Below are 72,089 nucleotides of genomic sequence, written 5' to 3'. Positions count from 1 at the left end.
CTGCAACATATGCATCTCCAGGCCGGTAAAGACTGTTCCCTCCCCCAGATCAGCAGCACTGTTGGGTGTGCGAGACCTGCGCCTGGTTGTGCTTTGTGGGAGTTGGTCAGCACGTGCACGGACTTGTTGCTGTGGCTGTGTTGGCTCTGGGTGCACATTGACGTCACTGTCCTCGGCCTCGCCCTCCAATGGGGGTAGTGGTCTGACTACATGTCTCCTGCGTTGGCTCGGAGGGATGACGGGGCTGATCTCCCCATCTGTGTTCTCCTCATGCCCTGCGTCTCCTAAGTTTGGACTTTCGGCCAGTGTCCCACTGCCTGTAGGCTGTGTTCCAGATGGTGCTGTGGATGTAAATGCACACATTCATTAACTGTTCTCACTTGCACTTGGCAATTAATAAATTTCACTGTTTGGGGTTACATGTGTCATGTACTTTTCTTTCTTGACGTGCGCATGCAATTGGGGACTGGCTGGGTGACAAGGCACCACTTCACAGTTCATGTTACTACATCTCCCATAATACATTGCTGTGTGTGCCTGTGTAACTGCTCTGGACTACAAATTTACTCCTGCCCTAGGTCGCTGCTGGGGGGTATTTGGGGGGTGTCAGGGGTGGGATGGCATGCTTCTTACCTGCACTTGGTACTTGTTGCTCGGAGCTGTCGAGATCAGCCATGCCCATGACACTTTCTGGTTGCAGGGTCCACTCCACCAGTTCCTCCAGAGGTGTAGAGTCAGAGACTGTTGAGAACCCTCCACCGATGTTCCTGGACTGCTCCAGCCTGGCAGCCAACTTTTCCTTCGAGCGCTGGCGAAGATCGTACCATCGCTTCCTCCGTTCATCGACACTCCTGTGTGTCACCCCCACTGCATTGACTTTCTGCTGGATGTCAGCCCAAATGTGCCTCTTGCTAGTCTCCGGCGCCCTCAATGATTTTTTTCCGCATAGTAGCTCATGGCTGAGCTCCATTTCCTGAATTAATACCTCCAACTGTGACTCTGAGAATTTCTGCTTTCTCTTCCTTGCACCGTCACTCTGCTGCTGCCGCCGAGTTTCCTGGCTAGTCATGTCTCCAGTTTCAGCCATTCTGTAGAAAACTGCCCAGTTCCCTCTCCACCACTCCTTCTCTCTGACTGTGACTCAGCAACTCAGGTGCAGCATGGGTTGTCACACTTCCTGGTTGTGGTGTCATCAAGCTGCACCTGAGTTTCCGATTGGCAGATTCAAAAAATTCGCAAAGTTGCATTTTTTTCCGTTAAGAAATCGCAAAATTGCGATTTCTTATGGTTAAGGAATCACTAATGGGAATCTCGCAATTAAATAGCGATTTATTACATACATACCAATTTGCGATTCTGAGTTTGCGATTTGTTAAAAATCGCTAATTCAGAATCGCAAATGGGTACCTTCATACATATGGCCCATACTCTTCAGGCCAGGAGCAACATACTGTGGGTAAAGCACACTCATTGTTAACAAACGCACTTGTGCCAACTTAGCACCAAGAGACCTGTTGGTGTACTTGCGCTTTAAAAATCTCCCCTAACATAACCTAACATCACTAGTACACTCCAATTCTGTCTATCAACTACAGTCTACATTTGAGGATGCTTTACCTCTCAGTAACCGCGTTACCCCATTGGCCGAGATGACGAACGATTAGGATGTTGCTAATAATTTGGTGTGTTCTTCCACGGCACCTGATGTTTCTGTTCTCATCTCCTCTGACCAGGCCTCTTACACTGCTTTTATCTTAGATTTGAATTCTGAGGTAGGGGCTTCTAAAATCCATGATTACATCACTGACAAATTCTTTGAAACAGCTTCTAGCTTTTAGCAACAAGCATGCAGCTATTGGACAAATTGATCTACCAGCAACCATTTCCAGGCCATCTGCGGCTGTACCCAGACCGTGACTCCTGCGAATAAGGGTGCCGATCCCATATCCGATGATGTTCCCACTGCTAATCACCATCAGCAAATTCCCAGTCGTGTGCCTTTATGTGCGCTTAACTACAAAGGGGTCACTTCCAATACCTCGAGTGCTCAAAGCTTAGGCGCTCATACTGGGCTCTTGACTCTGGATAGTTTTCCCTCGTCTTCTTCCTTTGGGGCCAATCTCGGTCATAAACCTAACAACTCCCTGTGCCCCACTAAACGTAGACCTGCCAGTGCTGATTCCATCATGATGATCGGTGTTCCTAAGCCAGGCTTCTCCAATGAGTAGCTCGTGAGCTACTGGTAGCTCTCCACCCACCTGTAAGTAGCTCTCCTGTGTGCAGCCCAACCTACTAAATTCGACACTTTTGGTTGGTTGAATTAGTTGTGTTGACCAAAATTTAAAGGTGTCTATTCAACACAAAACTACAAGTATTTTGAAACCTCATTATTCCGCAAATATATTTAAAGCTGAATTTGAGAGATAAATCTTAGCTCTAACGAAGTCAGTGGATATCCTGTCCCCCCTGGTATTCTGCACAATTCTCTCATGTACTCTCCTTATCACTCCGCACTTCTCCGACCTTCATACGCGCTATCACTGCATATCCCGTTCCTATAATCACCACCCCGCCTGCTAAAGATCCCGATAGAACTTCCCTCCCCCGGCCCCTCTCATATCCTCCCACGCATCACTACTCACCATAACCTCCCTTCGCTATTGTGAGAAGTTGGCCTGGTATATGATGTCCACTATTCTAGTGGGCACCCTGCACCAGTCCAAACAACCCTCATGGTGATTGGTTGTAAGTCAACCTTATAGACCAGCTATCCGAGAGGTAGCGTGGACTAAGCAGTCTTAGGCTAAAACTCAAGAGGGCATGTGAAGCCAGCTGTTTTACCAATAGAATCCCTTGAATACCAAATGAAAGGACACCACACAAGATATATATCAAATATAGATGTATTTATTCTAAACACATACCCTCTAAACTCTTTATGAGGTCAGAGGTCTAAGCACAATACAAGTTACTTAAATAACATGCGTTAAGTTGCACAAATACAGTTTTGGCCTAGGGGCCAAGCAAACCATATACTAAGAAAGTGGTATAAGTACCACAACAGAAATACAGACAAGGTCTAAGGCCTAGGGAATTGCTGGGGCTTCACTAAACAACCAGTAGTTAGGAAGTAGGAGGCCCACGGGAGGTGTGTGCAGTGTCTAAACACACACGCAGATTCTCATAGACTTTGAATGGGAACGTAAAAGTTACGAAGTAGTAGATTCCGGACACTTCTGGTTCAGCTAGAAGGAAACCCCGTTAAACTACGACACTAGGATAGTCAATACCCACGGGAGCACCGGAGTACTCGAGTTACCTCACCCAGGGAAGCCGGGTGCATAGGTGTCAAGTCGTGTCGGGTTTCCTCGCTGTTTCCTACGGAGAGCTGCAAAGAAGTGCTGCAGAAGACCAGGAGAGAAGTGTCCGAATGGATCCAAGGGTGGATCGTAACTGTGAAGATCCTGAAAGCAGAGGAGACACAGTCTGGGTCACTAGCCAGTGACCAGGATGGAACCAGGAAGGAACCAGGCGATGTTGGGTGCTTCAGGTGAAGAAAGTGAAGTTTGTCTCTGCAGCCACATAGTCCAGGAGGCATCGATGACAACCAGGAGCCAGACTCGAGCTGTCCCAGAAAGGAGCTGGATGTCTGCGGTGTCGGTATCCATATTGGACCCAACAAGCCTTGGCAACCGCAACCCACGCAGGAAGTGAAGATTCACTTCAGGACAGACCAGCAAGATCTGTGGCGCTTCTCCTTTTCAGGAAAGCTGGAGCAAGACTGGAGCGACCAAGTAAGCAAAGGAGTTTCAGAATTTCATCTTCAGAGGGCTCACTAGCCAGCAGGCTAGCAACCAGGAAGATGCGTTAAGCAGGAAAATGCAGAAGGGCCCCACGCAGAACTCGTGGAGTGTGGAGGGCCGATCTTCGGGGCAGATAATGCTCGGGTCTGGGGTTTCACAGTCCCCAATGCACAACTTCGAGGAGGCCTCAGGAGCTGCACTGTTAGCAAAGATCAGGATGGCCAGGGCGTCCGATCCCACGTCTCTCGTGTCCACCACGGGTCTCAACTTTGCTGCAGATGTGGGGTGAGGTTGGAGAAGTCTGGGAGTCTAGTTCCTGTTAAGCAGAGTCATCGTGATCCTTCAGGAGCGGCAGCAAAGCAAACCGGCAATTCGCTAGTTGGTGCCTGTTTGCACAGGGTGGTCACTCCTTGACCACAAGGGAGATTTCTTCAGTTTTATATTGTGTAGAACATCGAAGGTTCAAGAGTACAGCAACAGAGTTTCTTCAAGGGTAATCTAAAGACTCTAGACTCAGCTACTACCTATATACTGATTTAGAGGGCTGGATTACCTACTAGGTCCCTCCTGTGGGTGGGATCAGGGAAGGGGGTGGTTACACCCCTTTCCCTTTGTCCAGTTTCGCGCCAGAGCTGGGGCTGGAGTGCCCCAGCAACTGGTTTGAACCGGGCTATGCGTGGAGCACCTTGTGTGCCCCAGGCAGTGCCTCTTTCTTTTCAACCCACCCTGCCCCAATACACTAAAGCCTGTCTGGGATGGTGCTAGCACCTCCCACGGCAGGAAACCTATTGTCCAAGCCTCCCTCGCTGGAAGGACTCCCAGCAGCTGGAGGTCAGACTTGTGTCTGCGGTGGCAGCATCCATTTTGTGATGCTGGGGCTTTGATTTACTTTAACCTGGCAAAGCTAACAGTGCATGTCTTCTCCCTCTAGAAGGGCGGAATGCTACCCCGCCGCCAGGACTTGCAGGGGGGAAGTATTCCAAAGAGTATGACACCTTACATGGCATGTTTCGATAAAGACACAAGAAAAAAAGAGGGAGATACCCTATATGCCAATATGGGACAGGGTGAGATAATATTAGAACACAAGAAAGTCCCTAGTTGTCGGGGGGTACCCTCTGTCACGGCCCCTTAATCTCAAAGGACCTAGCTCGACCTAAACGACATTGTTATGTCTCACCTAGTCCTTCATTTCAACCAGACCACAATTAATATACACACCAAAAAAAGCCAATCAGTTAGATACTCGAGGTCCCCAAAACACACTTAAAATTAAATCCTGTGGCATTCAAGAAAGATTTTCTATATTAGTATGTGTTAAAAACAGTAATTTATTAAAAATTCATCGCATTACAGTACATCACATATTACATAATCATACAAAACAATATTATAAAAACCAAAGAGTCGACGCGGCGTTTCGGTGTCTTGACCAGTGAGTCACACCTTCTTCAGGACGGTTTTTTAAAATCACTAAAAAGAGAATGCCACAATTACACATTGTTTATAGACTTATTGATAACAAGACCTCGAGCAATAACACACTATTACAATTTACACATTTACTTTAAAAACAACACTCCTATACTTATTTATTGCAATTTTCCATTAGTGCAATTCCATACTATTACATTTATCGGATACATTTCCTATTCTCCTTATTCTCATATTTCAGGTTTTATACTGGTAGCCATTATATAGTCCATATGCTTTCTTATTTGTGAAACATAATGGTATTCGAGAGTCTGAAACCTTTGAATCTTATTCATTTTGTCCCATCCTTACTTGGATATTCATTGTCTTTTCTAGTCTTATTACCGGGAAAAATATCTATATGTCTAGTATACATTGACCCTGGGATTTCTTTTATTCACACTCCAGAAGTTTACATACCTTGGGCATCAAGTGAGACAGATATTGATATAAACTCTGTGTTTACCCTCTATTTCTTAATCCATTAGGGGTATACTTTCCATATCGTAAAGTGTTTTCACCTACAAAAATAAAGATGGGTTCATATACCATGCGTCTCCCATTCCCTTAGCCACAAATGGTCTACTTCTGCTAATAGGTTTACATGCTATCATACCTTAATCCAGATGAATGTGTGCTGGAAAGGTTTGCTGCACCAGGGATGACCACCGTTTGGATTATGTACACTTCAACTACGGATAGACAGAAATACACACAAATGCCCATTTGTAGGTAGGGTAGGTCTTCTATAAATGGTCAAAAAAAGAGACAATTGTTGTATATTCATTTTTTCATACCTTTTATTATGAGGCTTAGAGTCACCTCGTGGGGTCTAGAGGAGCTATGATTACTTCCTCCTACTTCCGACTTTGTTTGTCAGCTTTGTTTTCTCTCTTTTATATTCGAATTGTCTATTGAATGAAAAATCGTGGTTATGGTTAAATTTGCCGTTAAATCACTGCATCTAATAGTGTTTTGTTATTAAATCTTATTCGGTAGCTTGGGTTTTTTTTATTTATTTCTTAGTTCCCCTATACATTGGATTGTATTTCTGTTTAAAGCAAGAATGCGCGTTTCGTTCCCAATTTATTGTGCATTATTGCCGGTAAAAAAGACACACACCCAGGGTGTATGTTTCAACACCTAATCTCTTTTCTCTTCACTGTATTGTGAATTCTATGCGCTCTTTTAGTCAATACCCAGTATGGTTATTTTCAGGTCCGGGGTTTACAATACCCGAAAACCGCTGGTTAGCATTATTATAATACGTTGTCAAGGCTTATCCACAATTTTATTCCCTCAAAATGATTTTTACCCTTGATTACACCTTTCTAATACACTTGGAGCCGCGAGTTGACTGGCTGACTAGCTGACTGTTGACTACATGTGTCTTACAGCTAGCGGTTATTACACAAAAAGCTCAGGGCTGTAGAGCCCCATGAGCAGCCTAACGGCTTACCTGGATATAGATCCGCGGCCTCCCTGTCATCTTCTTCCTGGCGCAGCATATGCGGTGTCGGTAGAGGATGTCCGCGATCTGTTTTTATTCACCCTAACCGGGTCAGGGGTCAGAGGTGATCGAAGTTCCGATCACGTGGTACACATAGTATGTGTCGGCCATTTTCGATTGGGAAACCGACATGCCTTCGTTTTCATGTTTATAGTACTTGTTATTAAAACGTTTCCCTATATTCAGTTTCGTGTATGTTTTGACCAAGTTCTCTGAATTGTCATAGTATTCTAATAAAACATGTATCAGGGAGGTTTATTTATCTAACTATTTGAGTTCCGATCACGTGGTACACATAGTATGTGTCGGCCATTTCCGATTGGGAAACCGACATGCCTTCGTTTTCATGTTTATAATACTTGTTTTAAAGCGTTTTACCTTGTTCAGTTTTGTATATATTTTGACCAAGTTCTCTGAGTTGTCATAGTATTATAATAAAATATATATCAGGGAGGTTAATTTATATAACTTTTAATGCACATAGAAAAAACGGATACTTTGTGAGTTGTAAACAAACTGCACTAATTGTTTACATAGCCCGTTTTTACGCGCAAATGAGGATAAAATTCCGTTTTCATATGTGGAATGCACCGCACTTGGTTTGATAGCAGTCAGATAGGACACAATGCCCCACTTCAGTTAGACACTGTTTTTAATCGATATGGGCTAATTTAAGACCAGGTATCGAGGTGCAATGATATTCACTGATATTACATAGTAGACTTACATTTTTAGCATAATCGAACCTAATATTGTAGTCTACGAGCTTGGCAATATTAATGATAAATTTGATGAGGTTTCTTACTCTGTTGTAAATTCCTTCTTCCTCCCTTGTATCTTTGGAGGCAGTACTTTCTGTGATTACAGGGTTTCTATCTGAGTATTATTGCTTGTAAGGGTAAAGAGATGTTTTACATTAACCCATATTCTCCCTCCCGGGCTTCCGTGAGGTTTTACACATTCGTCTAATTTTCCTATGATTCTATTTCACTGGGGGTTGGTCCGAGTATTATGCTATTTATTTAACACTTTCCTTCCAAGGTCATTTAAGGGAACTGGTTAGTAATTGGCTAAGCTATTAGTTACTTTAGTTCCTATATCATCCAAAATTGCCTAAATTATTCTCTCCCAATCTTCCTTGCTGTTTAATCCATTACGTACTGAGTTGAACTTAGACATGTAAAATTGTTCTCTTCTTTTACGTTTTGTTTCAGTGTCTCCTCCTCTCATGTTCATTTTCACGGTTTCTAAAACACACCATTTAAGATCTTGTTGGTTGTGTTTTGCCGTGATCCAATGTTCCACTAATGGTGCTGTGGTCTTCTGCGTTCTGATCGCTGATCTGTGCTCGTTTAGTCTTGTCCTGATTTCTCTAGATGTTTCCCCTATGTATATAGAATTACAGGGGCATTTTATTAAGTAAATCAAGTTTTTAGATCTGCAGTTAAAGAATTCATGGACTTTGTGTGTCTTGTCTCCTATCTTGATCTCAGCACCTTTAAGAATATCTTTACAATTACTGCATCCACTACATGGAAAAGTGCCGTTAGGTAGTGGATTCCTGTCTATTGTAGGTTGGTTTTGGTGGTTAGTTTCTCTATATGTCTTCACAAGGCTATTTCTTATGGTTTTATTACGCCTATAAGAAAACATGGGTTTAGGTAGAATGGTATCTGTTTGTTTTTCCACCAGGTGCCAATTACGATGTATTATGTTTTTAATTTTATTGTTGAGGCAACTGTGGTTGGTGACAAAAATAAGAGGGGGTGTCTGATCATTTCTGTCCTTAGGTTTAAAGAATTCTTCTCGGTTGTAATATTTTGCCCTTTTGTAGGAGTGTCTGACTAGCTTTTTGGGATACCCCCTCTCTACAAATTTTTCCGTAAGAATTTTGGCATGTTTATCAAAGTCAGAATTTTTTGTACAGTTCCTCCTCAGCCTAAGGAACTGGCCATAGGGTATATTATTTTTCTGGCATGGAGGGTGGTAGCTGTCGAAGTGTAGCATTGTATTTCTGTCAGTGGGTTTGGTGAATAGTTCTACCATTAGTTTACCAGTCTCACACTTTATTACTATATCAAGGAATTCGCATCTGGTATCACTAATACAATGGGTGAACCTTAGATTGTTGTCTCCACCACCTAAACCCATGTTTTCTTATAGGCGTAATAAAACCATAAGAAATAGCCTTGTGAAGACATATAGAGAAACTAACCACCAAAACCAACCTACAATAGACAGGAATCCACTACCTACCGGCACTTTTCCATGTAGTGGATGCAGTAATTGTAAAGATATTCTTAAAGGTGCTGAGATCAAGATAGGAGACAAGACACACAAAGTCCATGAATTCTTTAACTGCAGATCTAAAAACTTGATTTACTTAATAAAATGCCCCTGTAATTCTATATACATAGGGGAAACATCTAGAGAAATCAGGACAAGACTAAACGAGCACAGATCAGCGATCAGAACGCAGAAGACCACAGCACCATTAGTGGAACATTGGATCACGGCAAAACACAACCAACAAGATCTTAAATGGTGTGTTTTAGAAACCGTGAAAATGAACATGAGAGGAGGAGACACTGAAACAAAACGTAAAAGAAGAGAACAATTTTACATGTCTAAGTTCAACTCAGTACGTAATGGATTAAACAGCAAGGAAGATTGGGAGAGAATAATTTAGGCAATTTTGGATGATATAGGAACTAAAGTAACTAATAGCTTAGCCAATTACTAACCAGTTCCCTTAAATGACCTTGGAAGGAAAGTGTTAAATAAATAGCATAATACTCGGACCAACCCCCAGTGAAATAGAATCATAGGAAAATTAGACGAATGTGTAAAACCTCACGGAAGCCCGGGAGGGAGAATATGGGTTAATGTAAAACATCTCTTTACCCTTACAAGCAATAATACTCAGATAGAAACCCTGTAATCACAGAAAGTACTGCCTCCAAAGATACAAGGGAGGAAGAAGGAATTTACAACAGAGTAAGAAACCTCATAAAATTTATCATTAATATTGCCAAGCTCGTAGACTACAATATTAGGTTCGATTATGCTAAAAATGTAAGTCTACTATGTAATATCAGTGAATATCATTGCACCTCGATACCTGGTCTTAAATTAGCCCATATCGATTAAAAACAGTGTCTAACTGAAGTGGGGCATTGTGTCCTATCTGACTGCTATCAAACCAAGTGCGGTGCATTCCACATATAAAAACGGAATTTTATCCTCATTTGCGCGTAAAAACGGGCTATGTAAACAATTAGTGCAGTTTGTTTACAACTCACAAAGTATCCGTTTTTTCTATGTGCATTAAAAGTTATATAAATTAACCTCCCTGATATATATTTTATTATAATACTATGACAACTCGGAGAACTTGGTCAAAATATATACAAAACTGAACAAGGTAAAACGCTTTAAAACAAGTATTATAAACATGAAAACGAAGGCATGTCGGTTTCCCAATCGGAAATGGCCGACACATACTATGTGTACCACGTGATCGGAACTCAAATAGTTAGATAAATAAACCTCCCTGATACATGTTTTATTAGAATACTATGACAATTCAGAGAACTTGGTCAAAACATACACGAAACTGAATATAGGGAAACGTTTTAATAACAAGTACGATAAACATGAAAACAAAGGCATGTCGGTTTCCCAATCGAAAATGGCCGACACATACTATGTGTACCACGTGATCGGAACTTCGATCACCTCTGACCCCTGACCCGGTTAGGGTGAATAAAAACAGATCGCGGACATCCTCTACCGACACCGCATATATGCTGCGCCAGGAAGAAGATGACAGGGAGGCCGCGGATCTATATCCAGGTAAGCCGTTAGGCTGCTCATGGGGCTCTACAGCCCTGAGCTTTTTGTGTAATAACCGCTAGCTGTAAGACACATGTAGTCAACAGTCAGCTAGTCAGCCAGTCAACTCGCGGCTCCAAGTGTATTAGAAAGGTGTAATCAAGGGTAAAAATCATTTTGAGGGAATAAAATTGTGGATAAGCCTTGACAACGTATTATAATAATGCTAACCAGCGGTTTTCGGGTATTGTAAACCCCGGACCTGAAAATAACCATACTGGGTATTGACTAAAAGAGCGCATAGAATTCACAATACAGTGAAGAGAAAAGAGATTAGGTGTTGAAACATACACCCTGGGTGTGTGTCTTTTTTACCGGCAATAATGCACAATAAATTGGGAACGAAACGCGCATTCTTGCTTTAAACAGAAATACAATCCAATGTATAGGGGAACTAAGAAATAAATAAAAAAAACCCAAGCTACCGAATAAGATTTAATAACAAAACACTATTAGATGCAGTGATTTAACGGCAAATTTAACCATAACCACGATTTTTCATTCAATAGACAATTCGAATATAAAAGAGAGAAAACAAAGCTGACAAACAAAGTCGGAAGTAGGAGGAAGTAATCATAGCTCCTCTAGACCCCACGAGGTGACTCTAAGCTTCATAATAAAAGGTATGAAAAAATGAATATACAACAATTGTCTCTTTTTTTGACCATTTATAGAAGACCTACCCTACCTACAAATGGGCATTTGTGTGTATTTCTGTCTATCCGTAGTTGAAGTGTACATAATCCAAACGGTGGTCATCCCTGGTGCAGCAAACCTTTCCAGCACACATTCATCTGGATTAAGGTATGATAGCATGTAAACCTATTAGCAGAAGTAGACCATTTGTGGCTAAGGGAATGGGAGACGCATGGTATATGAACCCATCTTTATTTTTGTAGGTGAAAACACTTTACGATATGGAAAGTATACCCCTAATGGATTAAGAAATAGAGGGTAAACACAGAGTTTATATCAATATCTGTCTCACTTGATGCCCAAGGTATGTAAACTTCTGGAGTGTGAATAAAAGAAATCCCAGGGTCAATGTATACTAGACATATAGATATTTTTCCCGGTAATAAGACTAGAAAAGACAATGAATATCCAAGTAAGGATGGGACAAAATGAATAAGATTCAAAGGTTTCAGACTCTCGAATACCATTATGTTTGACAAATAAGAAAGCATATGGACTATATAATGGCTACCAGTATAAAACCTGAAATATGAGAATAAGGAGAATAGGAAATGTATCCGATAAATGTAATAGTATGGAATTGCACTAATGGAAAATTGCAATAAATAAGTATAGGAGTGTTGTTTTTAAAGTAAATGTGTAAATTGTAATAGTGTGTTATTGCTCGAGGTCTTGTTATCAATAAGTCTATAAACAATGTGTAATTGTGGCATTCTCTTTTTAGTGATTTTAAAAAACCGTCCTGAAGAAGGTGTGACTCACTGGTCAAGACACCGAAACGCCGCGTCGACTCTTTGGTTTTTATAATATTGTTTTGTATGATTATGTAATATGTGATGTACTGTAATGCGATGAATTTTTAATAAATTACTGTTTTTAACACATACTAATATAGAAAATCTTTCTTGAATGCCACAGGATTTAATTTTAAGTGTGTTTTGGGGACCTCGAGTATCTAACTGATTGGGTTTTTTTGGTGTGTATATTAATTGTGGTCTGGTTGAAATGAAGGACTAGGTGAGACATAACAATGTCGTTTAGGTCGAGCTAGGTCCTTTGAGATTAAGGGGCCGTGACAGAGGGTACCCCCCGACAACTAGGGACTTTCTTGTGTTCTAATAATGTTTCGATAAAGCCAAACCAAAGTTAGCAATAACCGCGAGGATTATAATGCACTTAAGAGTATATGGTATGGCTATATCATAGAACAGCTAAAAGAACATGGTTCCGAAAGCTGCAGACAGGCTCAGCTCATGCTAGAGCACCACCTCACATAATACCAAGCACTCTGCCTTCAGGATTGTTAAGGCCTGCCATAGGAGTGACTTATAGGTATATATGTGTCTATATGTAATGGTAGGTATAGGGATACTATACCTAAGCAAGGGGTGATTACACAACCTTGCCCCAGCTGAATGATCAGCCAGTTGTTTCAATTTGGATGGCCAGCCAGGGGTGGCATAATACATGCTGCAGGCCTTGGATGCACCTATGCCCTGGGTACCTATGGTACACTTTACAGGGGCTCAGACGGTGACCCAATATCCAATTGGAGATGTACCTAAAGTACATAGAGTCCATTTTACGGTGAGAGCAGATAACCTGGTGCCCTGATTAGCAGTATCCCAGGCCACTAGGCAAAAAGTTGGGGGTAACCATAGGCAAGTATCCACCTTCCTACAGCTATTACTCCCACCTCCTTGCCTGCCCCTCCCTGTCCACTCTCCCCGTTTTTGTTTTCTTTTCCCCCAATATAGCCTCACCACCATGTCTGACCTCAACACCACCTACACACCTCCCCCCACTCAGGATCTAACTAACAATCCCCCCTCACTCATCAAACATGGTCCCAACTCCTGGACAATTCCATACCCCCCCATCCTCTCTAAAAATGCCAAAAAGAACTTCAAACATAAACTCCTCACCCGTCATCCTGAAACCCTCATTGAAGATAACTATCACAGCCTCACATCCCCCATTAAAACTAACTACATTTTCTACACCAAACGCCCATCTAAACGGAAGAGCACCTTCCTAAAACACCTTCCAGTTTCTAGCTCGATTAAAATCCCTCATGGTCATAAACTCGCCACTTCCCCCTCCTCTCTTTTTCCTGGTGAATTAACCATTTCCATCTACAAAACGGGAAATAGCCTGATCCAAGCCTCTGAGAAGCATCTCCTAATCTTCGAACTCCTCTTCAACACTCTGTCCGACCACCTGGCACTTTCTACTCCCCCTCCAACATCCCCTCAGTCCCAATCCCCGCTGGACCCCCCTCGGCCGCCGCTTCTCCCAACCCTCTCCAAAATGACAGTCCCCTGGCAAATGCTCCTACCCTGTCAGCTGCACTCGAACCACCACTAGTGCTATCCAATTCCACCACTCCTCACCTGCCCCCCTCCAGACCCCCGCCAACTCTCCTCTGCCCCCCAGAGTCTTACTCCACTCCTCCTTGAAACTCCAGCCCGTAACAACACTCCCCTCACCTTTCATCCTACCCTTCCCTCTCCTCCTGAACCATCCCCCAGCCACCCCCACAATTCACTCTGCCAAACCCCCACATCCCCTACTGACCGACTAATTCCGACACTCCCTATTACTCCTCCTCTCGGTCTTACTAGCCCCTCATCGAACAATGCCCCGCATATCTCCTCCCTTGCCTTCGTAAACTGCACGCCCATCCACCTCACCGCTCCCACTTCCCCCCTTGCCCCGCATACCCTGCCTCCCCCTACCCCCCTTCCCCCTCTCACCCTTCCAGTCCGGCACACATCACACCTAACCCCACCACCACTCCCAGGCTTTTTTTTTTGTAAGGTTTATTTTTTTAATTGTTTTTCAAAATGATGAACAAAAAAGAAAATACATACATCTTCTTCCACATAGTCGCTGGTACATATACATTAAACGCTAATAAAACATCTTCAATTATCATCATTTAAGTCTTGTATCATCACCATATGCCGCAATGATTTCACTGACGTATCTAACAAATAAGCACCATAATCCACAATTGAAGAACTGAAGAAGAAGTACAAAAGAAGCCCTAAAATGAAATAAAATTAAACACATATACAATCTCAAAGCAGCTTCAGCTATGAGTCAGAGGCACTGTGCAAGCCAATTGTCGATAATTCCTTTACTTATTGTATCATTCCTATTAAAGGATCCCCTCTGCCATACGTAACACATGCCCCGCCCCCCACCGGAATCTCCACGCCAGCACATATCTCACTCAGCTTTATCCAGCAGATACTGCCTCAGTGGTTCCCATATGTCCCTTGGCCTCGACCTGGTGGGACCACTCCCAGGCTTATACTCCCCTCCCATCCCCTGGCCTTCCCCAATCCTCCTCCCAACGTAGAACCTCTCACATTACCACCCCCTCTTAAAACTACGACTCCATGCCTGCAACCCTCACTACCTAACCACTCCGTCCATAACCCCTCCTTTAGCCCCGACTCCGCCCCCCTCCCCAACCTCCTCCAGCTATTTCGCAACCTAGATTTAAATCTTTCGACCCTAGCAGCAGAAATAACACTGCTCAGAAATGACTTCAATCCGATTAAATTCATCAAACCCTATGTGCGCCCCCCTGGCCCCATGCTATTAACACTATTCTCAGAAAGCACCCATACCTCAATCTTTGGTCCACTAGGCCCCTCCTCCCACGCTCTGACAGACCACTTCGCACCACAAATACCTACTCCGCCTTCGATCTATCTGCCCTATGCTACGACTACCTTAACACTCCCCCTCCTATAGAACCCTCCCCCCCTCATTCCAACATTTCTGTCATTCTGGGGACCTGCAGAAACCCGGAGTCTCTGAGTTCCCCCAGGCCCCACCTCAACTCACCAGCATTCAACTCCTCCCTGCCCTTAACTCCAAACCGAAACCCCTTTCATGCAGGCTCGCGAACTGCCGCTCAGCAGTCCGTCATGCGACCGAAATCTCAGAAATCATCCTCAATGAGGATGCGGACATTGCCTTCCTTTCGGAAACCTGGCTCAAAGACCACTCAACAACCATCCTTGACCTTCTGACCCCCCCTGGCTACTCTATTCTCAGAAACGATAGACCTGAAAAAATAGGGGGAGGTCCAGCAATAATTTCAAAGAAGAATTACAACTCGCCCAAAGTAACAACCCTGACTATTCTACCTTTGAATACTTAGGAGCCAAACTCAAAATAAAAAACGCCCCCCAATACGACTCCATAACACATACCATCCTCCTGACGATCACCTTCCATTTGCATAAGAACTTTCTGACCTTATCTCCTCTTCACTACTGCGTTCCAACTCCAACAAACTCTTCCTTGGATATCTCAACCTCCACTGGAATGAACCCAATGATCCTACTACCAACCTTCTCAATAACCTTCTCGAGATTATCGACCTCAAGCAGATTTGCCATGCCCCCACCCACGCAAAAGGGGCTACCCTTGACGCCATCATCTCCAAACCTGATCTAGCTTCCTTATCCAACATCATCCCCATTGACTGGTCTGACCATCATCTTATCCTGTTTACTATCTCCCCCCAGCGCCACCCGCCCCTAAACAAAACATTAAAACAACAACTATGTCCAGAAATCTTAGGCAAATGTCCCCTCTAAAAAATGATTCACCCTTGACCTTAATAATGAAAGACGCTCTCTGACACTGGCTGAAAGAACATGGAGACAACACCCTTCCCCATCCCATCTTGCTCCCCTCAGAAATGCCAGATCGTCCTACAAGAAACACATCTTTTCTGAGAAAGCCTCATTCTTTCGTCTCCAACTTTCTCAAGCCAAAAACAGACCTAGAGAACTGTTCAACATTATTATAAATCAAACCTCTCCTGCACTGCCTAACCTGGAGGCCTCCATTAACAAATGTGAAGAAAACCGCCAACTTTTTCAGTGAAATAATTGCTCAAATTGACAGCGCCTTCCTCCACCCTCAACCGCCACCCACCCCCCAACTCCCTCGCATTTCCACCCTCCTATTTCCCTCTCCCTGTGAACGCCCCTCTGACTCCTCCTCTTCTCCTCTCATTGCTCCACCCTTCTGATCCTCTCCCCATTATTCCACCGCTTAAAACAATGCCTCATGGCATAATTTCCTCCACGTATCTGAGCAGGAAGTCTTCAGCATCCTTACTAAACTCAAACCATACTCCCACACTAAAGACCCTCTCCCGTCCTCACTCGTCCTATATCTCAAACACGTTATTGTCCCCTACTGGACCAACATCATTAACACTTACCTCGCTACAGGAAATGTTCCCACCTCACTTCAACTTGGACACATCATCCCCATCCCCAAAAATCCCAAAGCCGACCCTAATGTCCCGAACAATCTTCGCCCTATCTCCAATCTTCCTCTCCTCTCTAAAGCCCTCGAAAAATTTGCTCTCCGCCAACTGGACAATCACATTGACACATTCAACCTTCTAGACCCCCTTCAATCTGGCTTCCGCAAAGGATGTAGCACCGAAACCGCACTGCTAAACATATTAGATGATATTCATTTAGCCCTGGATAAGGGCGAGAGTTACCTACTTATCCTCCTTGACCTTACCGCCGCATTTGACATGGTCTACCACCCTACCTTACTCAACACACTCAAAGATCGCTTCAGCATTAATGGCACTGTCCTTACCTGGTTCACTTCCTACATCCAACATCGAACTCAACAAAAATTCAAAACAGCCTCTCTAAACCTATTCCTGTCTCTCTAGGTGTCCCTCAAGGATCCATCCTTTCCCCCGCCCTCTTCACCCTCTTTATGGAATCCCTTACCATCATACTTAAACAAGCAAAAAACAACTACTGCCTTTACGCTGATGACACCCAACTGTACTATAAAATTATATCACATGCCATATCCTTTACCTTAACTCTACACTAACCAAGATCCAAGCCTGGTTTTATAACAACCATCTTAAACTCAACCCTAACAAAACCGAGATCATCCTCTTCTCGCCCAAAAGCAACCCTCTCCCCATCCAAGCATGGATCGCGGACCTTAACGCCCTAAACTGCTCTCTCTCCCTCACTGATTCTGTCAAATCACTCCGTATCACCATCACCAATAAACTCACACTCAACTCCCACGTAAAAAAACTCAGCTAAAACTGCACTCTTCACACTCCACCACCTCAAAAAAATCAAACCTTTTATCCCAGACAATGACTTCAAACTAATTATCCAATCTCTCGTCCTATCCAAAATTGATCATGGGAATGCCCTTCTCTCTGGTACTCCTAAAATCCACCTCACCCCCATCAAATCCGTCCTCAACCTCGCAGCTAGACTAACAACTAACAGTCAACATTTATTTTTTTTCGTAAAACCTTTATTTGTATTCAAGGAAAGGGAACAAGGGAATGTAAAGAAAGCGACAGTTTCGCACAACTTCCCGCACAGGGGGCAATCCGGGAGGCATAACTCAAGGCATAATAGGCAGTAGTTCAAAGTCCTTTCAGTTCGTTGAAACAGTCCAAAAAATAGCAGGAATATCATGGCATTACTTAAAGTAAATCACAAGGCATCAGATAGAGCGGGGAATAGCGCTCAAATTGGTAAAATGGTTGCTCTAAGGACATCATCTGATGCGTTAAGCCTACTTCTGCCTCAGCCGTCAGAGAGAGCGTCGCCAAGGAACAAGAAACAAACAAGAGAATGAGAAAAACAGAAAAGAAAAAAAACAAAAGAAAACGGGAACTCCCCCCTTCCCTACTCCCCCCTCCCCCTCCCGATGGTGGTGACATCATACACACTAGCAATCATTCCGATTATGGCAATCAGACTTGGAACAGATGAAGGGACCTAAATGTGGCAGGACAAACCGCGGATGGTAGACCCCTGGAGAGGAAGCGCACCAAGGGGCCCCAGCGAAACATGAAGTTCTTGAAGCGACCTAGAAAAGTTGTCCGCCATCCGTTCCATGCTCAGCAGCTTCCACAACCTCGCATGCCACAGGGAAATCGCCGGTGCCTTCGGCGTCTTCCAGGCCGCTGCCAAAGTGAGTTTTGCCGCTCCCAGGCACAGCCATAGTATCTGTTTGTCTGCTCGGGCTTGGTGTTCGAGCTCCGGGTCCCGAAGACCCAGCAATACATGAGCCATTGAGCCATCAACAGGGTATCCTAGTATCTCTCGGATATGGGATAAAATCTCTTCCCAGTATGGGCGGATGATCAGACAGTCCCACCAAATGTGGCGGAAATCACCAAGCAAGCCACAGCCTCTCCAGTATCTGTCGGAGGAGGTCGGGAAGATGCGATGTATCCTGGCGGGGTATAAATACCAATCCATGAGAGTCTTAAGGTGGGCTTCTCTGAGTTCCACCGAGTGGTTATGCACGGCGATGTCCGGCCACAAGCGCGACCACTCCCCATCTGAGATGTCTCGTCCAAGGAGGTCCTCCCATGTACCCAAGTACCGGGGCCGAGGTGAAAGTGCGGAGGTAAGTAAGAGGCCATAGAGGAAGGAGATGACACCCTTCATAGAGGAGGTTCGCAACAGAAAAGCCTCAAAGATGGAGGGCGAGCGAGTGGCCCCCTCATGTATCGCCAAAGATGTGGCCCAAGAAAGCGGCTGAATATGGCGGAAGCGCTCGGATTCCGGCACTCCATAGTCCCTCATACAGTTTTCAAAGGTAAGTGGGGCATGGCCATGGAACAGATGTGTGAGAGAGCGGCATCCCCCCTCTCTCCAAACATCGAAGGGTCCCTCCTGAAGAGCCGGCGGGAAGGCCGGATTAAAGTGTAATGGTGTGAAGGGGGAAGGGAACGTAGTCCAGCGATCATCCCCCGACACCGTGTCCCAGACCTTAAGAGTAGTGCTAGTGGGGGTACTAATGTATGCGTTCTTGGGCCTGTCCTTTTTGGGCTTCCATGCCAGATCCCAAACCGATCTTCCCGCCACACTTCTGTCCATGTGCATCCAGTGTTTCTCCGAATGTTGTTGCGACCACTCCACTATGACCCGCAGTTGTGCGGCTTTGTAGTATAAATGCATGTCAGGAAGGCCCACTCCTCCCTCCCTTCGCGGCCGGCGGAGTGTGGACAAGGAAAATCTCGCTCTGCCCCCCTGCCAGACGAACCGTAGCATCTGGGTCTTGAGATGCCGGAAGAAGGCAGTCTCCAGCGGTATGGGGAGGGCCTGGAAAAGATATAAGAATTTGGGGAGAATGACCATCTTGAGTGCGTGGATTCTGCCCAGCCATGATATGCATTTCGGCTTCCATCGCTCCAGGTCAGCCCGGGTTTGTGCCAACAACTGGGGGAAGTTTGCCGAGTACAATTGTCCAATCGAGGGAGTCAGCCGAACCCCCAAGTACAGGATGGAGTGGGGGGCCCAGGACAGGGGTGTGAGTGGCCGCAATCTATCCACCTCCGCTGAAGGAAGGGTAAGATTAAGGACGAAAGACTTATCGTAATTAACCTTAAAGCCTGCTACTTCTTCAAAGCGAAGAAGAACCCGTTGGACGTGCGGAAGAGAGTGGGCCGGATCTTTGATAGAGAGGAGGACGTCATCGGCAAAAAGGGTAATCTTATGCTGCTCTCCCGAGAATGGGAGCCCATGTATCTCTTCATGCTCACGCACAGCAAGCGCCAGAGGCTCAATGCTCAGAGCGAAGAGCAGAGGGGAAAGGGGACACCCCTGCCTGGTGCCACGCGAATGAGAGAAGAACGCCGAGAGATGACCGTTTACTGCTACTCGTGAGCAGGGAGTGCTGTAATTCGCTCGCACCATCAAAAGGAATTTCATGGAAAAGCCGAAGGCGGCCAAAGTACGAAACAAGAAGCCCCAGTCCACCCGATCGAAGGCTTTCTCAGCGTCCAGGCCTACTAGAACCGCCGGAATCTTGAACCTATTGGCCTTCTCAATCAGATGGATGACTCTCCTCGTGTTGTCATGGGTTTGGCGACCCTTGATGAAACCCGATTGATCCGGATGAATAAGTGCCGGCATCAGGTCCTGGAGCCTACCTGCAATGATGGAGGAATACAGCTTGGCGTCGATATTGAGGAGGGCTATCGGTCGGTATGAGGAGCATTTGGACGGGTCTTTCCCCGGTTTGGGGATAATCGAGATTACAGCCTCGGCCATGGAACCCAATGTCTCCCCAGTTTCCGCCATGAAATTAAAAAGCGAAACCAGAAAATCGCTCACCTCTGACGCAAAGGTCTGATAGAATAGAGCAGTATAGCCATCCGGCCCGGGTGCCTTATGGTGCTTCAGATTTTTAATAGCAGCCATGACCTCCTCTCTTGTAAACGGAGCCTTGAGTAGTCCATTCCATTCCCTGGAAACCTGAGGAAGCGGAAGGCCGCTCAGATAGGCCCGTTGGTCATCAGGGTCAGAGGCTTCCCCCCTATAGAGCGCCGCGTAAAAATGCCCGAACAAGTTTGCCTTGTCCTCATCTCGATGGTGCAGGATCCCCGCAGCATCCTGAACACCACCTATATATTCCTTTTCCCGTTTATCTCAAAGCTGGCGGGCTAGGTGTCTCCCCACTTTGTTCCCCTGGGCATAGGAAAGGCGCCGGAGTTTAAGTAGAGTGAGCTCTGCTCTGTTGTTGTAGTGAGCTCGGAGTTTCCCCCGAGTCGCCGTCAGTGGGCGAAGAGTCAACCTGGAGGGATTCCGTTTATGCTCTTGTTCAAGGACCTCGAGTTCCCTCTCCAACTCCTCACGCTCCGTACGTCTCAGCTTATTAAGGTTGACATTGAGACCTAAGCAAGTGCCCCTTATTGACGCCTTAAAGGCGTCCCATGTGGTAAAGGATGAGGTATCGGCCACAGGGTTAAGATCGAAAAATTCACGTATGGCCTTGCGCAAAGCCTTACAGGAAGTCTCATCCCGAATAAGCGAGGCTGGGAAGTACCATTTGCGTTGCCCGTCCCCCCTCGCCGACCAGCGCAGACAGAGTACATGTAAGCTGTGATCAGAGACCGAGAGTGAGAACATTCTGGCGTCTCGAAGGTCCCCTCTAAGGTATTGGCTCAAAAAAATGTGGTCCAGGCGGGAATAGGTATGGTGGACATGAGAAAAGAAGGTGTAGTCCCAAGTCTGGGGGTGGAGAGACCGCCATCCGTCCACCAGCCCCAAATCTCCTATCAGGCGCTGCGTTTCAGCTGAGAACACCCCAGTATCCGAACGCTGGCTATGAGAGCTATTCATTCCCTTATGCCATACCAAATTAAAGTCCCCCATCAAAAACAAGGCGCCCTCCACAAAGTCATCCACCCTCCGCAACAGGTCCTGGGGAAAGCCATTCTGGCCTGCATTCGGAGCATACACCACCACAAAGGTACACATTTTATCATACAACAACCCTTTGACCATCAACCATCGACCCTCCCTATCGCTGCACACCCCCATGGGCTGAAAGTGAAGGACAGACCGAAAGAGAAGGGCCACCCCTCTATGCTTCGTGGCAGCCGAGGACCTGTAAATAAGGGGAAAGTTTTTATGCTTGAGGCGCAATTCGTCCTTGCGTGCCAGGTGTGTCTCCTGGAGACCCATCACGTCTATTTATTGATCAAGCACATACTTCCAAATCTTTTGGCTCTTCTGTGGGGAATTAAAGCCTTTCACATTCCATGTACCTATAGATAGTGGCATTACACAATGTTATCCCCACCCCCTGCCATCCGCAAACTGCAAAGACATCTCACATATCCCACTGACCAGAGCAGCCAAATGGCTCGTTGTTTTAGCATCTCCAACCACAAATAACTGCGAAGAGTCCAGTCCGGGTAGGTGTGTATCCCTCCCGACCGCCCCAGGTTCCCCCCCTCCGCCCTCAGCCACCACACTCTCCACGAAACCAGAACCACGGGGTCTAAAGGCAGTACCCCAGTATGCCACCAATCGACATTCATCCACTTGCACATGTCTCGGTCACCACCACCGTCTCCCAATTCCCCAACTACTCTCCTCCCCCCAAAACCCACCCACACAACTTACCCCCCCCCTAACCCCGTAGGCCCCGCCAAGGGACAACAAAACAAAAGGAAGCAGTGGGAGGGAACAAGTAAAAGTCTCACCAAACAGGTCAGGAGGACCAAGAGTTCCACAATGCGGACAAGTACTGAAACCTTCAGGGAACGAAGGTCGGGGGTACAGTCAGTGGTCCCCCCAGGGACTGGTCCGGGGTATCTTCCCGAAAAGTACATATGGACCCACGGTACCTGGATCGGAGTTGTCCCTCCGACGCCATCTATTCAGCCAACCAGGACTCAGGCCGCTCCGGAGCTGTCTCCTGATGTGGCCTCCGTCGCTGTGGTCACAGAGGCAACCGCTGCCCCTCTCTCCTGCAGGCTACTTGTGGGATCCAGTCTCCCCCGTGCTGCTGCGCTTCCTACTCTCTGCCAGGATGAGGAGCGTCGTCTCCTTCTAGCAGGGGATCTCCCCTCTCTCGGGGAGGGGGCTTCATCGACCAGACCCAGTAGATCTTTGGCAACTTGCAAAGAGCGGACCTGCACCAACCTATTCTGACATCTGAAGATGAGGCTAAAGGGGTGACCCCAGGAGTAGGCCACATTCTTGTCTCTCAAAAAGGCAGTAACAGATCAAAATTCACGCCTTTTCTGAAGCGTCAAGGCCGCCAAATCCTGAAAGAGCTGAGGATGATGATCCCGAAATTGCAGCAAGGAAATCCCATGTGCTTTCCTTAGTATGCGCTCCTTCAATTGAAAATCGTGGACGCAAACTAGGATGTCCGGGGGGGAGCTCTCCCGCCCCTCGGCAAGCCAACTCTATGGACCCTGTCCATACGGATCTCATGAAGATCCTCCTCTCCAAGGATCTGCAGAAAGAGGGCCTCAACATAACTCCGCAGATCTCCAGCCTCACCATCCCAAGGTATCGCCCTAATGCGAATGTTATTCCGGCGGGACCTGTTTTCCAGATCTTCTGCGTGAGCCTGGAGATCCAGATTCTGCTCCGTAAGGCAGATCACGTCCTGCTGGAGCTGGTGTACGTCGCCGGCCACCCCCAGATCATGGTTCTCTAGTGTGGCCACTCGCTCTCCAATGTCGTCCACATCCCTCCTCATCTCACGGAGGTCTGAAGTGAGTTGGGAGCGGAGCTCCGAGATATCCTCCTTTATTGCGGAGAATAGCTCTAGCATGAAAGCCTTAGTGGCAGGTGCCTCATCATCTCTCGGTTTGGGCGAGGCGCTTCGGCCCGGCGACGCCGGTGGCTGAGAGCTTCTTGGTGGTGCGTCTTTGCCCGGCTTTCCTGTGCGTTGTCTTTTGCCCATTGTCTCTCCGCCGTTCGGGCCCACACCCCAGATGCACACCAGGCAGCGGCCGCGCCATCGGGAGGATATGCTAGAGGCCCCCCCGAGGCTCCACGATCATCGTAGCCCCCGGTAGACCCCAATCGAGGGGAGCAGCAGGCACCCCAAGCGGCGTGAGCTAGGCGGGGGGATGGATCCATAAGGACGCCACTGGGGTCGCAGGGATACAGCTGATTCACCAGCGATGTGCAGCCAGGAGAAGCAGTCCCAGCGGAGTCAGAAAGCTATTATTTCCTCCCAGGGGGGCAGCCACAACAGCTTGCGTTTCCCCCACAGCAACCGCCAGTCCAGCTAGGCCCCCCAATGGGCACCAAGCGGGCACCTCAGGTCTTCTCCAGTGCCAGTCCAGTCGAGCCGTCGTCAGACCTCCAAAACCCCATGGGACAGCCTTCTCTACCGCCAGTGCCCCCCAGGCGGAGCACGAACACGGCTCCCACGCCCAGTGCCCCCGATTAATGCTCTCCACTCGCTGCTAGGGGGCCAAGGGGTGTCCACAGTCCCAGACCCTCGTTGCTCAAGGAGCACCCCCTCCGATCCCCAGGTCTGTGGTAGGCCGAACCCACCTCCTTGTAGTTCAGGGATAGGCAGGCCCGCAGTCCCCGCCGCGCATGCTGTACGCCGCCGGACTGGAGCGCCCGCTCGTCCCGCTGCTCCTGGCCGCTCCGCTGCAGTGCTCGTGCACTTAGCCCCGATCTGGCCCCTCCGATGACCTGGGAGAGGGCGGCTCCGCCCAGCCGGGCCTACCTCAATGCCGTCCTAGCCGTCCTGCAGCCAGCTTCCGGTTCGCGTCAGGGCTCCACAGCCCCGGCCGCGGTCCTCACCACAGCTCCCGGCTTCAGCGTTGGTCACACCGCCACAGGCCGCCAGCAGTCCGGGGTGCACCACGCCACCAGGAGAACCGCTAGGGAGCCCAAACTTCCAGGATCGCCTCGGGGGTCTCTGCTACAAGAAGGTCACCGAAGTCCCGGGTAGGCACTAAACAAAGCTTAGCAGGGTTGGCGTCGGAGGGACCGATTAGAGCGTCCTACTCCGCCGCCATGTTGACTCCGCCCTCCAACAGTCAACGTTTTGACCACATCTCCCCTACCCTCAAGACCGTCAAATGTCTCCACATTGAAGGCAGATCCTCTTACAAAATTGCCTGTATCACACAGAAAGCCCTCTATCAGGCCACTCTAACATACCTCAACGAAACTCAAAAAAGCTGGCAGCACCAGATTGTTGAGCAACTCCAACACCCTTCTTCTCATTCCACCTCTTCTCAAAAAAAGCTAATCTAAATCCCGCTCCTTCTTTAGCAAGGCCCCTACCATTTGGAACGCCCTCCCCAAAGACCTTCAATGCAATCCCTCCTATGACAGCTTCAAGCGAGACCCTAATATTCACCTCCTCACCAAATTCTTGGGGTAACTTAGAGCCTAGTTCCCCCCTTATCATACTACAGCCCCCTCAGGAGACTGTCTTACTTGTCCTCCCTACTTTATTATATAGTTTACTCGTAACAACGATCCACTGATCATAACTATTTGCTCTCTATTACGATTTATGCACGATGATCATTATGTTATTCTATTTATACTTTTATTCTCATGTGATGTTTGTTGTTATTTGCCTCATATATTGTTTATTTTATGTTTCCTCTCATCTCCAATGTTGATGTAAATCGCTCTGATACCCTCGGGTGTAGCCAGCACTATATAAAACCTATTAAAATAACATTAAAAAAACATAAATCAGGTGGCTGACCCCCCAAAATAAAATGTTTTGAGGTCAACCCCCCCCCTGGGGCTTATGAGATGATTTCAAGAAGGCTTTTTCTATAGCTTATGAACCACACTAAATATGAGACTTGTAAAACCATGCAACTTTACCTGCTGCACTAATGATAACCACAGTCCTGAGTAGCAGGCTATCTCCTCTGCATCTTTTACCTCTTCCCTACCATGATCGATCAAGACCTCGGTCCTAATGCTTGAAAGGAAAATAAGCTCTAATGCCACTTTTTTAAAGGTAGCTATAACTGAGATGCAGTGGGCCTTTCAAATCCCTGGGCCACAGTCCCGATGCATCTGCTTCCTTAATGATAACCAGCAGTGTCTACTTACATACTTGGCAGCAGTACCAGCTTCACTAATGAATGTCGCTAAAAATAAACTCTTATATTGTCCCCTTTTTTGGGGTATATCTCTGAAGAAGCTGTTTCTGGCCATTTGTTTTTTTTTTTTAAAGTATTTTTATTGTAAAACAAAAAGGGTTTTTCTGGCACACACATAACACAGAATACAGATAAAATTAGTACATATAATAAATCAAAGTTACTATAAAAAAAAAACAATATTATACTAAACATAATCTTCAACACAAAAAGAAGAATAAGGGTGGAAAAAAGACCATTAACCAAAATAATAATTCATCAAACTACATTTGCATTTGACCTTTCCTTCCATCGATGTACCGGTTCCCAAATTTTCCTTCCCCATCTTTTTACCCTTTTACCTTTTTTCCCAAATATACCCTTTTCGAGGTTAAATGTCCCTAATAGTAAGGCAATCCACTGCTGTATTCCCGGGGGTAGGGGGTCCAGCCAAACTCTAGCAATCAACAACCTGAGAACCGCCATCGCTACAAATATAAATTCACTATAGTCGCCTTCACAGTCCCTGACGCCTAACATAATTACAGTCGGCGTTAGAGTCACATTTACGGCAAGTGTATGGGCCATAAAATCCTCAATGCCCTTTAATAGGGGCCTTAATTTGGGACAGAGCGCAAAAATATGTATACTATCTGCGGCAATAGCATTACAACGCCAGCAATTAATCCCTGTAGTTGCACCCCACTGTGCTATGCGATCTGGAGTATGATAAAGTTGGTACAGCGTTTTAAAGTGTTGCGATTGTAATGGGGCAGAATAAAATGCTGAACAACCTAACTCCAAGGACCTCAGAAAAGACTCACTCGAAGTCCCTAATTTTCCAGCCCATTTATTACCAAATCTGTCAATATCGTCCTTCTTCGTCTCAGACAGCTGGGCATAGAAATACCTAATGGAGCACACCCCACTTTGCGCTATTGCTTCCATAATATTATTTATATTAAATCCACCTGCCCCTCCTTTTTTCTTTGAGAGAAAACTCCTAGTCTGCAGGTACTTGAAAAAACTATATCTTGCTATATTAAATTTAGCCCTCAGGTCTGAAAATTGCAGTATGTTACCATCTAAGTTTAGCATATCTCCTATATTTTTAATACCTTTATTGTTCCAGTCTGCCATAATGGTATCAGAAAAAATTAAAGGGGGTAGGGACTTATTCCTATACAATCTAGTATACCTGTTAAATCTCCCTAGCCCGCAGTTATTTGCAACAGCAGACCATACATTATAAGCTGCGGCAACTGTCTTGAAACGTGTACGTTTGTAGTATGATGAATCTGTACAGTTTAAAAAAGCATTCGCTGAATCTTTGCCCAAAACAATTGAATAAATCATAGTTGAGATAGCTTTAACTTTCAAATCCCCTTCATTTGCTCCGATTAAACCTTGAATATATTGTAATACCGATGCCCAATAGTAAAGCCTAAAATCAGGAACCCCCCAACCTCCCCTATCCCTTGGCAACGTCATAAACTTGTATGCCCGTCTTGTCTTCCAGTATGACCAAATGAATTTATTAAGAATTGCCTCTAGCTTGTTAAACCAAATAGACTCAAACAAAAGAGGAATTGTACGAAAAAAGTAAAGGAATTTAGGAAGTATAAGCATTTTAATAATATTAGTGCGGCCCACTAACGTAAGCCTAAGATTATTTATCCTCAACAGGTCTGAACTTACTTTCTTTAATAAGGGCGAGATGTTGCGCTCAACTACTGTCTCTAAGTTAGAGGAAATTTCAACCCCAAGGTAGACTGCTGCAGGGACCACTCGTGTATCATTACATTGAGCTACTATATTTTTAATAATCTGTGTTTTGGCTCTATTAAGCTTGTAGCCAGAAATATTGCCAAAATTTAGGGGTTCTTGTTCTATCTCACCTATTGCCATTTCAGGATCAGGAGTAATTATCGCGACATCGTCTGCGTATGCCAATACTTTAAGCACTATCTCATTTACACACATGGGGGGGATGCTGGGATTAAGATCACGATTGCGTTAATACGGATCCATATACAATGCGAACAAGAGAGGAGAGCTAGGACAACCTTGCCTTGTTCCTCTTTTAATCTGCACTGCCGTTGTTAATTCCCGATTGATTTTAATTCTGGCTGTTGGATCTCTATAAAGAACCTGAATTGCTTTTATAAAATTATCACCAAACCTCAAAGTTCTCATTAGCACCCACAAGTACTCCCAAGCGACCCTGTCGAAAGCCTTCTCGGCATCTAAAAATAAAGCCGCGACCGGGCCGCCAGAAACCTCCATGGCGTCAAAACAGGTGATCACAGTCCTGACATGTTCAGTAGTCCCTTTCCCCGGGATGAATCCATGTTGAACTGGGGTAACTAATTTTTCTATGACAGCTGACAGCCTTGTAGCTAGAATTTTCGAGTAGAGCTTTACATCAGCATTCATTAAGGCAATAGGTCTATATGACCCAGGATTTGTGGCGGGTTTACCTTTTTTCAAGATAACTATAATTTCAGTCTCGCCCCATGATTTTGAAATTGAGATATCCCTCTGGGCTTGAATGAGTGTGTCCAGTAGCTCCACTCTAAGAACTGATATAAAAGTTTTGTAAAATTCAATGGGTATTTGTAAACATAAAAATAAGTCCCCATACAGTGCTCCCTATTCTGGGCCTTCTCTTTGACAAAATCTATGAATCTGGCTCCTTTCCTCTGTCTCCTAGACCATTACTGTGAGGCCCCAGGGATCGAGAGGATTGGGGCTCTGGATTTGAATGCAACCCTGCTTGCCTTCTACCTGCCACCCCTTTGACTCATCTTTCACAAAAGAACTGCAGCTGAATGGTTAATACTGACTTTGAAGTGCCTCTGCCTGAAAGCTGAGGGTGTGGTGGTAGTACAGATAGTTAAAAAAAAAACAGCCTTCTTACCAGCTATTAATTGATTGAGTCACTTAAAGCCAGGGCCACTGGAATTATGAGTGTCTGCATCAGCAGTGTTTTCCACATAATTATAGTTTTACTGCATTTGCTCCCTAATCTGCAGATTAGAACTAAAGAAACATGATTCTACCTCACACGGAACAAACGTTACTTAAAGCATGACAAAGTGTTCCGGAGCATTGGAAGGCACTTTGGCCCACATGCATCATTGTGTCATTTTGCATTTCTTAATTTGCGAAAAATAAGGAATCGCAAATTAAGAAGTGCAAAATGCTATGCATCATTTTTTTCGGTATTTCTTTGTGATTCGGTAAAAATCGCAATTTTTACCGAATCCCAAAGAAATACCGAATTCTTAAGTTAATTTTCGCAATTCCCATTGATTCCTATGGGCCAAAAGGCCCATAGGAGTCAATGCAAATTGCGAGTGGCACTTAGAAAATTTCATGGGTGCAGGGGGGGGTCCAAAGGACCCCCCCATGCACCCCTGAAATGTATTTTTCGCATCATGTTGCACACACACATGTCCTAAGGACATGTGTGTCCGTAACATGAATGTTGAAAAAAAAGCATTTTCAGCATTTTAAACACTTTTTCCAAATTTACCGAGTGGTTCAACCACTCGGTAAATTTGGCACCCTATTTGCGAATTTTCACTTTTTAAAATAATGATGCATTGCTTTTAAGAAATCGCACATCTGCGACTTCTTAAAAGCACCCGCAATTTTAGAATTCGCAAACATGTTACGAATTCTAAAATTGCTTCATGCATCCCAAAAAGCACTTTTGCATTCGCAAACGGCCGATTTTAAGGAATCGCACCGTTTGCGAATGAAAAAGTGCTTGATGCATGTGGGCCTTTGCAAAGATTCACTGGTAATCTTGTAGTTGCTTAATGCTTAATTTGGGTGTTAAACTGGTAACAATGAGGTGATATATTTCCCCTGACAGCGCTACCTTGAGTTAAAAAGACAAAATAATGAAGTGATGCTAACCACAAAATGTGGCGCACTGTGCTACATAATTTACCTTTTCTTGCTGCATAATTTAGTCAAACATGCTGCATAATGTGGTCCTGTTCTGCTGAATAATTCCAGTGGCTCTGCTTAAGGCTTCATGGTGGCAAAGATGTATTCTTTTTGAGAAGTAATGTAAAGGTGTTATCAGCCGGATCTGAATAGGGGAGACACGTACAAAAATGTCTGCATTGGATACAGATGCAGCAACCTAGCTTAGAGTATGTAAATATTATTTAAAAATAATGACTTACATATTCATAGTGCTTTCTGCCACAGGCTGGGACCTCATAGCACTATAAACAGGGCCACTGGAATTATTCCGCAGGAGAAGGCAGAATTATGCAGCAGGGTTGACTAAATTCTGCAGCAAGTAAAGGCGAATTATGCTGCATAATGCTGCATATTTTGTCATAGCATTACTGCATTTTTTGCAATTTGTACACTTGTTAACACTGCACTGGGTTTTATTGCCCCTCATAAGTACCACATTAATACCCACATATAGCAATAAGCAACAGAAAGGAGACCAGTCAACCTTTAGAAAGGGCCTTCCACTGTGAGGTAATGTGTTGCTGCATTTTTAGAAACCTTTGAACCATTTGAGCTAGAAACAAGTTTTTTTTTAAATCTGCAAATTATGTAGCAGACAATGGATTATGTGACAAATGCGGGAAATCCATAACTATGCGCAAAATACCCAAACCGCACAATTGCATAATTCCAGTGGCCCGGACTATAAATACAAAGTTCACTATTCCTCTGCACCGACTAGGGTTCAATTGTGTGTTGCTTAGCTTTAACACACACAGACATCTGCAGTGATGGTAGTCACTAACTGAGGTTTCATACCGTAAAAGAGTGCAGTTATCACCAGTTAGTTTAACTTGCATTTATTATCCAATTAAGTTGTTATTGCATTATTTTATACACACCTGCAAGACTGTGAAAACACAAAACACGTAGGCTTTTTATTTTATTTTTAGCAACCTCTTTGACCATGCCAGCACACCAGGGGCGCCACTAGACCCGAACTTCGGGGACTAACACTCCCAGCCAGGGCTGGCCCTAGCACTGGCTGCACACGGTATAACAGTCTTTTTTGGCGCCCCTCCCTCATTTTCTCCTCCATGAATTCCCTCACTACTACTCACCAGCAATGCACCTCATTCTTTATAGCCCCTTTCAGACAAACATTTCATTTTTCAATAGCGCTACTCATAGTTTACTCACACTCAGTTCTGTAATCCACATGGCACCCGTTCTTTGTAGCAGGCACATTAACCCTCTGCGCTGTGTGGGTGATAGGAGTGCCCATGTGAGCGCACGGTGAGCGATGTGACAGTGTGAGAGTAGGGTAAAAGGAGTGACTGCAGGGTGAGTGAGTTGACCATATGATTTTGGGTGCGGATGTAAGTGCAGAGTGGGACGAATGAATGCATGGTTAGGGATGGACTTGTGTGAGTGAGATTGCAGGTTGAGCAGTGAGGGGGACAGGTGAGTGAAGTTTCACATGTGTGCGGGGTGAGTAGTGTACTCGTGTGACTGTTGGGTGAGGTACGGGGTGAACAGCGCAAGTGCATTGTGAATGCAGAGTGATCGCTGAGAGTGTAGGGTGAGCGGGTGCATGTGTGAGTACATGTGTTCAGTGTGAGATCATTGTGATCGCTGTGAGTGTAGGGTGAGCGGGTGAATGGTGTGAGGGCATGTGATCAGTGTGAGAGCATTGTGATAGCTGTGAGTGCAGGGTGAGCGTGAAAGTGAAGGGGGAGAATGAGGAGTGAGTTTTCTGAATGCAGGGTGCATTCCCAGACACTTGAAGTAACTCAGCATGTTATTGATGACGGCGTAGGGTTCCAGATATAAGTTAAACTATTGCTATTATGGCATTATTCAGGGATCGAGGGTGGAGGAAATAAATAATGTGCTGATCCTGCAACAAACTTCCAGTCTTACGATTAGGGTTGCCAGTTCATTATTTTGATGTCGCAGACAGTGCAAAAATATACAGGTACGCACTTCGAACAGCAAATATAAATAGAAAGCACTTTTAATTGTGTCAATGAATTGTGCTACATTGTGGTAAATCTCTGCATTGTTGTGACATTGTGGAAATGGGGCAAGTGAGTACATTTTTGTTGGGTTATGGAAAATGGGCGAATATTTGCAATGCTGAGTTAGTAGTGTTTGTCAAGGGGCATTAGCCTGGGCAGTGAAGGGTTAATGTGTGTAATGTGTGGGTATCTGGTTTTCTAAAGTAATGTTATGTTGTCATTTTATCTGTTCTGTTAGGCTTGTACCATTAGTATGGTATTGCAATAGCGGTTAGTGTTGACCAAAAATGGCGGAGCGTGGAGACGGAAAAAAAACGTACCTTCGACTGGCCACTTCACGCTCTTTTGCTCCTCTCCTCCCCTCCAAGCACAAGCTCCCATACTCCACTGCGGCCAATCCTGACGCTGCTCTCATGCTGGTGGCAGAATGAAAGCAGTGTCATGATTGGCCTGAGTGCTGTGAATTTACGCTCCCAGTGAGACTGGGAGCCTGTGCCTGCTTTCTCCAACCTGGCAATGCAGCTCGGGTTAGAGACAGCTTCAGTGCGCATGACGGTTTGGCCGGCCAGACCATCTTGTTCACTGAAGGCAGGGCCCACCACTCCCCCTCAGTGCCTGTATTCCTCCCTGGCCCGCCCCAAAGACTTGTCAGGAAAGGAAAAATTAAATGATAATAAAAAAGTGTTTATTGTAGTTTTATTTTTCATTTCCTGCCATTTTGAGACCCGTGGGGGTGGGGGGGGGGGGGGGGGGCGGGTTGCTGGGGGTTGTGACGCTCCTCTGCCATAGCAAAGGAGCCGCCGCTGTGGTGTTGTGGTGCTTTCATTTGTGTCCTTTCGTCCATTGGGAGATTTCCACCAATCAATTGTTATTTGTTTGGTTGTGTTTTGTAGTGATTTCTTAACGGCTTTGTATAGTCAAGTTTATTGTTCCTTAACGTGAAACTAACATGAGCTGATTCTAGTAAAGCCCTTCCTAGTGGTCAGTGTCTGTGATGTGCGGAAGCACTTTGGTGTTTTTCATTGAGCTGGGTGGTCCGTTGTCCATTGGCCCTGCTAGGGAGATGGTTTTCTGGCAGCATCACTAGTCTGGTAAAAGTTATTGATGCAATGTGTGCAGTACATTTACGTAAGATTATCTGAATGCCTCCAAGGCGTATGTTGATGTGTTGCTTGAGTAGAGCTGTGGAGCTGGCAGCACTTTGCCAACTATATACAGCGCCTGGATACCCCCTAGGGTGATACGGAGCGCTATACAAATACCGACTGATTGATTGATGGATATGACTTTGGTGTTTCGTGTGTGCAGTCAGTGAAGCTATCTGTTGTGTTTGAAAAAACAAGATAATTAATCTAGTTGGCAAGGTGTTGTGTAAGTGGGTATTGTTGCAAAAAATAAAGTTCTTGTGGGATGGGAGGTAGGATCAGAGAAGCAAAGCAGGAGACAGGGAGTGACCAACATGAATTCAGTGTGTGTCAGTGTCTGTATGAGGCGTGTCTGCAGTGTTTTTTGGGCCTACCTCTTTGCGGAGTGCCTGTCTTAGCAGATGTTCCAGGGGTTGTCAGACGCTCTTCTGGGACTCTCCTCTCTTGAGAGATATTTAGGATCAAGCGCTCAAAAGGAGCAGCTCTTGAAGTCATTCTGCTCATTTCAACAGGAAGGAGAGAACAAGTTGAGAGAGCTGGAAAAGCAAGAAGAGACCAGAGTAGGGGAAAAAACGGAGATAAAAAGGAAAAGGTAGATAAAGTAGACAGAAGATATCAGTCAAAAATATGAAAGAAATTAGTATGTAAGCGGTGGTGTTTGTGCCCAGTGAAAGCGTGCACTAACGGCTAGTGGTGTTTGTGCGCGTTGAAAGCGTGCACTGACGACTGATGGTGTCTGTTGAAAGTGTGCACTGACAGTGTGGTTGTGTGTGTGGTTGTGTGTGTGATTGTGCATGTGTGTGTGGTTGTGCGTGTGTGTGTGGGTGTGGTTGTGGGTGTGGGTGTGGTTGTGGTTGTGTGTGTGTGTGTGGTTGTGAGTGTGGTTGTGTTTGTGGTTGTGTGTGTGGTTGTGTGTGTGGTTGTGGTGTGTGGTTGTGAGTGTGTGTGTGTGTGGTTGTGCGTGTGGTTGTGTGGTTGTGTGTGTGGTTGTGTTTGTGGTTGTTTGTGTGGTTGTGTGTGTGGTTGTGTGTGGTTATGTGTGTGTGGTTGTTTGTGTGGTTGTGTGTGTGGTTGTGTGTGTTCTATACTATGTTTTGTTATGCTATGCTGTTTTGTTGTGTTTTAATATGCTATGCTTTGTTTTGCTAAGCTATGTTTTGTTATGCTATGCTATGCTTTGTTATGCTATGTTTAGTTATGCTATTCTATGTTTTGGTGTTTTTTTTATACTATGCTATGTTTTGCTATGCTATGATATGTTTTGTTTCGTTATACTATGCGTTGCTATGCTATGTTTCTTATGCTAGGTTTTGTTGTATTTTGTTATGCTATGCTATGTTTTGTTGTGTTTTGCTATGATTGTTATGCTATGTTTTATTGCGTTTTGTTATGCTATGCTTTGTTTTGTTATGTTATGCTATGTTTTGTTGTGTTGTATTTTTGCAGACAGGTAATTGTATCCTTCGAGGCTTGACGAGCAAATAGCGCATTTATGAGCCAGTCATCGAGATACGGGAAACCTAGAGGCCTTTTTGTTCTGAGTAGGCTGCCACTGGGGCCAGTCACTTTGTAATTATCCAGGAAGTGGACCTGAGAAGAAATGGGACTACTTTGAATTGGTAGTGAGTCCCAGCCACTGTGAATCTGAAAAAATTGAGATTCGGAAGGATAGTTTAACAACACAGAGGGACAAAAAAGGACAATATTTATTGGTGTCCAGTGTACGTGTCCTATAAACTGGTAAACAAGTGATGTACAAAGTTCCCCAAAAGATAATGTTTAAATGGCTGAGTTGTCTCTCTCTCTCTCTGAATGGATGTGTGCAAAAGCGTCAGGGAATAAGAGTAATCCCTTATCGGAACTTAGGATGCCTCACAAAACTAATTAGCTTGGCGATTGTTGTCATCTTGCCAGATGGTTGTTTTGTCTCATCATCGGCCTCCTGCTCCAACGACAGGCTGGCGCTGCAATGCCTGATGGGTAGCACAGGGTGCTACACTTTTGTGGAGTTCTTTTGTTCCTGCCCGTCGGTTGAGTGCGTGTGAGGGGCCTAAAAAGTGAGATAGTGAGCGTGAAGGAGTGTTTTTATAAAAAGGTAAGTATAGTCCACTCAGACAGCTTTATTCATGTGGCTAACTGCCTTGTTAAAATAGTGAAGGGAGGGGTACCGAAACTCAAAAATAAGGTAGTTTGGCTTCGTTCGACCCTCACCTATGGTATGGTCAACATGTTTCATGCCTTATAGACAATTCTTCAGGACCTAAACGTGCTCATAAACTCATGATAAGCCCATCCGGGCTAGAAGGTGTGTGATATATACAACCTGCGCGGTCAATTACCAAGGCAAGTAGGTGTCCTGCGTGGAATTCCGCCCTGGAAGGAAAATAAAAAAGTAATTATTCTCTGCAGCCCCATATGTGCTATGCAGGTCAATGCTGTATCTCAAAAGAGAAGACCCTTAACCCAAGCGTAGATTGTAGCTCAGTGGGGTCATGTGAATAACCGTGAGAGAGAGAGACATAATGAGTGCCAGATATTATCATGCTTAATTAAAAACACTTGTCTATACATTATGTGACCAACCAATTTTCTGCTACTGATTCGTATGTCAGGTTCAATGGGTAAGTTGTGTAAAGAATGAGGGGCCATGTGCGCCATCAGAACAGGGAGTAAGGGGGATCCCCAAGTGTGTGGTATAAGAGGGTGTGGATCTTACCCTCAATCCCTGGTGACGGTCCCCACAGACTGTCCTTGTGGGGTCTGAGCTTCTGGGTAATTACCTGGAAGGGTAGGGGAAAGGGGAAGAAGGTGGAAGAGTACAAGGTTAAATTGTCCCGGTCATCGGGACAAAAAATGAGGGGGAGTGGAAGGAGCCGGCCAACAACCCGTATGTGGTCTCGCCCCGCCGACCGCGGGCACCTGCGGGACATGCCACTTGGGTAAGGCAGCGGCAGAGGCGGAAACACCGCGGGCCCCAATCGGGCCACCAACGTCACCGCCGCGTGCCACTCGGAATACATCAAGATCCAACCCACTGTAGGTGGTGTCCCCGTGTTGTAGGCGGCAGCTAGATCACAGCGATGATCCCAAAGAGGCACCGCGGCAGCCCATGGCCCGAAGGTGCCAAGCGGGTCACACAAGCGCCACAAACCAGGGCAAGGGCAGCCCCCAAGTACCCCCGGGTGGCCGGAGATGGAGCACCAAACAAACTCGATGGACGCTCCGAGGGGCGGAAAACATCTGCGTCCAGCCCCCCACACAACACCTTACCTGGTGAACTCGAGGCCGTTGCCTATAGGCACCTACCCCCACACCACGGCGAGACTCAGCACGCAGGACAGCTGGCAGCGTACAGCGGTGCTGGTCGTTGTTAAATGCGGTCCCCCGAGGCTGATGTATGTGGGTGTGGCCAAGGGTTCGTTGCTAGGCAACGCGGCCAATCAGGTTCGGTGGGGTAGAGGGCAGGGGAGGGACCCGGGTAATGACGTATGTTTTCCCTCGCGCCGTGATTGCGCGCCATGTTGGGAAGGGGCCGTTACTATAGAGACCGGTTGGGATTGTGCCGTCTAGTAAGGGTTTGTACACTTAGTGCTGAGGTTCTGTGCCTCGATCATCATTGTACCATAAATAAGGGACGTATTGGATCTGGATAAGTCACGTCGACCAATATGTTAAAAATTACGGACTTGGTTACCCTCGGAAGATATTGGGGTGAAAATTATATATAAATATTATTTGGGGTGAAAGATACCCGCAGGAGCCTGTTTTGGGCGAAACCCAGATAGAAGCACACAGTGTCTTGGATCGGCAGGCCAGAGGGTAGGGCTGCCTACATTAGTGTCCCATTCGGGCGCCATCTTGGAGCGGTGTGATATTAAAGGGAACTGATCAAGGATCTTATCAAGATCTTGGTGTTTGGTATTTGGTTGGGTAGATACTCAGGGGGGTGATATAGTATGCATTATACTAGTAGTAAGGCCACACAAGTTCGATCTATCTGGATAGCATATTCCAGGGGACAGAGCCATTCAGTCCCTGTGTGTCTGTTTGTAAACGATGCACCCATCTCTGTTCGATTCTGTATAGGGCTTGTTGATTGATTGAAAGATGGCATTCTAGAACAGTCCATTGTATGCTTTCAGCATGGTGGCCTCGTTGCTTGCAATGTTCATATAAACGTGTATGTGTCTTCATACAGCGGATGTTGCTGTTGTGTTCCATAATACGCAATTTTACAGTGCGCATCGTCATTCCGATGTATTTTAGACTACACGGACAGGTCAGCATATAGATACACTTGCAGCTATTACAATTCGTGTGTATGTTTAGATGCCAAGTAAAGGTATCAGATAGTACTATGGATTTACCTTGTGTCGACTGGGGACATATGACACACATGCCACATCGGAAATGACCCACAACTGGGGGCAGATCCCAGAGAGTGTTCTGAGGACGAGTACTCGTCTTCTTTGGTCGAGTGTGGATCAGTGTGTCTTTTAGATTGGTTGTTCTTTTAAAGGCAAACCGGGGGCGGGGGATGTCCAAGCCCGCCGAGTTCAAGATACCCCAGTGAGAGTTCACTGTTTTTTTAATGAACGTGGAGTTTTTCATGTAGGAAGTGACACAGGTGATGATGTCCTCTGTCTCCTTGGTGTGTGTTTCCAGGAGAGATTCTCTGTTATTATTGAGTGCTCTCTTCACCGAAGGTTTTAGTAGTCTTGTCGGGTAACCCCTGTCCTGGAGTTTATGTTGCAGGGTAGTTGTCTCTCGTTTGTAGTCCGCTACCATGGTGCAGTTTCTGCGGAGCCTCAGAAATTGGCAGAACGGCAAGTTGTCCCTCAGGGCCCTAGTGTGGTGGCTGTTGTATAGTAGAAGGCTGTTTCTGTCGGTCTCTTTTTTGTAGAGGGTCGTGGTGATTTCTGTTGATGCCAGCTGGATAGTAAGATCCAAGAAGGGTAGTGAGTGTTCAGATATGGTACCCGTGAATTTTAGAAATGGATCCTGGAGATTAATCCATGTACAGAAGGTGTCACAACTAGTCCGGTCACCTTTCCAAAAAACCAAAATATCGTCGATATAGCGACGCCATAAGGTGAGGTGTTCGAGGAACGGATTGTGATCAGATGAATAGATAAAATATTTCTCGAAAGTGGCCATGTATATGCAGGCCAAGCTCGGTGCAAAAGTTGATCCCATCGATGTTCCACGGATCTGGTGGTATAGCTGTGACTCATATTTGAAGAAATTCTCCGTGAGGGCTATGTTGGCCAGTTCCATAATGAAGGAGATCGGGGTCGGGGACGACCATTCTTCTGACCTCAAAGTGGACTCAACTGCCTCCAGGGTTGCCTGTTGAGGGATGTTCGTGTACAAGGCTTCCACGTCTAAGGTCAGTAGGATGTCAACATCCTCTCTGCCGTCCACATCGTTGATCAAGCGGAGGACGTCTCTGGTGTCCTGGAGATAGGATGGGATTTTCTTCACTAATGGTTGTAAAAAAAGTCACAAAATTGGGACAATGGTTCCAGTAGAGACCCTATCCCGGAGACAATGGGTCTTCCGGGAACAGGGGTGGTACCCTTATGAATTTTAGAAAGGGTATAAAAGTAGGGTGTAACTGGTTCCGTTGTAATGAGAAAGTCAGCTTCCTTCTTGGTTATCCATTCATTCGTTTCGCCCTCGATCACCAAACTCATGATGGTAGTCGTCAGACGTTTCGTTGGATCCACGTTGAGAGGTCTGTAGTGGGTGTTGTTGGACAGTTGTCGTCTGCATTCTCGGTCATAGTCATCATAGTCTTGAATGACCGTGGCTCCCCCCTTATCTGCTTGTTTGATGACAATGGTGTCATCATTGCCTAAAGCGATAGAGGCTTTCTCTCAGCATTCGTCAGGTTGTGAAATTGGTTGACGTGAGGTTTTTCTTTAAGACTGGCAAGGACCGCTCGCTCGAATGTTAGGACCTCTGGTGGGACCATTCCATCCGTTGGGGTGAAGGCGGAAGGTTTCCCTAATCCGGTGTCTTGGCTCGTTGGCTCGGGTTTGTCGTCAAAGAAAGCACGCAAGCGTATCTTCCTGAAGAGTTGTCTAATTTCGATCATTTCTTGGAAACTGTCTGGGGTAGGGGTGGGGACAAACCCCAGCCCCTTTTCCAAGACGCTCTTTTCCGTTGGAGTCAAATCTTTTTTCGAAAGGTTGACAATTAGACTCTTCTCCCCCTGGTGGTGGTGCTCCTGGTTTCCATCATGGTCTGTGGTGTAGGCTGGTCTTGCCACTGCACCCCTTTCTGTCCACCTCGCTTTCGCCCTCTTCCTCTGCCCCAACCTCTGCCTTGAAAAGGTGGCGGGTTCAAAGGGTAAAATTGCGGTGGGCCCTGTGGAAAGAAGGGGTACTGCCATGGAGGTGTCATATGGGCCATGAAACATTGGACCTTGTTGGTAGCCTTGTTGCCAATTGGGGCGTTGTGGGAGCCGGTTGTTTTTTGGGGGGTAGCTTCCACTGGAATCACTGCTCGTGGAGCTTCGTCTATTGTTATGATCCAAGCTGTCGTCAGAGGAGTAGTTGGTCTTTTTCCCTTTGAAACCATCTCTTAGGTAAGGATATACCTTCTGTTTTTCAAACTTTGAAATATCTTTTTGAAGTTTTGTGGTTTTTTGTTTCAAGAGGTATTCATGGTGGTCCGCCATTTCCTGATTAATGTCAGCTAACTTGGTGATGAAGGCGGCTTTGTTGTTCTTGTTGACAGTACTCTTCATTGTGGCTTCTAATGCAGACATTTTTTCCAGTAAGGCGTCAGATAGTCGTTTCGCCGTTTGTGTTATTAGGAAAAGTAAGTCTTTGGTACATTTCCATGACACCTGGCACCAGTCAACCTTGAATTGTTTGTCTTCTAGGAAGAGCCTGGGTATGATGTTCACGACTAGTCCCTGTTGGGCTATATTGCTTCTAAGGTATTCTGTCATCATTATACCATGTATGGTAATCCTTATTAGTTCTTTCTTCATCTCAGTCAATGTCACCCATTCGTCATTGGAAGTGCCTGAAGCAGAGGCTGTTGGATTGTTAAGTAAGGGTGTCTCTGTTCTTAAGGCTTCGGCGATGGCGTCCTCATCAAAACTAAGACCCGGTACATCTTCCATGTTGGTGGAGGGTGGCCGGGGTTGGGGATATATGCTAACCAGAGAAGTTCAAGCCGTGAATGTGGTCTTCTCAGTGTTAGCGGTTAAATATTGGACCAAAGCAGTGAAAAGGTGTCACTGTTGGTAACCTAAGGGTCCCGTGGGGTCAGCCCACGTAAATCAATTCAACAACACAGAGGGACAAAAAAGGACAATATTTATGGGGGTCCAGTGTACGTGTCCTATAAACTGGTAAACAAGTGATGTACAAAGTTCCCCAAAAGATAATGTTTAAATGGCTGGATAGGAAAAAGGGAAATAAGCATACTGTTTTCATGAAATCTCTGTGTTTGATGAGGTGCAGATTTTCTTGAAGAGTGATCATGCAAAACAATTGCTTCTTCAGGTACTTGTTCCGTTTCCTGAGATCTTCACGACCAAGAAGTAACAAGTCAAGTCAAGTCAAAAATATGCTTTATTTGAGGTTTCACTCATAAAAGCAGATCATTCATCATTTTAAAAATACAATAAATTTGCAGTTAATTATATTAAAACTGAAACTTCCAATTTACAGTTATTAGCTAAAGCATGCCTTTTACAGTTATTTGACTTGAGTTACAGTTCCAATTTTAGTAATTAAGAACAGTGCAAAATTAGCAATTTGTTAAAATTAATAAAAAGGTTAAATTTATCAATTTAAAACAATTATGTGAGTAAAAACATATGCATAGATTACAGATGAATTAATTGGTCAGAGAATAGTCAAATGACTAGCAGTCTCTGTCTGATCGACCATGCTCATCCAAGATACTTGGCAGTAGCTATTAATACCCATGTCAGACTATTAGTGCGTATAATACGTAAGGCAACAGTGCTGCTAGTGATTCCCAAGTTCTTGCACATCCGTGTTAACCAAATAGGCCGTGGATCAGAATAGGCTGTGCAAGAAAATAAAAAATAACCAGTTGTTTCTTTGGCGATACCACAAGCGGGGCAACTGGCGCTAGCTCCACCATCCCATTTTGCTGTCAAAAATCTAAGGGGGAGCGCACCTGCTCTCAGTTGGAAAAGGAGCTTTCTATCACCGGGCCTTGTTATGATATCCCAATAGGGTTCTAGGCAGGGACAGAGTTTCATTTCTAGGAATGTTCCGGCCATAGATCCTATGTTCGAGCTACCCCATCCCCTAGAGGCTACCTTCTCCCAGTAAATTTCTTTTAGAACTCTTTTGATCGGAAAAGGAGTTCCTGCTGGGTCTTCCCAAAGTGATCCCAGACCAAGCTCAGTCAAAATTGCACTGAGTGATTTGAGCCACTTGATCTTGTGGAATACATCTGCCTTGATAATGTCTCGAAACCCCTCGGCATAGTGGGAAAGCTCTGGAGTCGTCCAGAGCCTTCGCCAATACAGAATCGGTCGAAGCCTGACCAAGTCTGTGACAGCTTTTCTGCCCAGATCATACCTCAGAGGCAGCAAGGGAGTGCTTTTAGGTACACCAGTTATTGCCCGGAAGAACTTGTTTTCCGAGGCTTGAAGTGCAGCTACCTTCTCAAACCCCCATAGCTCTGCACCATAGAGTGCTGAGCCGAGAGCCTTTGCTTCATATAACTGGAGAGCTGGCTTTACAGGTTTGGTCAAGGATTTTCTGTGCTCTGAACTAATAGCACCTGACAGTTGCCTGTGTCTCAGAGTGGCAAGATCTATGTGCTGTCTCCATCTGTTCTTGCTCGATATATGGATCCGTAGATATGTGAAAGCATTCACAATCTCTAGGGGCCGGCCATTCATAGTAATTTTAGATTTAAAACTACGGTGGGGGTTGAAAACCATAAGTTTTGTTTTGGCCACATTGACCTCCAGGCCATGCTCCTCACAGAATAAATCAAAGATAGACAAAGCGTTCTGGAGTCCACTCGGAGTCTTTGATAAAATGAGGGTGTCGTCTGCAAACATTAAAATAGGCATTTTTATGCCAGATAATGAAGGAGCATCCACCTTCACAGACAACATACGGGCTACAACACCATTAATGAATAATGTGAAGAGGGTCGGTGCCATTGAGCAACCTTGCCGGACGACCAGCTCAACAGGGAAATCCTCAGTCACCTTGCCATATCCCCCCCACTGAATCCTGACAAAGTTTGTTTCGTGGAATCTTATTATTAATGACAATAGTTCTGGAGGAAAACCCATAGTCTTAAGGACTGTCCACAGCTTAGACCGTGGCACTAGGTCGAAGGCAGCCCGCAAATCGACAAAAGCTGCGTACAAACTGCCTCCGCCCAGTACCACGGTCCTCCATTACAGCAAGGTAAAGCAGAACTTGGTCCACCGTACTTGTGGACCTACGTAAACTGGCTTGAAAAGGTGAGAGAGCGTTGTTCTCCTCTGCCCAGTCAAGGAGCCTGTTCACAATCACACGGCCCATTACCTTTTGGATGGTGCCAATAAGGCTTATCGGCATGTAATTGCCAGGCTGTGATCGGTCACCCTTTTTGAACACTGGTATAATTACTGCACCCTGCCAGGAAGTTGGTACCTCTGAACCCTGGGCAATAGCGTTGATAAGAAGGTGGATGTACTTACACCAGCGTTCCTTATCGTTGATAAAAACATCCGCTGAAACTCCATCTAGTCCAGGAGCACGCCCGCTGGACACAGAGCTCAAGGCCGCCATTATTTCTTTTGGGCTGAAGGATTTATCTTTGAAGTGGATTAAGCCTATACCCGCTACTGTAGTGACCCGTTTAGGCTCAGCATACTGCGTTTTAAAGTATTTTACCCACTCCTCTTCTGGAACGGTGTTACCTAGGGGCTCGGGTTGCCCCTCACTACCCCACTTAACAATGCTCCAGAATAACCTAGAATCCTTTCTATCGCAGGCTACTTTTAACTGAGACCAGTGTTGTTCGTCCCAGTCTTTCTTTGCCTTCGCTATACTAGCCTTGTACTCCTTTCTAGCAGAGTTAATAGTAGTAGACTGTCTACATTTTATGGCAGCTCCTAGAGCCAGTCGTGCTTCCCTGCAATGGGCATTAAACCATTTTGCTTGTTTGGGGGCTCTCACTCTAGTAGCTTTTGTGGGCTTCGGAAAGTGGTTTTTAATTATACAAAAGAGACTGTCATGGATTTCAGCCACATTACTCGACCCAGTACTAGAGGAGTTGATGTGTTCAAGGGCTAGTATTGCTTTATCTGCCTCACAGTTAATGTTGGCTATGGCCTGCTGCTGGTTGGTTACTACATTTACCCACCTTAGCCTGCGCATGTCATTTGTAGGGACCGTTAGGGGAGGGATATGGAGATTAGAGCCTATGGGCCCATTGGCGGGAGTCCACCATTTATGCTCTGTGCACAGAGGGTTGTGGTCACTCTCACTCCTCCACCTCCATATCACAGACCAATGGCCATAGTTCCAGGCTACATAAGACATAGTCAATTCTGCTTTTATGGCGCCCGTTATCAAATGTACTAGACCCAATTTTGTCACTCAAAGTCCTCCCATTTAACGCTCTTAAGCCTCTTTCGTAGCATAAGGCGTTCACACTAATGACATCCTCGGTCCAGCGTACAACTGGGTTCAGCTCTAGTTTGGGGACTCCCCATTGCATATCTTCTTCGTCCCCAAGAAAATCATCATCTGTGGCTAGGGGCTCAAATGTTCTATTAAAGTCACCTGCAATGACAATGTTGTGATCTTGTGAATGAGTGTCAAGGAGAGAACCCAAGGCCGCGAAAACCTCTGTCCTCCCACCCTTATTGCTCCTTACATAAACATTGTAAATGTCAAGCGACCCCAGAGTGGTAGAGCTCATTCTGATTAGTTGTATATCTCTAGGGGAGGTATCTATTACTTTGACAGCTATTTTTAGAGTCTGTCGGACCCAAATGGTTAAACCACCCATAGGTCTCCCCTTCGGACCCTGTAGTGCAGGCACAGAGTAATTCAGGTATCCCTGTGCAAAGGATGGATCACATAACCATGCCTCCTGGAATATACATAAATCATACGAATTGACAAAGAAAAGCCAATCACCAGAGTCCAGTTTAGAACCCAACCCAGCAATGTTACATGAGAATATTTGCCCACATTGTCCACGATACCAGCTGGGGGCTTCAGTGAAGAGTTCTCATTGTTTACCAGAGACGAATCTTGTTCCATTTCCTTTGGCAGACCTTGATGTTGGACAGGACCAGTATCAGCCCCACTCCCAAGGACCGGTTCAATGTTAGGACTTACTATGGTGGTGACATCACACTCTTCAGGACTAGGTGAGTCATTTCTTCTCAGACTGAGCATACCCTCCCTTTCGTTGGCTCGCATCCAGTTCACACCACCTTCTGTCTGTGAGACCAATGGTTGTCAGTCGTTATTGTCTAGCCCAGAGTTAGACCTGCCACCTAGTCTTTCCGAGGGTGCAGCAGTGAACACCAAGTTGTGAGGGCATGTTTTCCTTAGCTGGATCTGAGAAGGAGATGGGGCACTACTTCTAAACTCCAGTGCGAAAAGGTTTTCTGCAAGGGTTGGGGATTTCAAAGTTAACTCTATAGAGTCACCTACAAGATTAGGAGAGCTCAATCTCTTTGCCTCTACAATATCCTCCCTAATCACGGAACGGCATCCTCTAACATGGCGTAGCCAATGAATGGCTTTGTTCGTTAGAGAATCCGGGTGCTCGCTGTTACCAGACTTTCCCTTAGTTAGTTTTGGAACATTGGTCATGTATATTTTGTTCTTAGAGTAGTATACTTTATTAAGGAGGCTCTTTGGTTTGGGACCGAGGTTATTTGTCCCTAAAATTTACATTTAAAGTTGGTAGACTCTCGGAGACTTTGGCTGAGTATAGCTGGGGACCAGTTGGCCCATTAGCATTTTGACCTCTTGTTTTGCTGCTTTCCCCTCCTTTCAGATCTCGGGAAGGCTGGTCAGTCTTCCTCAGTTTTGTGGCTAGGGATTCGGAGTTTGGTCCTACTATTTTCCCCTGTCTCTGGGTATTTGATTGGTTCGGGATTTTAGCATCGGGAGCTTTGCTTGGGATGTCACTCCGAGTTTGGGATGAATTATATACTGGCGGCGCCACTTTGCCTATTATTTTTGGTACACCTTCGTGTTTGTCAGTGATCATGGAGGTTAAATTTACGATTAATGACCTCAAGGCCTCTATTTCATCCCTTAGTAAAATCACTAAATTGGACAGAGTGCTAACGTCCATGGGCAGTGGCTTATCTCTGCTACTATTATCGCTAAAGTGAGAGAGAGGCTCTTCATGGACCTCAGCCAGAACTGCAAACCTATTTCCAGTAAGAACCTGCGGGCTGAGACTAATGGCTCAGTCTCCCTCTCAGAATCAGGGGGAGTAATCCTGCCTGCTGCGCTAGCAGAATCGCTTGGTGGAATTATACAATCCTCAATGGAGTTTGTCATACTTGTCTTGGCTTTACATTTCCTTTCTGCCTTGAACATGGCTGGTATTTTAGGGTGATCGTTTAGAGCATTTGGTAGATTCAGAGTAACCCCAGCATTGATGGTATCAAAGTTCTCTATTTGATCGGCGTCAAGTATTTCTCTACACTCGTTCACGAGGGTGTCGATACGGTCCATAACATCACTATCAGCTGCTCGGCACGCCTTTTTAGATGCTCTCTTCCTCTTATGAAGTTTCGGTGCATTACCTGACCCGTTCCCCCCCTCCATCGATTTTCGTTTCCCCATTTAACTAGGGTATACGGGGGATCCGTTTATCAGAGGATACAATATATAGCCCCTAAGGTACAACAGTCAAGGTACAATAAGAAGTTCCTCTTACAGTTTTTACTGGTAGCGATGATCCTATTTCTGGGGAGGATGTTAGAAACGTGGCCCGTCCCGTCCCAGGACGGCCACAGACGGCCCGCCCTCTGCAATGCGGAGGTAGCTGTCTGAATTTGAGCGCCTCCAGTCACGCTCTGCAGGAAGTGGGCGGTGTGCTCCCAAAGCAGGCTGGGAGCTGTAGTCTCAACCCCTCATCGCTGTTGAGCGTTGCCACCAGCTCGGCGGCGGGGAAACCTCAGCGTCAGGAACCCAGTGTTGTTCGACAGCCCAAGATGATCCGGTGAGGCAGGTAAGGTTTGTCACCCCTCGCTGTGCGCCTACTTGCTTTAGGAAACAAGAATAGAAGCCCATTCTTTTTTGAGAGTTTGGGATCTTTTCTATGTCACCCTTGCTTAGCATAGATAGTGTTACTTTCGGAGAAGATGAAGATGAGATGGAGGTGCTCGTTTTGGTGGAGCGGTAGGTGGAATTCGGGTGAATTCCAAAGTATGGACATTCGCGATGAGGTCCAGGACCCATTTGTCCATTGGGCTGGTCTGCCATTGATGGGGATATTTTGAAATTCTTGCTCTCAGAGGATGGTGTTCTGTAGGGCGCGTAACCAGCACTATAATATTGTCTTTGCTTCTTGCTAGTGTCTCTTGCTGCTGCTGTCTGCTTACTCCTTGGTGACTGCTTGGAGTAAGCTACCGCTAGCGGTGTCAGATATGGTTGGTGCTGCTGGTAGGTAGATCGAAAGGGCTGCTGAAAAGGTTGGCATGACTGATATCTCTGGTTTTCTCCTCGATATGAATAAGCACCTCTTCTGCCTGCCCCTCTAAAAGGTGTTTTATGGATCTTCAAGGTGCCCAAAGATCGAGCGGTGTCAGCCTTCACTGCTTTGTAAGGAATCGTCAAAGCATCGCCATCATTTGGCACGTCTAAAAATCTTAGTTTGTGCCTCAGGATGGAATGTTGAGGCCTTTAACCAAGCTTATTGTCTGAGGACTGATGTCCAGAGTACAATCTATGATTTCCGATGCAGATATTTCTCCTTGCTTCAGAATCTTCTTGTTTCTGTTACCTCATCTTTTCAGCAGGCAATCAAGATATGTGGCGATGTCCGACAACATCTATCAGTCATGTCTGCCCAGGATTGCCCGCCAATTTGCTGCACCTTCAGTTCTGCCTGACATAGTTAAGACCCCCTTACCAGTATTTTCAAGGCACCTGCCTTCCTTGTCAGGTGGCATTGAAATTGGCATGGAAGGGTTCTTTGACCAGCGCTGGGCAGCCTGTGTAATGGTAGAGTCCGATTTTGGGTGTCCAACCAGACATGCCGGCGAGTCTTCAGGAGCTTATTTGTACTTCTTATCGATTATTAGCAGAGCTGCTGGGACTGTGGTAGGAGTTGTCATAATTTTAATTCCTTAGTGTACTAAAAGTGGGCATGAGGTTGGGTAGTGAGGGAAGTCAAAGCAACAAGTTTACAAAGTTGAGGTAGAGCTGTGAAAAATGTGGTGAGACGGGCAGGAGGAGTGGAGAAGGAGGTAATTGCGATGGAGAGTTAAAGCCCAAGGGAGAAAGCCTCAATGCCTGGAGGATGGAAAGTGAGGCGCATAACTTGAAAGGGCAGAGTCGTAGTCTGGTGACAGAAAAATGAGGGCAAGCGGCAAACTCGCACCTGCCCATTCCCTTCCCCCTGCACCTTGAGGGATGGGGTCCAACATCAGGCCCCATAATGTCCCAGTTACTTACCGGTAATCATCCTTACTCTGCATTCAAGGCTTTCCTGATACGGTCCTTGCCTGCAAGGTTTGATCTTCGTCCTGCAGAACCTGTTTCTAGGCTGTGGAAGCAGGGGTCGGGTGGAATCATTTTCTCAGGCCACCAAAGACTAGGGCAAGGTGAGCCTCTTGGATCAAAGAAAATAACTTTAGTTTTGGCCAAATTTAATTTGAGAATATTGGCATCCATCCAACCAGCAACTCCCTTTAGATACTCTTTGAGCTTACTGAGGGCAGAATCTGAGTGTTGCTGGAAGGACAGTAGTAGTTGGGTATCATCCGCATAAGACACCGCCTGCACACCTCGAGACTCGATCAACTGGGCCAGTGGTGCTAGAAGAAGATCGAACAAAGTAGGACTCAAAGCTGAGCCCTGAGGTACTCCAAATAGAAGAGGCTTAGAGTGGAATGAGAAAGGATAAAGATAAACCTGCTGAGATCTAGTCTCTAAAACAACTTCAGCCAAGAGAAGGCTCTACCTTGTATGTCTGTCAAACTAAATCTATCCAAAAGGGTGGCATGGGAAACCGCATTGAATGCTACAGATTGGTCCAACAAAATCACAGTCGCAGTGTCAAGATGTTCTTTGATATCTTAAGTCCCTTCCCATAAGGCAGTTTCAGTTCTCATACCTTGTCAGACACCAGCCTCTGAGTCGTGCAAACGTCCTTTAGATTCTAGAAAGGGGGAGAGCGGCCATTTACCAATACCTCCAAGATTATGGCTGCTTCTGGTAAAAGGGAGATGGGCTCAAGTTGCTCAAGGTGGCTGGATCTGCAGTCGGCTTCTTAAGTAAGGGATGGAGAAAAGAGTGTTTCCAGTCAGAAGGAAAACAGCCAACCTTTAGGGAGCCGTTCAGAATTTATTTGTACACCAGACTGATGGTATAGGCGTTTAATTGTAAGATTCGAGGTGGGCAAAGACCTGCTGTGGATCCTGATTTACATTTCTTCAGCTCTTTCAGCTAAACTTCCTCTGAAATTATAAGAACATTTGAGGGTAGAATCACAGAATCTACAGGCACCTCCAGTGTTATGTTTGTCGGAAAGGTTGGATACATTTTCTGAATTTTATAGTGAATAAACTGATGATAGATTGGTACAAAGTTCACAAGAAGGGCTGATTCTAATATTTACTGTTTCAAGAGCGGGAAAAGAATGGACCATTTTTTATACCTCTAGTGAGGTATTTGAAGCTACTAAAATTCAAGAGGAAAAGAAGTCTCTCTTTGCCACCGGGCTGAAGGCTTGGACCTTTTTTGTTACCTGAAGTTTTAATGGAGCCACTGAATCAAGGGTGTTAATAATATATTTGTTAAACTTGGTCACATCTGTGTCAAGGACTACTGAAGATGTAGAAGATTGTAGCTTTAGGCAAAGAGGTATTATCTCGCAGGTAAGGACTTGATCAGGGAAGATGGACGAGTAGGTAATGCTCCGGTTACTTACCAGTAATCTTCATTACCCCGTCTTTCCCGATACAGCCCAGCCGCCAGCTCCGCTCCGCCGACCTCTCCCTCGCCACCGCCCCCCGCATCCGAAGAGCGACCTCCGGCAGCAGATCGTTCTCCCACCTCGCCGCCAAGACCCATCCTCCTACCGCAGACACAGGGCCTGCTAACCTTCAGAAGACTACTCAAGGCCTGTCTATTCGAGCAGTAGCGTAACCAAAACTGGGTCTGGGCTCACGGGCAATAAGGACAAGCCTCAATGATAATCTGAAAAACCAAAACGAGCACCACTATTGCCAACTACTTGTGTTGGGTTCTCTACTGACCACTCGACCTACTGAACTGAACAGTAACTCTCAGGACGCTTATTTCTCCGGAATTAATCCAACCATTTTAATCAATTTTTTGCAAAACAGACAAATGAAATAAACTTGACATTATTTGGGAAACAATGCTTATTTCACTCCACATTAGACAAACATTAACAATTCTCTCATTCACAACCACTCGCATTAACACATTCATACGAACAACAAAAAAAGTCAATATCTATATACACTTTTACAATAATTCACAGAAAATATTTACATTTCTTTTACAAAGAGCCAAGCATTGGAAAGAATGTATTCAGTGTTCATACACTGTTATAAATTTCAGCAACACATTCCTAATGCTAATTGGAGGGGGTCTACGCGTTTCGATAACCCCTAGGTACGGGGAAATCTCATCAAGACCATGTGCCTGTGAATGGAAAAGAACAGACATAAATCAATGTGCTAGGGTGCCCACCATGAAACACTACAGAAGTGGCAGGGAGCCTAATCCTACCTCAACGGTGCTCGATTTTTCTGGGACGGACTCTGCAATAAAAACAAACTCCACTAAGTAACACGATCTAATCGTCTTGCGAACTGAGTACAAAAACACAAACCAAGGTACTTACAGATATTTCTTAAAGCCGCTTGTATTTGAAAGGCAGTAGCAGCACCCCCAGCGCCTTGAGACCCCCACGGGTAAGTAGCGAGGTTTACAAATGCATTGATTGATTGATTGATTGATTCCCACCTTCCTGCCCATTGTTTGGGATTTGTGGAGAACACTCGGTGTATTCAAACAGCAGCCCCGCAAAATGAATCATCATGACACATTCAGCACTTACCTGGCACTGATGAGGCACACGCCGAAACGCGCCTGCCAGACGCTGTAATAGTGGACATCGCGATGTTGGCAAAAGTGCACCGGTGGCAATAAAATTCAGTTTGGCAACCCGAGCATGTGTCAGACCTGCTTTAACTGAAAGCAGGATTGGAGGAGTATGTGAGGCGGAGGTCGGCTCCGCAATATCTGACACGCCCCTCGCTCAGGATCACCGCAACATAACCGACAAACCTTTGACTTTGAGTGCTTAGAAGGCACATTGCGGCGCCCCCCCAGCCTGAAGTGTCTTGGAGGTACTGGGGAGAGGGAGCAGGCAGGCTGTCTGCTTAAAGGAATGCCCGGCTGTGACAATATTCCACCCGTTCGTTCCTGCAATTTCAAAGGAGCAGGCAAAGCAACAAATGCATTATCATGTGTTAAGATGGGTCACTGTACCACAATCTGACTGCTTGGTTTGTTTGTTCCACATTGCAGGACTTGGTGTACTGTGCCCAAGGTCTCGTGGTTGGGATTACAGCGACATTGATCATCGGAGGAACTTTCCCTGTCTGTTTTCTACATCTATGAGTCCCAGCCAATGAGAACACTCGGTGTATTCAAACAGCAGCCCCGCGAAATGAATCATCATGACACATTCAGCACTTACCTGGCACTGATGAGGCACACGCCGAAACGCGCCTGCCAGACGCTGTAATAGTGGACATCGCGATGTTGGCAAAAGTGCACCGGTGGCAATAAAATTCAGTTTGGCAACCCGAGCATGTGTCAGACCTGTTTTAACTGAAAGCAGGATTGGAGGAGTATGTGAGGCGGAGGTCGGCTCCGCAATATCTGACACGCCCCTCGCTCAGGAGCACCGCAACATAACAGACAAACCTTTGACTTTGAGTGCTTAGAAGGCACATTGCGGCGCCCCCCCAGCCTGAAGTGTCTTGGAGGAACTGGGGAGAGGGAGCAGGCAGGCTGTCTGCTTAAAGGAATGTGATAATATTCCACCCGTTCGTCGTCGAGATGTTGGCAAAAGTGCACCAGTGGCAATAAAATTCAGTTTGGCAACCCAAGCATGTGTCAGACCTGTTTTAACTGAAAGCAGGTTTGGAGGAATATATATATATATATATATATATATATATATATATATATATATATATATATATATATATATATATATATATATATATATATTATCACTTTAGGACTCTATCGAGCACAATTTTCTATTTTTTAGATCATATAGATATATGTTTTTTCATGAAATATGGAAATTATATTATAATATATGCTAAAATCACTTTTTCATCATCACATTTATGCACAGTGGTAATCTCGTGGGTGAAATGTAATTTTCTAAGAGGCGATGATACCAGTGCCAGTTGGTGCGGTACAGTATCTTGTAGTGTGAGCGGCTTACTACATAATGTGTAGGCACTAGACCTAATGCATAATTAGTCTTCGGCACTAGTCCGAATGCAAAACAATGTTCATTCCAATTAATTTGAAATGATGTATCTGAGCGCACGTGACCAGGCAACTGTTGTATTTCCTTCACTGTCAGGGATAAAAGGAGGCGGAATTAATGTATGAAAATGCATGCATACAGTTACTACATATGATTTGCAAAAATGTTTACAAATGTGACATTTAAATTCTATATTTTACGTTTTCTTATACTTTGATTTACAGTTTTTCGAAAACATTAGTGAAACATAATATGCTATGGAATAAGGTATAACATGTGGTTACTTTCAAAATGTTATATTAGGCGTGCTGTGCTTTGAATACTCCATTCCAAGATGGCCGCCAGGTTTTCACTCTAAAACAGACCCCTACAATGCCTCTTTTGTGTTTATTCACCTAATCACTTCAAATCTTTATTTATGCATGTAGCGGTAGACAAGCAAAATCGTGTGATCAAGAGACCTGTGGATCTCGAAACGCGTAGCGATTATCAAAGAATAAACTTGGTGTTATCTACCCACGTTCTGAGTGCTCAGTAAATCCTTTTGGGAAACCTTTGGAACTTGTGCTAAAAGTTACCGCCGCTGGGGTCCTGCCGGCATGTGCGCCACCTGCCTACGGGAACCATTCAGGAAGGTCGCCAGTAGGTAGCTATAGTTAGGATCTACTTTCCATAGGAAATCCACAACATTCTATTGGGAATAACTTTGGCGCCGGTGGACGAATCTTCGTGAATTTCTCAAAGTTCGTGGCCCGCTCCGCTCCGCTCCTCCCCTGAAAATGTGGGGGGATTCATCAAGCGGGGCCGAGATAAAAGGGGGGTCCCAAAACGTGTTTTCTCCATGTTAATTTCCATAGGGCGGTCAAGCTCACTTTTAGCCCGAACGGCTGAATGGATTTCCACCAAACTTGGCAAAATTGTAGGGACTGGTACCCCGATGTGCCTTTGCTATGTCTCAAGATATATGCTCCAGTGGTTTTTACGAAAATTAACTTTGAAAAAATATATATTGGGCTACATTGGGCTATATATATGTTAGAGCCCAAATGTAGCCCAATGTAGCCCAATGTAGCCTAATGTAGCCCAAAGATGCCCACCAGAGACAAAAAAACAAATGTAGCCCAAATATCAGCCAGATGTAGCCCAACTATAGCCCAATGACAGAATGTCCCAGAGTGTTCTAAAGAACAACTAGCGCGCTAACAGTCTTACTTATGACAAAAGTATGGCACACCTAAAGTCATCTTGATTGGAATAAAGTGTTAACACTTAAAACATTTAATTTGCAAAGGAACAAAATGAGGGGGTTCAATTTGCCATAGAAATTATGATTAGTGCTGAAGAAAGAAAAATTAGGACACATTTTGAGTGACTTCTCAAATCCTCTTATATTTCATTAAAAAAATTCTGATATGCAGTCTCCCAAGATGGCCACCAGAGACAAAAGAGCCCAAATGCAGCCCAAATATCAGCCAGATGTAGCCCAACTATAGCCCAATGACAGAATGTCACAGAGTGTTCTAAAGAACAACTAGAACGCTAACAGTCTTACTTATGACAAAAGTATGGCACACCAAAGTCATCTTGATTGGAATAAAGTGGTAACACTTAATACATTTAATTTGAAAAGGAACAAAATGAGGGGTTTCATTTTGCTATAGAAATGTTATATATATATATTCACTGAAAAAAACCATAGGTTTCACACCAGTTATAGTTAGGAATTAGCATTTAAAAAACCTATTAACTTCACTGTAAAAACCATAGGTTTCACACCAGTTATAGTTAGAATTTTACTCGCATAAAACCATTGAAATTCCCACGTTATAGTTAGTTGGACTCACTATAACTTGCGCGTGCAATGCACTGCTGATGACGTCACATATTACATCACACATGACATGGTCAGTGACATCACTCATGACATCACTGATGACATCTCAAATGACATCACTATATATATATATTTGGTGGAATGATGCCCCATGTTTGATGGGATGATGCCCCATGTTTGGAGGGATGATGCCCCATGCTTGGTGGGATGCCCCATGTTTGGTGGGATGATGCCCCATGTGTGGAGGGATGATGCCCCATGTTTGGTGGGATGATGCTCCATGTTTGATGGGATGATGCCCCATGTTTGATGGGATGATGCCCCATGTTTGGTGGGATGATGCTCCATGCTTGGTGGGATGATGCCCCATGTTTGGTGGGATGATGCCCCATGTTTGGAGGGATGATGCCCCATGCTTGGTGGGATGATGCCCCATGTTTGGTGGGATGATGCCCCATGTGTGAAGGGATGATGCCCCATGTTTGGTGGGATGATGCCCCATGTTTGGTGGGATGATGCCCCATGTTTGATGGGATGATGCCCCATGTTTGATGGGATGATGCCCCATGTTTGGTGGGATGATGCCCCGTGTTTGATGGGATGATGCCCCATGTTTGGTGGGATGATGCCCAATGTATGGTGGGATGATGCCCCATGTTTGGGGGGATGATGCCCCATGTTTGGTGGGATGATGCCCCATGTTTGGCTGGATGATGTCTGATTTTTGGCAGTATGATGCCTCATGTTTGGCGGGATGATCCAATTGCAAGTGAGCACTGTCAGTGGGAGGGTACCCACTCAGAACTGGACGTAAAGCTTTCTCTCCAGTACAACAGACACCTGATCCCAGAAGAGCTCAAACCCACACGTGACCTTGAAATCAATATAATCATTAGTAGGCTTGGAGCCGGCAGCTCTTCTGGATTCATTGGCCATTAGTGTTACCCAGTAATGCATTTTAAGAAAATCTTTGGATGGGAAATTAGTTGAATCTGGCTGATCCCACAACTCAGGCATCCCAAGTCAGTGAAATGCCTCCTTGATTCTTGTGAGCCAGGGGACCTCGCTGAAACGGTCTGCCTTCATGACATCCTGAAGACCATCCACATAGTGGGCAGGTTTAGGGGTGGTCCATAGGCATCTCCAATAAAATAGGGGGCATCGAAGGATTTTACCCGCAGCCCTATTTACTCCCAGGACCCTTAAAAAGTGAACAGAGTGCAGTGCTATGAGGAAGATAGTCAAGATTTCTAAAGATTTCATTTTCAGTTATGGTTAATTCTTCATGGTTGGAAAAACCCCACAGTTCCACCCCATACAGGGTAGAACCCAGTGCTAATGGCCTTGTAGAACTGGCGTAATGGGTTTGGTGTATGAAGTTGAATACTCCTTTAGTAACACACCAGTGGTCTAAAGTTTCAAGGCCGCCTTATCGATGTGGGAGTGCCAGGTCATACACCCAGAAAACGTTACCTCAAAATAGGTAAAAGAATCAACCCTCTACAGGGGGACTCCCCTTGTACAATTTATGAGGATTAAACAAGATCCCTTTGGTTTTAGAGGTGCTGATCTCCAAGCCAAGATCAAGGCAAACTAGTTGAAGCAAGTCAAAAGTGTCTGAAGCCCAAAAAGTGTTGTCTGAAAAGAGGAGAATCGGAGATTTGATTTGTGCCAAGGAGGGAGCATCTGTATCAAAGTGGGACAGGAAGTGAACAATATCAATTATAAATAACAGGAATCATGTGGGGTCCAGAACACAGTTCTGGTGAACACCTAACCTATCACTCAATTGACTTTGCGCCCCCCGCGATATGTGCGTAATGGTCCTCATGTAAACGGATTAGTAATGATAGGATATGAGGAGGCATTGCCAGAAAAGCGGATGATTTCCAAAGGCCAGCCAGGGGATCAAGTCAAAAGCCAATTTTAGATAGACAAAGGTTGCCCTTGCCAAAAACAGTTCTTCCAATAGATTAATAAAAGACGGAAGGCCTAGTCGATGGTTGAGACCTTCCTGAGAACTATGACTGAGGACATCCTGTTCCATAATCCAATCATGGATGATTTTTGGCAGCAGACGGAGGCAAAACACTTTTTGGGGGCAGTCTTTTAGGCCTATTGGTCTGCAATTGCTCGGTTGAGATCGGTCGCCTTTTTTATGGATGGGTAAAACCATGGTGCCCTTCCAAGAATCAGGAATGGGTGCCCCATCTGACTGATGGCATTGGCTAAAATATAGCTGGGCAATCCTCCATATCAGATAAGAATGTGTAAGCTGGAACACCATCAGGTCCTGAGGCCCGGCCCCCCAAGACAGCGTTTAGGGATCGATGATATCAGTGATAGCAAACATGGGCGTAACAGAGGTGGGAGGCGGAAGGACTTCGGTGGTAGCCTGTGTTGGAGTGGTAGAGTCGCCAGAATATACAGTGAGAAAGTTATGAACCCAGTCAGATGGAGCAACGTTATTTAATGGTTCCAATATGGCTGAAGAGCACCACATGCGACTAATTGCTAGAATTTGGTAGAATTTGTGGCTGAACATACGTTCGGAAGGACCCTCGGCCTCTGTTCATCCCAGTCCCATTTAGCATTAGAAATGGCCATCTTGTAGGCTTCCTTTACAGGGGAATGTGAACCAGATTCTTAGATTGGATGGCTGTATCTAGGGAATGATTGAGTTTGCGGCATTCTTTATTGAATCAGGATCGATTATTTTCAGTACTTTTCCTGTTGCGTGAAACAGGGATGGTGAAATAACCTAAAATGCACTCAAAGGGGGCTCTATCAATATATGCATCCATTGGTCTGGTGTGTCAAACTGGTCGTCCTCAATTTGAGCGAGGACTGTTTCAGGGCCCATATCTACGGCAGATAATATATCAGGAAGAGCAGCTACCTGATGTCATTCCAGGTGACGTTTGTCAGCAGTGAAGGTAATATCCATGCTGTAAGAGCACAGATCAAGATCTGAAGGGATGCTCCCACAAAAGGCCTGAGTGGTCAAAGAGAGGGGGTTGTGATTGCTTTCTGATCTTTCTAAAACAATCATATCGAAGACAGATGGCCGCAGCCTTAAGTCGACTAATATGTAATCTATTCGGCTCGCGTGATGTGGCTTGTTGTAAGTGTGGACACCTTTTAAATCAGATTTAGTTCTACCGTTAAGGGCCCTGGGCCCGTGCTCCACTGTCAGTGCCTTTAATTGGAGAGCGGCTTTTGTCCATCTGTTTACTGGTGAAATATCTAACCAAGGAATAGCCCAAGCATAATCCTCATCCATGGTTAAATAAACGTCATCCTTGTCGAGTGGCTCGATTGTTATGTTACAGTCACTCGCTACAATAAGACAGTGTTGGTAAGAGCGCTGTTTTCAAGCACCTGTAGCATTTGCATAACCATACTGTCCCTGATCCCTCCTACATAGACATTAAAGATGGTTATTCCGTGGTTACTTCCAGTGTTCACCTGGATACCCAAGATGTCAGTAAAATAAATGTTAAGTTGACGTATTCGACAGGTTAGTCAGGCTCCAACCCATATGACTAGATGCCCAAAGGTTCTACCCCTCCAGATAGGAATTGCAAGATGAAAAAACTAAGATAATCCGGCCTGTGGATTTAATCCAGAGGCCAGATTTCTTGTACTAGACATATAGTATAATCTATACTACTATGATAAAGAGAGAACACAAACCTTTGAGCCAGGTAAACTCGGGAACCACAGCGCCAATCCACACACCCGATACATCATAGAAATTGTCAGGGTGTGCAGATGGACATAGGCTATAAAAAATAAAAATTAAACGTAAATTTAAAAATATAAATTTAAAAAAAAGTAGTTCCCTGAAAGAAGCGCCGGTCACAAAGTTGCGCTGGCCGCGACGTACAGCTGGCCGCGACGTGCGTGATAACGAGGAGGTGCGGCGGACATGGAGCGGCGGTGAAGTGAGGAGTGCGGGGAGGAGCAGCGGCTCAGGTAAGGCAAAGGGACACGTAAAATGTCGGGGCGGGAGGGGGCCGGGGGCCGTGGGCCGGGCAGGTGGTTGGCCCTGAAGAACGGCGGCTAAGGTAAGGTTCAGGCTCCGGGACAAAGAACAACAGAGTCCCTCTGCCAGAGGAAAAGCTATCACTCGCCACAGAATCAATGCCTTCACTACAAACCTGCCCGACCCTTCTTCCTTCCTGGATCTGGCAGCACTGACTAACCTGTCTGCCCCCTCCCCTGGCAAATCCTTAATGCCCTGACGGTAGCCATTTAAAATTATGCTGGTGATTGCAGCTGGTGAACACTGGTGAACACTGGCACTCACTTGGAGACTGGCACATATTTTTCGTTATCATGCTTTGTGCCAGAGAAAAACAGAAAGGTAGGGAAACAATAAAGAAGGAGGAAGGAAAAGATAAGAAGAGAGTGACAAAGGGAGAATCATGGACGAAAAAAGAGCCTTATAAAATTTGCTAAAGAGACAAGAAATGGACGGATGTGGAATAAGGAGTCCTGAAATGGAAACAAGAATGAGCAGGCTAAGGCTCCGGGACACGGACAATGTCAGGGGGGGGCGGGGGCTGGGGCGGGCGGGGGCCTGGGCGGGCGGTTGGCCCTGAAGCCTCATTGCCCCCGGACAACGTCGGGGCAGGCTGCTAGTTGTCTATAAATTGGTTACAGTCTGGAAGGGTTACTAAGTCCTGTCCCATTCTAGAAGACAAAGAGCAGCTCGCCGGGCTTAGAAGATGGAAGTCCCTTGTGTACAGCACCATCCCGGCCAGACTGGAAACCGATACCGGCCCTGGCAAACACCTCGGCCGGCCCCTAGGCTTGCTAGTTTGAAGCACCACTCCCATCTCACTGCTGCAGCTTTTCTTACAGTGGGCCGATATTGCAGCTATGTTGCAATCCCCATCCCGCCCCCTCCCCCATGACAAAAATGGCCTTCCAGGGGTCCAAAACCGGTCCCTACTCTGGCTGCCCACTAGGTAAATGCCCGGTGCCCGCTATGGCCTGGCCTGAGCACCATTCCCAGACACCTCAACTGAGATGACAGTATTGGACACACAAGCAATGTAATAGTGAGGACCACTAGAGGAATATTCACTAGCAAGCAATGGATTCAAGTTAGTATTAGACATGATCAACACCTCGGAGGAACAGGAATGAGTTGGATGGTCAGACCCCCAAGCATCCATTCGACAGCCAGATTGAGCAGAATTGAACATAAGCAAGATTGATGGGTCAGAAGGTGGAAGAGCCGCCCCCCTGAGTCAGTCACTATCACTAAGATGTGAGGTGGAATTCACAGACACCATAGGGGATCTATCGTCAGGGAACTGTACTGTCCTGGGATATTTAAATTAAATACTGGAACGACTAGGGGGGCTTTTCCTGAAATTAACCATTGCTTTGGACGTGAGAATTAGTTCTATCATGTCAAAGTTGGAATCAGGGATGACTATCCTTTTGGCATTGATAATGTCATCTCGGATAAGTGAATGACAACCCCTAACGTAATGTATCCAGTGTGTCACTTTGTTCTTTATATATTTTTCCTCTTCATGGCTAATTTAATGGGTCAGCTTAGGACAGGGTCCTCCAAACTTTTCAGTAATAATAGCTACTTATAATAGTATAAGTATTATAATAGTGCCCATATCAGACATGATTACATTAGTGGTCTTCATATGGAAGATGAATAACAGTGATCTCATCAGTGCATCAGGCAGGGTTGCCGGCAGTAATATTAATAAGCCTTTATCAGTTTGGAATGCCTCTACATTTATTTTATTTATTTTATTTTATTTTGAGAGTTTTATATAGCGCTGGCTAGACCCGGAGGTATCAGAGCGCTTTACATAAGGTTCCACAGAAATCACACAATTACATCAGTTACTAGAAAAACTTTTTAAGAGTGTAGAAGATGAAATAAATGGAGCTTAGAAGAGTAAGGGGGTGGGGAAAAGGGGTAGGAGGTAGAAAGGATGGAGAGACGAAGGAGAGTCTGCCCCAAGTCCGGCTGGGTAGGTGACAGCTGAGGGGGAAGTCCACAGTCCATCTCCTCTTTAGCTATCAGGTAGGTCCACCAGGCATCAGCCGAACAGCTAGGTCTCAATTGGAAAACAATTAAAGAGCAAAGAGGAGGGACAAATGGAGCGCAAAGGAGAAAGGGGGTGGAGTAAAGGGGTAAGAGGGGGAATGCAACGGAGAGACGAAGCAAGTTGTCGCATTTAGGAAGCAGAGGACGAGATAGATTACGAGATAGATGGACGAGATAGATGGAGTGTAGAGGGTAAAGGGGTAAGGTAAAAGGGTAGGAGGGAGATATGGTGGAGAGACGAAGGAAAGTTTGCCCAAGGTCCAGCTGGGTAGGTGAAGGCTAAGGGGAAAGTCCACAGCCCATCTCCTCTTTAGCTATCTAGGTAGCTCCACCGGGCATCGGTCAAAATGCAAGGTCTCAACGTTCGGTGACAAGGTAACAGATTCTATGTCCAGATGGGTGAGCTGGATGGGGGATACGCTTGTCAGATCTCAACGTTCGGTGGCAAGGTAACAGATTCTATGTCGAGACTGGTGAGCCGGATGGGGGATATGCTCGTTGTCTGGTCAATGTCCAATTTTTTGTCAAAGATTAGTAGCTCATTGTGGTAAAGGACCCCTGCGGATGCCATCTTGAGGTCAGGCAAGAGGTACAGCCCCTGGTGTTCCACTCGGCCGGACCTCAGTCTCAGTTGGGCATCTGAATCCACCCATGGCTCTCATAGCTGCAATGATTTCAGTGTTTATAGTGTCAGGCATTAGGCCTCTGGCAGCCATCTTATAGTCAGGCATAGTGTAGTTTTGGCATTTCTCCATCTGAATTTATCGAAATGTGTCCCTTCTTTGAGCAGTTGAGGTTATATAGGCCCCGCGTATCTTCCGTGTGTAAAAGATGTTGGATGTAGGAAGTGAACCAGGTAAGGAGAGTGCCATTAATGCCGAAGCGATCTTTGAGTGTGTTGAGTAAGGTAGGGTGGTAGATTGTGTCAAATGCGGCGGTAAGGCCAAGGAGGATAAGTAGGTAACTCTTGCTCTTATCCAGGGCAAAATGAATATCATCTACTATGTTTAGCAGTGCGGTTTCGGTGCTACATCCTTTGCGGAAGCCAGATTGAAGGGGGTCTAGAAGGTTGACTGTGTCAATGTGATTGTCCAGTTGGAGGAGAGCACATTTTTCGAGGGCTTTGGAGAGGAGAGGAAGATTGGAGATAGGGCGGAGATTGTTCGGGACATTAGGGTCGGCTTTGGGATTTTTGGGGATGGGGGTGATTTGTCCAAGTTGAAGTGAGGTGGGAACATTTCCTGTAGCGAGGGAGGTGTTAATGATGTTGGTCCAGTAGGGGACAATAACGTGTTTGAGATCTAGAATGAGTGCGGACGGGAGAGGGTCGTTAGTGTGGGAGGATGGTTTGAGTTTAGTAAGGATGCTGAAGACTTGCTGCTCAGATACGTGGAGGAAATTATGCCATGAGGCATTGTTTTTAGGCGGTGGGATAATGGGGAGAGGATCAGAAGGGTTGAGCAATGAGAGGAGGAGTCAGAGGGGTGTTCACAGGGAGAGGGAAATAGGGGTGGAAATGTGAGGGAGTTGGGGGTGGGTGGCGGTTGAGGGTAGAGGAAGGCGCGCTAAATGTTGGCAATTTTTTCCACTGAAGAAGTTGGCGATTTCTTCACATTTGTTAATGGAGGCAGTGCAGGAGAGGTTTGATTTCTAATAATGTTGAACAGTTCTCTAGGTCTATTTTTGGCATGAGAGAGTTGGAGACGAAAGAATGAGGCTTTCTCAGAAAATATGTGTTTCTTGTAGGACGATCTGGCATTTCTGAGGGGAGCAAGATGGGATGGGGAAGGGTGTTGTCTCCGTGTTCTTTCAGCCAGTCTCAGAGAGCACCTTTCATTATTAAGGTCAAGGGTGAACCATTTTTTAGAGGGGAAATTTTTGTTGGGTCTTTATTTTTAGTGGGGCGAGTTTGTCTAGAACCTTTGAGATAGTTATATTAAAGTGCTCGGTGAGTTCATTTGAGTTGGAAGAGTGAGCAGAGTGACCGAGATGGGATTGGAGTTCATGCGCTAACACTCCAGGAGGGATTTGCCTAAGATTTCTGGACATAGTTGTAGTTTTAATGTTTTGTTTAGGGGCGGGTGGTGTTGGACAGGCCACATGAAGGGCTCGCTCCCTCCCCGCATGACAGGGCCCGGACACCGGCTCTCCAGGTGCTACCTCCAGAAGCAACCCGCAACCCGTCCCCTACGGGACGCCTGCCCCCGAACATCTCTGTATCACTGGCCCGGGCCACCGTCAGCACCATTGCCCGGGCCCAACCGCCATCTTGGACGCTGCACCACGAGGCCGCGTGGCCTCAGCTCGACCCTAACCCTGGGCCTGGCCAGGCCCCGACATCCCGGCACCACCATCCACCCAGGAGGTGAACGGACCACTTGGCAGGTCAATGGGAGAAAGAAGTGTCGATGGCTCTCCCCCGCCAGGTGCCGATCGCCCCCAGCCTCCCCGGGCGCTGGCTCCACCCCCCTGCTGGGTGTCTGGACTCCCTCATCCCGGACCTCCCGACCTCCAAGTGCGAGGGTCCGGACATCAAAGGGCGCCAGACCTATAACTGGGGCAGCTCCAGAGCAGGAAGGCAGTTGTATCCTGGAGTCGGGAGACACTGTGAAAAACTCATCCTTGATGGACTGCTGGCGCTGCCGCAGCCCTGCCTTGTGAACTATCGTCCTGCCTGCTGGCGCAGCCGCAACCTTCTGCAACCTCCATCCTCGTCGGGACCTGCTGGCGCTGCCGCGGACCGTGTAACTTCCACCTTCGTCGGGACCTGCTGGCGCCGCCGCGGACCGTTGCTACCTACGATCATCATGGGACCTGCTGGCGCTGCCACGGCCCGTCCTCCTAGAACACCGAGCTCGAGGATTGTGAGCTACCCATCTTTCCATCGCATCTACCAGATTGGTAACAAGACTGTCCCGCTATCCCCTTTCCCATTCAAGAGACTAGAATCGAGGGGATCCCTGAGTCCAGACCTCCTTGTACCATTCCACCGTACTTCATGATTGCTTATAAAGAACGTTAAACCTTATCTTTGTGTGGTGTCCATCTGTGGGGGGGAAGTTACTTGTCTGTACGATCGCTGGAGACGGCTCTCCCCGGAGACCTCTCCCCTTGTCCTCGGCCGACCCTCCAGGTCCCATCTAACATTGGTGGCCAGCGGCGCGATCCGAACCAACGCGTAATAGTACAGAAAGCAACTCACCCCACGACTAAACCACAATGTCGACCCAAGAGAGCGGGTCTACGGAAAAATTCCAAATGGACAAGCTGGAGGAGTACAACCATCGAGAGTTGAAACAATTTTGTATGGAACTGGGCATTGCTACCACCGGTCTGAGCACAAAAGATGACTTTAAACACGCCCTAGAATCGTGGGCAGAAGCAAATACCGCCGGTCCCCGGGACCAACGCATCGGAGCACCAGAGACTAGCACCGCTCCTTCCGAAGAAAGGAGAATGGGTCTCTTCCGGGAAGAGATCCAAGAGCGAGAAAAAAGCAGACTGCATGAATTAGAGTTGGCACGGCTCAAAATGGACGGAGAACTAAAACTAGCGGAACAAAAATTGAACCTAGAACACCTACGGCTCCGAGAAGAGCGGGAAGAAAAACAGAGACAAAGAGAGCTCGAAGAAAAAAGACTGGCATACGAACACGAGCGCAAACTAGCAGAAATAGAACTACGTAAGCAAGGCAAGGACCCGGGGGTGCCCGAGCAACCGCGCACCCCAGGAGCTACCGAACCAAAGGTCCACATTCCCAAGGATGTCGTCCGAGAATACTACCGAAACGACGACATACAACAGTGGTTCAAGGCCTACGAGATCGCCATGTCCTCTCACCGGATCGATCGAAGTGACTGGGGAGCCGGTCTATGGGGGAGGTTCGTCAATGAGGGCCGTGATGCCCTGTTACAGCTCCCGGATCATCAAATGACGTCCTATGATCACATGAAGGCCGCCCTCCTCACCCGATATGGGCTGACACCCGAAATGTACCGCCAGAGGTTCCGCGACTGCACCCGTATCCCGGGTACAACTTGGGTGGAATATGTGAACTATTTCAGCCGAGCCCTTGAGGGATGGATCAAGGGGAGCAACGTAACGACCTACGAGCAGCTTTTTAACCTCGTCGTGTGGGAGCACCTCGCCAACAACTGCTTCGTCGAGCTCAGGCAGCACCTCCTCGACAGTAAATTGACTGATCCACGACAGCTCGCCGCCGAGGCTGACCGGTGGGAGAGCACCCGTGTGGGCCGGAGTGGGCCCAACGAACCGAACAGAAACAACCAAGGTCATCACCGTCCCCGAGGAGGATGAGGAGGCCAGGGCCGGGGGAAAGACACCGTCCCGGCCACTCCCGCTACCAGCACCCCGCCCCCGGCCGGCTGGGGCAACCCCCCGATGCGCCCGGGGTTCAGAGCCAACGTCACGTGTCATCGGTGCCAGTGAGTCGGTCACTACGCCAATGACCCAAACTGCCCACAGAACCAGACTACAAGGCCCCGCCAAGTAGCTGCAGCTGCCCTAGGAGAAGAGCAAGTCTCCGAAGAACAGGAGGAATACGAACAAGAGCAACAAGAATGGGAACCGGCCGCCATGGTCCTGGCGTGCCTAGGGGGAAGAGACATGATCCCGCGGGCTCCCCTACCCGCCAACACCAGAAAATACAGTCAGTGGGTGAACATAAATGGGCGCAAGGCGGAGGCCCTACGTGACACGGGGGCCAGTGTGACGGCCGTCCGCTGTCACCTGGTGACCCCAGATCAAATAATACCGAACGTTCTCTGCCCCGTCCGTTCAGCCGACAATTCGGAGAGCATGTGTCGGATGGCCTGCGTCCGCTTCGAGTGGGGAGGAGTGTCCGGCATGCTGAAGGTGATGGTCCGCAATGATGCCCCCGTGGACTGTCTCCTGGGAAACGATCTCGAGAGTTCCCCGTGGGCCGCAGTAGAAAGAAAAGAGCACCTGGGGATGTTGGGCCTCCCGGACTGGGCGTGCGTAACCACCCGGTCCATGGCGGCCCGCGCCATCCCCCGACCAGAAGAACCCGAATGGCCAGCATCTCCTCCCCCGATCGCTCCAGTGGGGGACACCGACCCCACTGACCCCCCGGAACAAACCCAAGAAGAACTCGCTCAGCCCCAGGACCTCCCAGACCTGGCTCAGTGGCGTGAAGAAGGGGGACCCACCCCAGAACAATTCCGTCAGGATCAGAAGACATGTCCCTCCCTCGAGGGACTACGACAGCAAGCACTCGCCCAGAGCACGGGAGATACCACCGGGGCCCACTGGATCTATTGGGACAATGGTCTATTGTACAGCGAACAAAGAATCGCAGAGTTGGGGGCCAGTCGCGTGTTGGTGGTGCCCCTCCGTTTTAGAGACTTCCTGTTGAACTTGGCCCACGACGTCCCCCTGGCCGGACACTTGGGTCAGGACAAAACCTACCACCGCCTAGTGACCCACTTTTACTGGCCAAAAATGAGAAATGACGTACTCAACCACTGCCGGTCCTGTCCCACTTGTCAGGCCAGCGGGAAGAGCGGCCGCAAACTCAAGGCACCCCTACAGCCCTTCCCGGTGGTTACCACTCCGTTCGAAAAGGTGGGAATAGATATTGTGGGGCCCCTGGACCCCCGAACAGCGCAAGGGCATCGATTCATCCTGGTACTGGTGGACCACGCCACCCGTTATCCCGAGGCCATCCCCCTTCGAACTGTAACAGCACCGGTGGTTGGCCGAGCCTTAATGGGGATCTTCTCCCGGGTGGGCTTCCCCCGGGAAGTCGTCAGCGACCGAGGCACGAACTTTATTTCAAAATACATGAAATCCCTCTGGCAGCAGTGCGGGTCACCTACCGATTCACAACCCCCTATCACCCGCAAGGAAACGGACTGGTTGAGCGGTTCAACCGCACACTCAAGGGAATGATTATGGGGTTGGAAGAGCCCCTCCGCCGCCAGTGGGATGTGCTACTCCCGTGCCTCCTCTTCGCCTACCGAGAAGTCCCTCAGAAGTCCCTCGGCTTCAGCCCCTTCGAACTCTTGTACGGACACCCTGTTCGAGGGCCCCTCAGCCTAGTCAAGGAAGGTTGGGAGATGGCTCCCCTGAAAACTCCTCCGGACGTCTACAAGTACCTCCTGACCCTCCGCAATCAGACCCGACGATTCCGAGAGATCGCCAAAGCCAATCTTGAAGCCAGTCAGGAGGACATGAAGAGATGGTACGATCAGAACGCCTCCTCCATAGAGTTCGTACCTGGCCAGCAAGTATGGGTGATGTCCCCCACCGAACCGTGTGCCTTGCAGGATAAATGGACGGGGCCCTTCAAGGTGATCGAGCGCAAGAGCCCCGTCACCTATCTCATCGACATGGAATCTCCCCGGAACCCCCTCCGGGTCCTCCACGCCAACAGACTCAAACCCCACTTTGTGCGCTCAGAGCTCAGCCTACTGATGGCTACCGACAGTGGGGCAGAAGAAGACTCCGAGCCCCTCCCTGACCTCCTAAGGACCCGTGAGAAAGATGGTTCAGTGGACGGGGTCCGACTCTCAGATGCCCTAACCCCGGAACAGCGCCAAGACTGTCGGGGCCTCCTGCTGCAATTTACGACCCTGTTTTCCCTCACCCCAGGGGTCACCCCCTGGTGCTTGCACGACGTGGACACTGGGGACAGTCCCCCTATCAGACATCGGGCGTACCGCGTACCAGATCGGGTACGTGCCTGCATCCAAGAAGAAGTATCAAAAATGCTCACGCTCGGGGTCATCGAGCCCTCGGACAGCCCCTGGGCCAGCCCGGTCGTGCTGGTCCCCAAAGCTGCTGCCCCGGGCACCACTCCTGAGCTCCGATTCTGCGTCGACTATCGGGGTCTGAACGCTGTCACCAGAACCGACGCTCATCCTATCCCCCGAGCAGATGAACTGATCGACCGCATGGGGGCCGCCCGCTACCTCAGCATCTTCAACCTGACAGCGGGCTACTGGCAGATCGGCCTCACCCCCCGGGCTCAAGAACGATCCGCGTTCTCCACCCCCGATGGACACTACCATTTCAAAGTCATGCCATTCGGCATGAAGAACGCTCCAGCTACTTTTCAGCGACTGGTGAACCAGGTATTGGCGAGGCTCGAAGAGTTCAGCGCCGCCTACCTGGACGATATCGCTGTGTACAGCCGCCACTGGTCAGACCACCTCCGCCACCTCCGAGAGGTCCTGCAGGCCCTCCAACAGGCCGGCCTCACAATCAAGGCCAGCAAGTGCCAAATTGGTCAGGGGTCCGTGACCTACCTCGGGCACCAAGTGGGAAGCGGTCTGGTGGCCCCTCTTCAGCTCAAGATCGCTGCCATTCAGTCCTGGCAGCCCCCCGTCACGCAAACCGAGGTCCGAGCCTTCTTGGGGCTCACCGGATACTACCGACGGTTTGTGAAGGACTATGGCAGCATTGTCTGGCCCCTCACAGAGCTCACATCAAAGAAACACCCGAAAAAGGTCAACTGGACTCCAGACTGTCAAGCGGCCGTCGGGAAACTGAAGGCCGCCATGTGCACCGCCCCTGTGCTCCAGGCTCCCGACTACAGCCGGGAATTCATCGTACAGACTGATGCCTCCGACCATGGCATCAGGGCTGTCCTCTCCCAGCTGAACCCCGATGGACTTGACCAACCGGTGGCCTTCATCAGCAGACGCCTACTGGCCCGAGAGCAGCGCTGGAGCACCATCGAGAGGGAGGCCTTCGCAGTAGTGTGGGCCCTCAAGAAGCTCCGGCCCTACCTCTTCGGTACCCACTTCCGGGTGCAAACAGATCATCGGCCCCTGCAATGGCTAATGCAGATGCGGGGGGAAAATCCCAAACTATTGTGTTGGTCCATCTCCCTGCAGGGGATGGACTTCACTGTAGAGCACCGACCGGGCCCGGACCACGCCAACGCGGATGGCCTGTCACGCTTTTTCCGCCTCGACGAGGAGAGTCCCCAAGAGGATGGGTGACTCTCCCCGCCTTCAGCTGGGGGGGACGCATGTTGGACAGGCCACATGAAGGGCTCGCTCCCTCCCCGCATGATAGGGCCCGGACACCGGCTCTCCAGGTGCTACCTCCAGAAGCAACCCGCAACCCGTCCCCTACGGGACGCCTGCCCCCGAACATCTCTGTATCACTGGCCCGGGCCACCGTCAGCACCATTGCCCGGGCCCAACCGCCATCTTGGACGCTGCACCACGAGGCCACGTGGCCTCAGCTCGACCCTAACCCTGGGCCTGGCCAGGCCCCGACATCCCGGCACCACCATCCACCCAGGAGGTGAACGGACCACTTGGCAGGTCAATGGGAGAAAGAAGTGTCGATGGCTCTCCCCCGCCAGGTGCCGATCGCCCCCAGCCTCCCCGGGCGCTGGCTCCACCCCCCTGCTGGGTGTCTGGACTCCCTCATCCCGGACCTCCCGACCTCCAAGTGCCAGGGTCCGGACATCAAAGGGCGCCAGACCTATAACTGGGGCAGCTCCAGAGCAGGAAGGCAGTTGTATCCTGGAGTCGAGAGACACCGTGAAAAACTCATCCTTGACGGACTGCTGGCGCTGCCGCAGCCCTGCCTTGTGAACTATCGTCCTGCCTGCTGGTGCTGCCGCAACCTTCTGAAACCTCCATCCTCGTCGGGACCTGCTGGCGCTGCCGCGGACCGTGTAACTTCCACCTTCGTCAGGACCTGCTGGCGCCGCCGCGGACCGTTGCTACCTACGATCATCACGGGACCTGCTGGCGCTGCCGCGGCCCGTCCTCCTAGAACACCGAGCTCGAGGATTGTGAGCTACCCATCTTTCCATCGCATCTACCAGATTGGTAACAAGACTGTCCCGCTACCCCCTTTCCCATTCAAGAGACTAGAATCGAGGGGACCCCTGAGTCCAGACCTCCTTGTACCATTCCACCGTACTTCATGATTGCTTATAAAGAACGTTAAACCTTATCTTTGTGTGGTGTCCATCTGTGGGGGGGAAGTTACTTGTCTGTACGATCGCTGGAGACGGCTCTCCCTGGAGACCTCTCCCCTTGTCCTCGGCCGACCCTCCAGGTCCCGTCTAACAGGTGGCACTTGGGGGGAGATAGTAAACAGGATAAGATGATGGTCAGACCAGTCAATGGGGATGATGTTGGATAAGGAAGCTAGATCAGGTTTGTAGATGATGACGTTAAGGATAGCTCCTTTAGCGTGGGTGGGGGCATTGCAAATCTGCTTGAGGTCGCTAATCTCGAGAAGGTTATTGAGAAGGTTGGTAGTAGGATCATTGGGTTCATTCCAGTGGAGGTGGAGATATCCAAGGAAGAGTTCGTTGGAGTTGGAACGCAGTAGTGAAGAGGAGATAAGATCAGAAAGTTCTTCTGCAAATGGGAGGGGATCGCCAGGAGGGTGGTATATGTTATGGAGTCGTATTGGGGGGCTTTTTTTATTTTGAGTTTGGCTCCTAAGTATTCAAAGGTAGAATAGTCAGGGTTGTTACTTTGGACGAGTTGTAATTCTTCTTTGAAAATATTTGCCAGGCCTCCCCCTATATTTTCAGGTCTATCTTTTCTAAGAATAGAGTAGCCAGGGGGGGTCAGAAGGTCAAGGATGGGTGTCGAGTGGTCTTTGAGCCAGGTTTCCGAAAAGAAGACAATGTCCACATCGTCATTGAGGATGGTTTCTGAGATTTCGGTCGCATGACGGACTGCTGAGCGGCAGTTCACAAGCATGCATGAAAGGGGTTTTTGGTTTGGAGTTAAGGGCAGGGAGGAGTTGAATGCTGGTGAGTTGGGGTGGAGACTTGGGGAACTCAGGGACTCCGGGTTTCTGCAGGTCCCCAGAATGACAGGGATGTTGGAGTGAGGGGGAGGGGTCTACAGGAGGGAAAGTGTTATGGTAGTAGAACCATAGGGCAGAGAGATCGGGGTGGAGTAGGTATTTGTGGTGCAAAGTGGTCTGTCAGAACGTGGAGGAGGGGCGTAGCAGACCAAAGATTGGGGTATAGGTGCTTTCTGTGAATTGTGTTAATAGGATGGGGCCAGGGGGGGCGCACATTGGGTTTGATGGATTTAATCAGATTGAAGTAATTTCTGAGCAGTGTTATTTCAGCTGCAAGAGTCGAAAGATTGAAATCTAGGTTGCGAAGTAGCTGGAGGAGGTTGGGGAGGGGGACGAAGTCGGGGCTAAAGGTGGAGTTATGGACGGAGTGGTTAGGTAGTGAGGGTTGGAGGCATGGAGTCGTAGTTTTAAGAGGGGGTGGTAATGTGAGAGGCTCTACGTTGGGAGGAGGATTGAGAAATGCCAGGGGATGGGAAGGGAGTATAAGCCTGGGAGTGGTGGGGGGGTTAGGTGCGATATGTGCTGGACTGGAAGGGGGAGAGGGGGAAGGGGGGATAGGTGGAGGCAGGGTATCCGGGGCCAGGGGGGAAGTTGGAGCGGTGAGGTGGATGGGCGTGCAGTTTACGAAGGCAGGGGAGGAGATATGCGGGCATTGTTCGATGAGGGGCTAGTAAGACGGAGAGGAGGAGTAATAGGGAATGTCAGAATTGGTCGGTCATTAGGGAATGTGGAGTTTGGCAGAGTGAATTGTGGGGGTGGCTGGGGGATGGTTCAGGAGAAGAGGGAAGGGTAGGATTATAGGTGAGGGGAGTGTTGTTACGGGCAGGAGTTTCAAGGAGGAGTGGAGTAAGACTCTGGGGGGCAGAGGAGAGTTGGCGGGGGTCTGGATGGGGGCAGGTGAGGAGAGGTGGAATTGGATAGCACTAGGGTGTGGTTTGAGTGCGGCTGACAGGGTAGGAGCATTTGCCAGGGGACTGTCATTTTGGACAGGGTTGGGAGTAGTGGCGGTCGAGGGGGTCCAGAGGGGGATTGAGGGGATGTTGGAGGGGGAGTAGAAAGTGCCAGTTGGTCGGACAGAGTGTTGAAGAGGAGTTCGAAGATTAGGAGGTGCTTCTCAGAGGCTTGGATCAGGATATTTCCCATTTTGTAGATGGAAATGGTTAATTCACCAGGAAAAAGAGAGGAGGGGGAAGTGGCGAGTTTATGACCATGAGGGATTTTAATCGAGCTAGAAACTGGAAGGTGTTGTAGGAAAGTGCTCTTCCAATCAGATGGGTGTTTGGTGTAGATAATGTAGTTAGTTTTAATGGGGATGTGAGGCTGTGATAGTTATCTTCAATGAAGGTTTCAGAATGACGGGTGAGGAGTTTATGTATGAAGTTCTTTTTGGCATTTTTAGAGAGGATGGGGGGGTATGGAATTGTCCAGGAATTGCGACCATGTTTTATGAGTGAGGGGGGATTGTTAGTTAGATCCCTGAGTGGGGGGAGGTGTGTAGGTGGTGTTGTTGAGGTCGGACATGGTAGTGAGGCTGGGGAACGTCGTTTACAACGCGGTGTTTACACCGCACGACCTTTTCCCCGCAGCTGTTACAACTCAAGTCGTTACTACGACTTGCGCTGGATGGCGCTGTGGGATAAGGAATGTTTTAATTTTATAGTCCAACACCTTCCCTACTGTTACGGGGACTGGTGTTGGAATATAAAATTAAAAAATTCCGAAATCCGCGCCCTCCAACGCAAGTCGTTGTAACGACTTGCGTTGTAAAACCTGCGATGTCAAGTACCGCGATCTAAAAGATCGCGTTGTACTGACATACATCCAGTGAGGCTATATTGGGGGAGAAGAATACAAAAAGGGGAGAGTGAACAGGGAGGGGCAGGCAAGGAGATGGGGGGTAATAGCAGAGGGAGGTTATAGTGAGTAGTGATGCGTGGGAGGATATGAGAGGGGCGGAGGGAGGGAAGTTCTATTGGGGTCTTTAGCAGGTGGAGTGGTGAGTATAGGAACGGGAGATGCAGTGATAGCGCGTATGAAGGTCGGAGAAGTGCGGAGTGATAAGGAGAGTACGTGAGAGAATTGTGCAGGATACCAGGGGGGACAGGTTATCCACTGCCTTCGTTAGAGCTAAGATTTATCTCTCAAATATCAGCTTTAAATATATTTGCGAAATTATGAGGTTTCAAAATACACGTAGTTTTGTGTTGAATAGACACTTTTACATTTTGGTCAACACGACTAATGCAACCAACCAAAAGTGTTGAATTTTGTAGGTTGGGTTGCACACCGGAGAGCTACTTACAGGTGGGTGGAGAGCTACCAGTAGCTCACGAGCTACTCATTGGAGAAGCCTGGCTTAGGAACACCGATCATCATGATGGAATCAGCACTGGCAGGTCTACTTTTCATGGGGCACAGGGAGTTGTTAGGTTTATGACCGAGATTGGCCCCAAAGGAAGAAGAAGAGGGAAAACTATCCAGAGTCAAGAGCCCAGTATGAGCGCCTAAGCTTTGAGCACTCGAGGTATTGGAAGTTGCCCCTTTGTAGTTAAGCGCACATAAAGGCACATGACTGGGAATTTGCTGATGGTGATTAGCAGTGGGAACA

At 47.2% G+C, this 72,089-nt stretch overlaps 1 protein-coding gene across 1 annotated transcript in view; it reads right to left on the bottom strand.

Moving 5' to 3' along the window:
* LOC147673512 (uncharacterized) overlaps positions 1-1,126 on the bottom strand; it is a 1,806-nt gene extending 680 nt beyond the window's left edge. The window contains exons 1-2 of the mRNA XM_086946369.1: positions 634-1,126; positions 1-341 (exon numbers count right to left, since the gene is read on the bottom strand). The exon at positions 1-341 is cut by the window's left edge and continues 680 nt beyond it. Of these exons, the coding sequence (XP_086802495.1) occupies positions 1-341; positions 634-1,087 (795 nt within the window). The 5' untranslated portion in view covers positions 1,088-1,126. The remainder of the gene's footprint in view (positions 342-633) is intronic.
* Positions 1,127-72,089: the final 70,963 nt, after the last annotated feature.

Source organism: Lissotriton vulgaris, chromosome 12 (assembly GCF_964263255.1).
Source record: "Lissotriton vulgaris chromosome 12, aLisVul1.2, whole genome shotgun sequence".
In the NCBI taxonomy this organism is placed as follows: domain Eukaryota; kingdom Metazoa; phylum Chordata; class Amphibia; order Caudata; family Salamandridae; genus Lissotriton; species Lissotriton vulgaris.
This window is presented reverse-complemented; position numbering and strand designations above follow the sequence as displayed.